Below are 72089 nucleotides of genomic sequence, written 5' to 3'. Positions count from 1 at the left end.
AGAAAAAAAACAAAAAACCTAGTGCAGCAAGCTTGGCGCCGCAGCGCTGCTCCCACGCGCAGCAAGTCCTCGCCTCCAGCAGTCTCAAGCGCAGCACGTCTCGAAGACCGACTCCCTACGCGCGTTGTGCTCTCCGCAACGAACCTGCAAACACGGATTCAAAGAATCCGAAAGAGAAAAAATAGCAAAAACATATTATACTTGATTTATTTTGTTTCTTTTTCGGGCTATATATATAAAACCATATATTTTGTAAAGGAGGGGGAACTGTATCAAAATTATTAAAAAACGAAAACAGAGAGAAATCGAAGAGAAAGAAAAAGTTTTTAGAAGGTGATTTTCTATTTGGTTTGTTTTTTCCCCCTTAGATTTATTATTTTGTGTACAAAACGGAAAGGAAAAGGTAGAGAAGGACTTACCATTGTGAGTGTTGCCGAAAGACCCCTTTGTTCCGTCGTCATCGGAGTGAGAGGGGTCTGAAATGGCAGAGAGGAAGGGCCACGGCGTAGCTTCAAATGGCAGAGAGGGGAAAATGATTTAGGGTTTTTTAATTGGGATTTATAGGGCTTAAAACGAAGTCGTTTGGGGCCTGTTTCAGTGGCCCCAAAACGGCGCCGTTTGGTGCCATGACCCGCGCGGTGACCCGACCCGAAGGGGAGGATCCGCGCGCTCTGACGTCACATGGTCTATTTGCACAATTGGCCCTTCCTTTTTTGCAACGCTTTTCAATTAAATCCTTTTAACTTATTTTAGCAATTGGGCCGCATATTTTATTTTTGTTTCAATTGGGTCCCCCGTTGCGCTGCGTTTTGGAAGGATGGGATAATTCCTCTTTTGGTCCTCCGTTGTCGCGTGCGCGTTCAAGTGGGTCCTTTCTTTTTAAATTTATTCTAAATCTGCCCCATTTTTCGTTTTTAATTCAATTTAATCCATTTTAGTTTCTTATCATAATTATGCTATACCCTTATTTTATTTTATTTTATTTATTGTTATTATTATTAACATTATTGTTGTTATTATTCCATTCATACATACGCATATTTTATGTATAACATACATGCATATTTAATATATATTTTAAGCTTTTATACATGCATGCATACATTTCGTTCGTACATTTTAAAATTTCCTTTTATAGTTTTTATTTTTCTTTCACATGCTCATATTTTATACATACTTACACATTCTTTATTTTGTAAATATATATGTATATATAATTTTATATTTTTATTTTATTGATTCACATGTACATATTTTATTTATTATTATTTTATCTTCACCACTCCCACATTTAAAATACACATACATTTTCTATAATATATTTATGTACACATTTTTCTTTAAAATCATTGTAAATATTTTTATCATTTTATATATACATATTGTACATATATACATAAGCATTTAAATGTGCACATATTTTCATGGTTTACCTACATAGATATACTTATACATTTTTATTTCGGAAAATATATACACATATGCATATCTTTATACTTTTATTTTATTTTTACAATTTACATATACATTTTAAATTAAAGTATTTGTTCCATGTTGTACCTTAACCCTTTTAGCATCCATTTTAAAATATATATTTTGATTTTCTCAAAGTATTTAAATCATCCTGTTTTATAAATTCCAAAATATTTGGTATTCATGGTTCTCGAGGAAGGTCGTGTCCTAACTTACTGGATCGCGATTATTTTTCGATGAATTTAGAAAGCCAAGTATTTGTTTTGCAATAAATTCGCAAATTTTAAATAAAAGCTTATTCTCGGGAATTCAAAATGTTGGGTCCTAACTTACTGGTCATGACATTTTCTTCTCGAAATAAGAATTTTCAAAAGCAAAAGGCAGTATTCGGGTATTTTGAAGATTTAAAAACATTGTGCGTTACATTAAAGTAATGGTTAATGGACTAATAAAACTTTCACAAGGGAAGTTTTGCATATTACTTTAGAAGTTTCTGAATAATATAGGAACCTCAAACAGGACTATTGTTTAGAACGCACCAGGTTGGAAATCTAATAAAGAAGAGTCTAAATTAAGACTATCCCTTTGAATTTTCTTGTCTAAAGTATTAATTGAACAAAATGGCAAGATGTCGTATTGGTGATAAAGCTTCAATGAGCAAGCAAACAATGATCACTGAATATTAGAAAGAAGTTGTTCTTGGAGAAAAATTTTTCATTTGTGTATGAGCATTTGGTGTAATACCCTGGGAATGGTGTAAAGGACCAAAAAGTTTCACATCTTTTATCCTTGAATTGTGATAGCAGGGGATTGAAAAGGCCAAATCTTTTTACTCTTCGGTTACAATGGGAGAAAGATGGTACAAATTGTACATCCCAGCAGATCAAACTTGAAGGTTTATGGTGAGGGCAATCTGGTCAAGTGTTTCTGTGGAGACGCCAGCCGAGCAAAAGGCGTTATAGCACATTGGCAATAAAACTTTGACAAACGTGGAGTAATAATAACTCAAGTGTTAAAATATCATTTTCATGACATTCTGCATTCATTCCAATGTCATTCATACATGTCTAGTTAGGAGCATTTGATTCATTCTGTTCATGACATCCTAATCCCTAGGCATAATTAGGTTCATAAATTGAATCATACAGGTCGTGTTCCACAGAGAACAGATCGGTGAAATCATAAAGCCTTATCTCCCTGAGCAACAGTGGAGCAGGTTGAAAGAAGCAGATCTTGTCTTCATGTATTGGCGTGAAGTAGATCGAAGATAACAGATCTTATCTCCCTAAGCAGTAGTGGAGCAGATCAAATATGGTGGATTTTACCTCCCTGAGGTTATAGTGGAGTACATTGAAGCCAGTAATTCTATCTCCCTGGGCAGCAGTGGAATAGATTGAAGATTACAGATCTTATCTCCCTAAGCAGTAGTGGAGTAGATCGAAGATGGCGGATTTTACCTCCCTGATGTTGCAGTGGAGTACATTGAAGCCAGTAATTCTATCTCCCTGGGCAGCAGTGGAATAGATTGAAGATTACAGATCTTATCTCCCTAAGCAGTAGTGGAGCAGATCGAAGATGGCGAATTTTACCTCCCTGAGGTTACAGTGGAGTACATTGAAGCAGTAATTCTATTTCCCTGGACAGCAGTGGAATAGACTGAAGATTTTAGATCTTGCCTTCCTGCATAGACAGCGAAGCAGATCGTAGACGGCGGATTTTACCTCCCTGAGGTTACAGTGGAGACATTGAAGCTAGTAATTCTATCTCCATGAGCAACAGTGGAATAGATTGAAGATTTCAGATCTTATCTCCCTAAGCAGTAGTGGAGCAGATCGAAGATGGCAGATTTTACCTCCCTGAGGTTACAATGGAGTATATTGAAGCCAGTAATTCTATCTCCTTGGGCAGCAGTGGAATAGATTGAAGATTTCAGATCTTATCTCCCTAAGCAGTAGTGGAGCAGATCAAAGATGGCGAATTTTACCTCTCTGTGGTTACAGTGGAGTATATTGAAGCCAGTAATTCTATCTCCCTGGGCAGCAGTGGAATAGATTGAAGATTTCAGATCTTGTCTCCCTAAGCAGTAGTAGAGCAGATCAAGGATGGCGGATTTTACCTCCCTAAGGTTATAGTGGAGTACATTGAAGCCAGTAGTTCTATCTCCCTGGGCAGCAGTGGAATAGATTGAAGATTGCAGATCTTATCTCCCTAAGCAGTAGTGGAGCAGATCGAAGATGACGGATTTTACCTCCCTGAGGTTACAATGGAGTATATTGAAGCCAGTAATTCTATCTCCATGGGCAGCAGTAGAATAGATTGAAGATTTCAGATCTTGTCTCCCTAAGCAGTAGTGGAGCAGATCAAGGATGGCGGATTTTACCTCCCTGAGGTTACAGTGGAGACATGAAGCCAGTAATTCTATCTCTATAGCAACAGTGGAATAGATTGAAGATTTCAGATCTTATCTCCCTAAGCAGTAGTGGAGCAGATCAAAGATGGCAGATTTTACCTCCCTGAGGTTGCAGTGGAGTATATTGAAGCCAGTAATTCTATCTCCCCAGTCGGCAGTGGAATCGATCGAAGAAAGTAGATCTTGTCTTCATGTATTGGCGTGAAGTAGATCGAAGAAAGCATATATTGTCTTCCCATACTAGTGGTGAAGTAGATCGAAGATACAAGTCTTATCTCCCTGAAGTTGCAGTGGAGCAGACAGAAGTAACCAATCCAATATCCTTGAAGTTGCAATAGAGTGGATTAAGACCACAGATCTCATCTCTCTGAAGTTGCAGTAGAGTAGATCGCATCAGGCTTATCTTTAAGTTGTAGCAGAACAAATTGAAGCTACAAGTCTTATCTCCCTGAAGTTGCAGTGGAGCAGATTAAAGATAGCAAATTGAGAAGCTACAGCATATGACTTCTATCTCCCTGACATTGCAGTGGAGTAGATTGAAACACTAGTTCCTATACCTCTGAAGATGCAGTAGGAAGGAATAAGGCTACTTGAAGAAGAGAAGCACTGAAGAAATCAAGGCTTAGCAAGACTAGGCACAATTGGGCTTTTTAGTCTTTGCTCTGTTCCCGTTACACGACAACAAGCAAAGAGGGGCAACTGTAATAAGCCCAATTGGCCCGGGCCCACACAAAACAAAGTAGGTAGGCTTTTTTTTTGTAATAACAGGCCTAAACCCATCTAAGGCCCAATTTTTACAAGCCCAACAAGCAGCCCATAACATTTTCAACAGAAAAAAAACAAAAAACCTAGTGCAGCAAGCTTGAGCCAGCCACGCTCCCATCTTAAACAAGTCCCCGCCTCCAGCAGTCTCAAGCGCAGCACGTCTCGGAGACCGACTCCCCACGCGCGTTGTGCTCTCCGCAACGAACCTGCAAACACGGATTCAAAGAATCCGAAAGAGAAAAAATAGCAAAAACATATTATACTTGATTTATTTTGTTTCTTTTTTGGGCTATATATATAAAACCATATATTTTATAAAGGAGGGGGAACTGTATCAAAATTATTAAAAAATGAAAACAGAGAGAAATCGAAGAGAAAGAAAAAGTTTTTAGAAGGTGATTTTCTATTTGGTTCGTTTTTTCCCCCTTAGATTTATTATTTTGTGTACAAAACGGAAAGGAAAAGGTAGAGAAGGACTTACCATTGTGAGTGTTGCCGAAAGACCCCTTTGTTCCGTCGTCATCGGAGTGAGAGGGGTCTGAAATGGCAGAGAGGAAGGGCCACGGCGTAGCTTCAAATGGAAGAGAGGGGAAAATGATTTAGGGTTTTTTTAATTGGGATTTATAGGGCTTAAAACGAAGTCGTTTGGGGCCTGTTTCAGTGGCCCCAAAACGGCGCCGTTTGGTGCCATGACCCGCGCGGTGACCCGACCCGAAGGGGAGGATCCGCGCGCTCTGACGTCACATGGTCTATTTGCACAATTGGCCCTTCCTTTTTTGCAACGCTTTTCAATTAAATCCTTTTAACTTATTTTAGCAATTGGGCCGCATATTTTATTTTTGTTTCAATTGGGTCCCCCGTTGCGCTGCGTTTTGGAAGGATGGGATAATTCCCCTTTTGGTCCTCCGTTGTCGCGTGCGCGTTCAAGTGGGTCCTTTCTTTTTAAATTTATTCTAAATCTGCCCCATTTTTTCATTTTTAATTCAATTTAATCCATTTTAGTTTCTTATCATAATTATGCTATACCCTTATTTTATTTTATTTTATTTATTGTTATTATTATTAACATTATTATTGTTATTATTCCATTCATACATACGCATATTTTATGTATAACATACATGCATATTTAATATATATTTTAAGCTTTTATACATGCATGCATACATTTCGTTCGTACATTTTAAAATTTCCTTTTATAGTTTTTATTTTTCTTTCACATGCTCATATTTTATACATACTTACACATTCTTTATTTTGTAAATATATATGTATATATAATTTTATATTTTATTTTATTGATTCACATGTACATATTTTATTTATTATTATTTTATCTTCACCACTCCCACATTTAAAATACACATACATTTTCTATAATATATTTATGTACACATTTTCTTTAAAATCATTGTAAATATTTTTATCATTTTATATATACATATTGTACATATATACATAAGCATTTAAATGTGCACATATTTTCATGGTTTACCTACATAGATATACTTATACATTTTTATTTCGAAAATATATACACATATGCATATCTTTATACTTTTATTTTATTTTTACAATTTACATATACATTTTAAATTAAAGTATTTGTTCCATGTTGTACCTCAACCCTTTTTAGCATCCATTTTAAAAATATATATTTTGATTTTCTCAAAGTATTTAAATCATCCTGTTTTATAAATTCCAAAATATTTGGTATTCATGGTTCTCGAGGAAGGTCGTGTCCTAACTTACTGGATCGCGATTATTTTTCGATGAATTTAGAAAGCCAAGTATTTGTTTTGCAATAAATTCGCAAATTTTAAATAAAAGCTTATTCTCGGGAATTCAAAATGTTGGGTCCTAACTTACTGGTCAAGACATTTTCTTCTCGAAATAAGAATTTTCAAAAGCAAAAGGCAGTATTCGGGTATTTTGAAGATTTAAAAACATTGTGCCCTAACTCACTGGGTGTGGTATTTTATTTCTTTGAAATAAGAATATCTTATTATTTTAATTCGTTTATGAAATAAGAAGTTTCCTTTTAAAATCTTTTCAAATTTTCGACACCAAGGCATTAAAAAAATCAATTTGGTACCAATTTTGGGCGTTACGAGGGTGCTAATCCTTCCTCGTGCGTAACTGACTCCCGAACCTGTTTTCTCAAATTTCGTAGACCAAAATTATTTTTAAGGTGGGCCGATCACACCTTAATAAAGGATCGGTGGCGACTCCAGTTTTATTTTCAAAGTCGACAACTAAATTTTTGTTTTCAAAAAAACGGTTTCGACAGAGAGTTTAGAAGAGTTACCCTACCACTTCAAAATTTTAGCTTCTAAACAAACTATTTCTTGATTTTTCCACTGCATGCAACCGTCCTCTTCTCTAGCTTCTATATTCTCCTTTTCTTACTTATTGTCGGTTGAAAATAATGAAGAAAAGATGAACACTAATGTGGCTTTGTTTTATTATAATTAATATTACTAAGCTAATTACCAAATTAACCTTTTTAATTTAATAACAAAACCTTTTAATGGTGGTCCATTACCGTCCACTTGCCTATATAGTGGCCAAATATCATTTTAAGGACTTATCAATTAATAAGTCATAGTAATTTAGTATTTTAACAAATAGAAAGTCACTTTTGCATTTTACGCTATTAAGCCCTTTTTATCAAATTAAACAATCAGTCTGTAAAATTAATTCACTAAAATTTCACCCATGCATTCTAACATGCTGTAAACACATAAAATAATATTAAAATAATCTTACGATCTCAAATTTGTGGTTCCAAAGTTACTGTTCCGACTAGGATCTAAATCGGGTTGTTACACAAACAATTATATGTAATATTTGCTTCAGGGAATATGCCAAAATCTTTAAATATCTAAAAAAAAAAATTGCAACTTCAAGTACATCCAACCATAACGAGCTTTAGATAGAATTATCATATTTTATTGCTCATAAATAGATCTTTCAAAGTCAAATATTTTGCTTCCAACCCCTTAATGGGGATGATGACAAAAGAAGGTCACAAAGATAATCACAATCAATTCAATTTAAAAACAAGAGTAATCAAAACTCAATCCTCCCTTTTTCATCCTTTCAAAATAGATATTTATAGCAATAGTGATTCATATGAAATATAATATTTTCCTCATTCACAATCTCAATATGAGATCCATTACAAATAACTTTTAAAAGTAATGTATTAACCATCATAAATTTTGTGCTTTTAGATAGTGATATATTTTCTCTTCAAGCTTTCAACTAATTTTGTACTATCAAATATTTGAATAATATTTGTTTGTTTCAATACCAAATAAGATAAATATTTTCTATCTGTAATGATAGATTTCATTGGTACATTTTCATATCATTCCTCAAAGAATATTAATGAAACAAAATATTTGGGCATACGCCACATATGTGGCCAATAATTTCATATCACATTGATAACATAAGTTATCTTTACCCTTTGAAAAGTTTTCTTGAGAAATCTCATTGTTCTCTTATTTATTACTATGTTCCCACTTTTAGTGGTCTATGAGTATATATTTTATTTTCTTTATATTTACATTCACTTCGGGGAATGCAATAGATTTACTAGGACGAACTTATAAACGTCCCAATAGATTCTTTATTTCATAATCACCATCGCAAACATGCATGAATTTTAAATTAGAATTTCTCCACTCATGTTGTCATGATTAGTCTCCAATTATAATAAACATGATAAAATAAATAAAATATAGTAAATATATCTGAAGATCTTTAACATCATCGTCATCACCTTGACAAATCTATTCTTTACCCATGCTTGTACAATTATAAATCAAAGATCGGGAATAAGAACCACAATTCATTCTGAGATTGAATCTTTTAACATCCTGAAGATGAAGTTGTAAGGGAGAAAGTTTAAGGTGAAAAGGAATTTGATTTGTGGGGTGACTTCGAAAGATTTTGAAAAAATAGAGCATCTTCGTGTTGATAACGTGTTATCAAATAAAGAGAGATGGAGAGAATAAAGAACAAAGAAAATATGAAAGCAATAGAGAATGAGATTTATTGATCAAAAGGGGTGATTACAATGCTTTATCAGAGTCTCTATTTATAGGCATAAGAAGTATAGAAGAAATAGGGATCTAATTCTAATAACTATTAGAATTTAAAATACATCAAACTTTATCTTGATCATAATGGACATCCACTTAATAAGATATTCATAACAATTTATGGTTTTTATATATTTTTATAATTTTTCTGATTTTCCTTATTATTCTATATATTTTTAATATTTTCATGGAAAAAGCATTAAATTAAACTAAAAGTTATTATTTGACACCATCTAATTGATCCATAATTTATTTTAACGATTAATGTGGTCAATGATGGAAACAATTAACAAAGAAGCTTAACTAATTATTTTAGTTGACAATAAAGGCTTAATTAAGTGTAAAATTAATTCAGAGGGTTAATTGATTTGTTTACATATTCTTAATGTTTTTTTACGTATAAACCTAAAAATAAATTTATTGGTTAGAAAATACTTTTAAACTAAAAGGAAACCGCGATGTTTATTTGGTGAAAGAAGGAAAAACCCTAAATATTAGATTTGGATGAACCGATGAATCCATAGTAAATGCTGGATTTGAATAACAAGTGGAAATCAATACGCCTAATCTTGTTTTTCAGCCAGAAAAAGGAAAATCAGTAGGCCCAGTTCTCTTCATAACCCCACGTCGATTGATGCCTTAGGAATTAAAAACGGCATATAGGAATTAAAAAACAAAAAATCAGAACAAATCAAGGTTCCATGAGGCGCCCATGATTGTGCTGAATAGTTTTCAACTAACCCAGCCGCATAAACCAAAGAACCAAGGTTAATATAATACTACATATTGACATATTAAAAATCATGCATAAAAAGTTACGGACACAAATACAAAACCATGACAACAGTGAATACTGCTACACAAAACCAGACACAGTTTCGTCTTGGAAAGGAAAAAGCAAACCATTGCTGTGCTTTGCGTAATTTAGCGAGCTGGAAATGGGTTTCCCTATAAATAGAATCTTGCTAGCTTTCTTCTTTCATCATAAACAACATACATAAGAAAAATAAACAAGTGATCAGATAAACAAAAAAAGAAGTCTTTATTTCTGTTAACAGCCATTATGAGTACTGCTGGTCAGGTCATCCGTTGCAGAGGTGATCAATCGACTCTCCCTCTCTGATATGCAACTGTTTCTGGTTATAGGATCACTGTTCTTTGTTGGGTTTTTTTTTTCTGAGATCTCTGGTTTTGTTTGTTTTCTGGTGGTTTTGATGCTTGTTAAAACTTTCTCTTTGTTTTGTCCATCTTGTGACTGATTAATGGGTTGTTTGGCGATTGCTTTGCTAATTCAGTGGTTTTGGTATTATTGCAGCTGCGGTGGCATGGGAGTCGGGGAAGCCACTGTCAATAGAGGAAGTGGAAGTGGCACCACCGCAGAAGGATGAAGTCCGTATTAAGATACTCTTCACTTCTTTATGTCACACCGATGTCTACTTCTGGGATGCTAAGGTTCACACTTCTCTTTTTTTCTTACTTCAACTTGTTAGGAGAAAGATTTTCAATCTGACTCTGACATTGTTTCTGTTATTGCAGGGACAAAATCCTCTTTTTCCTCGCATACTTGGTCACGAAGCTGGAGGGTATGTATATGCCAGTCTAAATATTTACAGTTCCTATAATATTCTTATTATGTGTATACGCATTAACCCTTATCTTTGATTTTTGTTTAGGATTGTGGAGAGTGTAGGAGAGGGCGTGACTGATCTAAAGCCAGGTGACCATGTTCTCCCCATCTTCACTGGGGAATGCAAGGAGTGTCCCCATTGCTTGTCTGAAGAGAGTAACATGTGTGATCTCCTCCGAATCAACACTGACAGGGTTGGAATGATTAATGATGGAAAATCCAGGTTTTCCGTCAATGGGAAGCCTATCTACCACTTCCTTGGCACCTCTACTTTCAGCGAATACACTGTCGTCCATGTCGGTCAGGTCGCCAAGATCAATCCACATGCTCCACTTGATAAAGTTTGTGTTCTGAGCTGCGGGATGTCCACAGGTTAGTTAGTGACTAAATTTTTCTCCCCCCCCCCCCTTCTTTGGGACATGTAAAAGATGTAAATGAAAGTGAGGAAGTTCTTGTTTCACAACTTGTTTTGCTTTTGTTCTTGTAGGTTTTGGTGCCACTGTGAATGTTGCTAAACCCAAAAAGGGTCAATCTGTTGCGATTTTCGGACTAGGCGCTGTCGGTCTTGCTGTGAGTTATTCTTGTCGCTTTGATTTTATATTTTCTTTTTCTTGGCAACTAGAAAGAGTGTAGGACTCATTTATCATTAATTCTCTGTTCTGCAATTTAGGCTGCCGAAGGAGCAAGAGTTTCCGGTGCTTCGAGGATCATTGGCGTTGATTTGAACCCCAGCAGATTCGAACAAGGTAGCATTGGTTTTGTAGTTACTTGAGCAAGACATTCCAAGATCGGTTATGTTTCTGGGTAAGCAAAGTTACAAAACTGATCATGTTTATTCTTATTACTTGTTGCAGCCAAGAAATTCGGTGTTACAGAGTCTGTGAATCCAAAAGATTACAACAAACCTGTCCAAGAGGTTGGTTCCCACTTGAAAATTCATTTCTATATGCATCCTGCTGGATTCTGATTGGAACATAACCATTAGTTACTAGGGCCACCTTGCGTAAAACCTGTCAACTTGTTATGGGATCCTTATTGAGAAATGATTCTAATGATCAGGTCGTTGTTGAGATGACTGGTGGAGGAGTCGATCGCAGTGTTGAATGTACGGGGAGTATCCAGGCCATGATTTCTGCATTTGAATGCGTCCACGATGTAAATAGCTTCACAACATTTTCCTCTTCATCAATGATGCTAGATTATATCATTTTTCATGTTTAGCTGAAATGACTTGATTTTCAGGGGTGGGGAGTTGCGGTGCTTGTGGGTGTTCCAAACAAAGACGATGAATTCAAAACTCACCCAGTGAATCTGCTGAATGAGAAGACTCTCAAGGGTACTTTCTTTGGAAACTACAAACCTCGTTCTGACATTCCTGCTGTTGTGGAGAAATATATGAACAAGGTGAGGTTATCTTCCTGTTTATTGGAACCAAGAGTGAGTGTTGAACACCAAAACAGAATGTGTTTGATATTTGTGCATGAATATGTAAATGCTGGTTCGAATATGTATTGGACATGAGTACATTTTCTCTTGCATACAAATATACTAACAGACAGTAAACACTGATATCTTTGATGTTGCAGGAACTTGAGCTAGATAAATTCATCACACACACTGTGCCTTTCTCAGAGATCAACAAGGCATTTGAGTTGATGCTGGCGGGTGAGGGACTGAGATGTGTGATTCGCATGGATGCATAAGGAGTGGCTGGCCTGGATTTTTCATACAAGGATGATGGAGTTTTCATTTTTATATTTATATGTGCAAAGAGTGATTAAGGAAATGAATAATGAATTCTACATGATTTTACTGTTTTTCATAGAATTCTCCTACAGTTTGAATATCAGATTAAATAAGAGACTCAATCATGTATTCCAAACTTTTATTAAATAATGATTGCATCTTTCTCTTCTGTTTACTTTTTTCTGTTCTTTTTTTTCGAGTTTCTAATAGTTGCTCTCAAACAAGTGCATCTTCAACAGTTTTAACTTTCCTTGTTTTTGTTTATCAACCATTATCTTTTTTAATTCTTCTTTTAGTCATCTCATTACTCTTTCCTCCATTAATTCTAGTGTCATTATATCTATTTTCATCCTCGAAAGGTTCGACTAAAATCTCATTGGTTGTATTGGCCCTTCAAAAAAAGGGTCAATGTTAATTAAAGAATCCCATGGATCTAGTGTACTAAACTCTATTTTATCTCCATTGATCGTTTTACTTTTAATTGTTTATTGACAGTTGTCTCCATGTAGATCCTCGACATTTTCTTCTTTATTAATGCACAATTAATCACACTTGATGTTACACTCTCTTTATTCATTGTTATGTTCGACATTTAAATCCTCAAAGCTAGTTCATTCCCTTCTTTTCTTTCCTTGTCTCCACTGTTAACATGAAAACTTTAATTTACCTTTCCCAACTTTTTTTCTCAAATCAATAAAACCACTTAATTTAAGGTTGATGACACTAGAGATATGAATTTGTTAGACCCATTTTTCAGACAAAAACAAATTGATGTCCATACATCTTCGCATTCTAAAACTCTAACTATGAACTAAACATCATTGCAATTGATGATGAAAACCTCCTCAATACGATTTAATTGATTAGTTATTATATTTATAGTCATTTTAATATAATTTTACTATTCCATGAGTTATTCATCCACTAATATCACCTCTCTACATAGATGACTAATGTTTTGAAAAGTTGTCATATTCTAAGGTGAATGAGTCTTGTTAGCATTACCTTAGTAGACTTGAATTTCATATAGTTCAAATGTGTCCGTGGTTCTACCTATTCAAACCAACTTAATATCCAATTTCATATTTGCTTAAGCAAACTTTCTTTTATTCCACTCACTTGATACTGAAGAAGAAATTGTTTTCTAGATCTATGCACAACTTCACAATTAACTAAATCATCGATCAATTTCTTTGATTTTATCAATGAATTATCTTCAATACCCCTATCACATTCTAAGACTAAATTTATCCATCATAATTTCTCTATCATACAAAGATAGGAGTTTAGTGTCATTTGATTTTGGAATCACCATGTTCACATTGGTTCCATGTCTTATTTGAACTCTCTTCCAATATGAAGAGAGGGATTGATTGAATTCAACTTCAACATGTTTTCTTAGATTAGTTGACTTTTTTGCCATTATTGTTACTCTTGCTATATTTCATAAGACTTGTATGCATCTATGGGAATGAGCTCGGATTTCATTTAGATACTGTTTATATTAATTAGAATGTTTGGTTCGTGTAATAAATTAAAACCTAATTTAAGAGTAAAAATTCAAAATCAAGATCAAGTGTAATGATGACTTACCAACCTAACATTAACCACCAATTACTGTATAAATCGCATATTTGACGCACACTAAACAAAGAATTATATGAAAGTATTTTAAGATGAAAAAATAGGGTAGTTAATTAATAAAGAAATTCAACAAATTTCTTAATAAAAACATTAGCAAGTTAATTGTAGCAAATTTCGACAACAAATTTAAATCAAAATATGTTAAATATTACAATAAGCGTTAAATTATCAAAATTTTCAATATATTAATAAAAATAAAAGCTTTGAATACACAAATTATAAATTATATTTTTAGGTAGATGTAGATGAAGACGTATCATTAACAATGTAGGCTACAAAGTTGAAATTTTTCATAAAAACGAGTAACTTAATAATTAGAAATAGAAAATCAAAATAATAAGTATCGCACTCGCTTGCTACTCACCAATTATTGTATGGAGCAGTTGCCTAACGCATCATTAACATGGAACTATATCAAATTAATGTATTTTAGGATGTTGACAAGTTGCCCCACCATTATCAATTGTATTCAATTTTAACCTCTCTTTTTTCGCTATTCACATGAAATTATTGTTTTATCTATTTGTAAAAAAATTATTTCATAAACAACTTTAAAAATTGACATGTGTTTCTTTTATTAAATATCTATTTTAATATATTACTATATCTTTATAGGACACTTGTCAATTCCTAATTATACTTGTGGAGTTTAAAAGCTCCATTGTGTACCAAATATTTTCTACTTCAAAATAGAAAAAAAACATAAAAATTCTAAAAAATTATAAATTATAAAATATCTTCAAATTTCAAATTAAAGGTAATCACACATTTTGCATGATTGTCTTCATGACCTTATTATGGGTCAGATTTAAACCGTTATGTAGGTGAATCGAATTTGACGATGATGATGGTGAAGAATTAAAAAGGAAGAGTCAAATGGAATAAATATTATTATTATTAGATATAAAAGATCAAAATAAATATCTAAGATGTTAATTTTAATGAAGTAGAGACCAAAATATAATTTAGAATATTGTTCTGATATTTTCACCCTCAAATTCTTGACGAATGGCAGGAACATTAAACAATAAATTTGTGTATTAGTGAAGCCTAAAAGAACGTGGTTGAACATTCCATTTACATCAAAAATTTCATTGTTAATCATGTTTGAATCTTGTTAGCTTATTTTTATCGTGGCGAATGAATTCTTGCAAAATTTGAGGTTGAAGTTTCATATCATATGTGAATTAGTTTGTTATTCAGTGTTACGTTTATAATGATTAATTTTTCATTATAAATATTAAAAAGTAATAACTAAGCAAAAATCAAAATTATTTTTCAATAATTGTGATAGTTAAAATAATTTATTTTTAATTTCTATAATATTCAAATTCTTTAACATATCCCTTTTTAATTTTCAAAACATAACAAGTTATATATTATTTACGAAAATATATAACTTGCAAAAACTTGTACTCATAAATGCAATTGTAATTGGCTTTTCAAGAAATATGACAAATAATTTCAGGAGGCATTGTATGCATGAAGGTGTGGTTGACAAAGCCTCTATGAAGATTATGCTCACTTGTTCTCCTCTTCCACCAAACACGTGTCACGTGTTGAGACTTTAGCTCTAGTTGCATGCGGCTTTAGATTCAATTTTCTCAATCACGAGGTTAAGTTAGCCTTCAATCCACACTGGAGAGAGGCTTCGCATATTCTACACGGTTTTACACGAACCTGGTCCCTTCTTCGAACTTTTAGAGTCTTCCGAGGTACTCCGAGGACCTTGTGGCTCGATTCTCTCGTGTTTGCTTGATTCTGAGGCCTTTCTCACTCATGAGGCGAGACATTCTCCCCTATACAACCTAGAAACGCCCTCGTTGCTAGGGGAGCACCACTCTCGATCTTTCGATTGACATCTTCTTCGTGAATGACTTCTTTCAGGCCTCCGCGCCAAGTCTTCTACCCTTGGCTGTGCTTGACCATCACGACTCTTAGAACCATCGCTCTCATTCCCTTTACTTCTATGCTGCCACTCTTTACATTTCAACTTTGCATGAGTGGGCCAGACTTCAACGATTTTACATTCTCCGTTGGTGCTCGATTGACCTTTGCCTTGAGACACCCTCGAATGGAATCCAACCTCAACACAAGTGGCTCCACATTGTGCGTACCTTCATCACTCAAATTCCACCAAGCTTCCTTACTTGCGGCTCTCAATTGTTTCCACTACCTTTGGCTTCAAACTCCTCCAAGGTCACAATCACAGATAATTTAGCCTTGATGGGGCAATCTCGCTAGGGGTGTTCATTCAGTTAGCCAACCCAAAATAACATTAACCGACCTTTCAAAATCTTTAACCGTTAACCGAACCGAATATTTTTCAAAAAAATTAACCGAACCGAAATTTTTTCGGTTAATTCGGTCGGTTAACCGAATTAACCGAAAATTATATGTTTTTTATTTTTTATTTTTAGTTTTAGTTTTAGTTTTAGTTTTAGAATTTTCTTTTTATTTTTTAAATTATTTGTAATTTTTATGATTGGGTTGGGTAATTGGGTTGGGTTGAATACTTGGGTTTGGATGGGGTTTAGGTAAATAGTGAGCCTATTTATATATTATAATTTTAATAAAATCGTTGTTTTAATAAAATTAATTTTCTCATTAAAAACAACCGCTTTTCGAGGTGAGCCAATCACACCTCATCAAAAAGGATTGGTGGCGACTCTCATTTTCGTTTTATTTTCAAAATTCAAGTCGACCCTGTTTTGTCAAAAAAATGGTGTCAATAGAAATTATATAATTTTTTTTGTAGATGGTGATAAAAAATTGGAGTTGACTCAATTAGAAGAGCTTAATTTAGATGGAAATCACTTCAATAACAAGCTTTCAAAATTGAAATCTTTGGGGATAAGGGACAATCAATTAAAAGGATCAATAGATATGAAAGGTAAAAATATTAGTTTTTAACAAGAATATAATAATGTTTTAAGAGAATATAATGAAGTTGATTTGTTGTTTTTGTGAAGCATTTATCAACTTAAGGGAACTATATATGAGCCACAATGAATATAAAACCTTTAAAAAAATGCTTTAGAGATGTTATTTTAAAATATTTTTCATATAAAACTAAAAATTAGAAATTGACCTGTAATAATCCTCAATGTTAAGGTTGACGCGGTCAATAGTAATGAACTTATGTTTAAAGTTTGAGTTATTTTTCAATTATAGATTAGTATTTTGTTCATTGTAAACTTTACGAACAAGATTTAATACATGAGACGTATCTGATTTAATTTATTTTATTTTATAAAACTTTCATTATTTGTTTCTCATTAATGAAATTTTGGGGTTATTATTCATTTACCGAATACATTAAATATTACCTTATATATATATTTCACTCCCTCTTACTATATCTCAATGGAGAAATTGAAGGTCATTCAAGGAAATGGTAATGTCCATTTTCCACACGACAGAAACATTCTTGGTCAAACAAGTTGGATTTGGCTTCACCAATAACTTAATAACCTGTACTAAAACTTTCCACACAATAGAATACGAATTCGTTCTCGTAAATATTTTGACAAATAAAAAGAATTAATATTATGAGTTAAGGCATTATCAATTTAATTAAAAAAAATTAAAAGATATATTTTTAAAATTTTATTAAATTATATGTTAATATAATTATAAAATTATAGTTTCAACTTTATAAAATTTATTATTTATCTTTCATCCTGAAGAGAGACAAATTAAGATACCTATTCTTGGAGCCATAACGACGACTAGGATTATGATTGCACATTTTCTAAGTCTTCATTTTTGTCAATTAGGAAAGCTGATGGGCATCTCCACTAAATTTCCACCCACAAGAATATACGTATTAATTTGTTTTTCTCAATTTAGCATCATAATTTTAATATTTAAATGTTAGAGAATTAATAATGTAGTTATTTTAATAAATCTATAACATTAATATGAATAAGAGGAACAAAATATATCAAATTGAAACTAAAATTTTAATTCAATTGAGTAAGTATAGGATTAAAACTATAAATTGATGTATAATAATTTCTCGGGCATTAATTGTGAGATTATTTCTATCGGTGCTTATATAAGCTCAAAGTTGACGCAAGTCAATAGTCAACATTTAAAAGTTAATGCAATGAATTATGTGACTGTTAATATATGTAATGATATTTTTTAATAATTTCCTCCAACTACTTCGTAGATGGTGCTATATTACATCACAATGGGTGACCAAATGTATATAATTGAGATTTTAAGCAAAATATTATGTTTTATCTTTATCCATGAATAGTATAATAATTAGGATTAATATTTGGTACATTGTCGGTGGAGTTTTAAATTCTACAAGTAGAGTTAGAGGATTGACACGCACCTATAGTGATGTAGTATATAATATTAAAAATAAATATTTAAAAAAATAGACACATGCCAATTTTTTAATGTTGCCTGTGGGATGCACATGAATTGTGGTTCATAGAAGGAAATTATTATATAAAGGTTTAATTCTACCATAGTTCTTGTACTTTACTGAAGTTGTAGATTTAATTCCTAGACTTTAATTTGATATTTTAGATATTTGTTAAATTCATTAAGTTCTACTATTTCTAAATTTGGTGTGGTAAACATATTATCATATGTGTAATATCACTAAAATTCAAAAGAAAGAGAAATTTGTACATGTTATCATATGTCAATATCAAGTTGAACATTTCAAAATCTAAAGTAATACTTCAAGTCTTTATTTTTCCATAAAATCAAAATTTTGTACATGATGGCTTTTTTTTTTGGCTATTAGTTAAGAGGATTTTTTAAATAACTCAATTTAATTAACTAATTATAAAAATGATTCAAGTAAAACTCAAGTCATATTAAAAAATAATATTTTTTAAATTTTGAATTAAATGAATCGAATTATTCAATTTTTTAATTAACTTGAATCAAGAACTTCGGTTTTTCGAGTTCAATTTGATTTGAATTTCACAGCTTAGATATTTTAAAAACTTGAATAACAAATTGATATAAATATCTCTTGAATCCCTAATAGTTTTAAAATAAATGCAAATTCATCCTCTAAAAATTACAAAATAACCTTCAAAAATTCAAAATTTTATAATTTGTTTTCAATGAACTGGAAAACACCACCATAGAACTTGTAGTATTTCTCATGGGAAATATCAATGTGCCCAAAATTTTATGGGGTGATCTGATAATTTTCTTAATGCCCAACAGATTCTTCTTCTTTTTGCTTATTTGCTCTGCGGGATTACATTGTGGTTACAGTCACGAATTGCTGAAAGGTCTCCTCATCGCTCTAATTTTTTTGTGCAAAGGCCATCTTCTAAACATGGCTATTCATTATCAATGCTAAATTGGAATTACTGTGGCTTCTGTGATGCTTTTTTTCCTATATAATAAAGATTTTTAACAATTAATTTTAGATGCAGGTTTCACATGCACCAAGTTCAGATGGATCGGTTCGGACAAATAAGTAAAGATGAAAGGTTTTCGCAAAGTTTAGATGAACTTTAGGTGAATTACATCTTCTTGAATATTACATCTTTAGAAGATGTGTTTAGATGACTTTTAGGAGTATTTTGTTAGTTTTGCATTTTGAATAAAGCTCTTGCCTTTGTGGTCTGTCTTGTTTGTTTTATTTTTGTACACAAATATTCAATTATCGAGTTTTTTTTAATTTCAAGTATGATCATAATGTTTTGAATTAAATTAAATTGATTAATGGAGTACTTTAGGTGAAAATAATTATTTATAAATTTTATGTTTCAAAAACTAATGAATGTTCAAAGAATAGTGAATTATTGAAGAGAAGTTATATGATAATGGATAGTTTTAAAGGAGTGATCTAGTAGAAATAAATAGTTTTTTTATAAAAATATTAAATTTTATTGTTACTCCTATTTTTAAAAAATAGTGAATGGAATATTTTATTTTTAAAATGTTATGATATTAATTAATCAAGAAATTTTATAATAATAGAGATGAAAAACTAAATTTTCAAAATCAAAACCTAGAATGTGCAAGAATAAAAGCAAACTGAAGACTTAAAATTTCCATTAATAAAACCAAAATCAAAGAAGTAAAATTTCCATGAATAAAACGAAAAATGAAGACCTAAATTTTCCATTAATAAAGCCAAGTCAAGACTAAGTTTGTATAAGTGTAAGAAGGGTATAAATGAAATTCACAAGAAAGCCACATGAAGAATTTTATAACCCCAACTACACGATTTTATATCCAACTCTCACTTTTCATATTTTTTTGGCCATTCGTTTTTCAAGATTAACATCAACATTAGATTTAAAATCAACGTTAAGCCATGTTTAAATTCATTAATAGAACGTCAAGACTTGTTTTTATGAGTGATTAAAATTTTGTGTAAACTTAAATGACTTAAAAACTTATCATTCTTGTCATCCCATCTCCTCTCCATGAAAAAAAAAAATTTAAATAAATTCAGCATTGAACGCCAAAGTCAAGAGTTGATAAGCATTTTTGAGGTACATTTATCCTTTCCTAACAAATTTCTACCAAGAGTTTTTGCAATAAGGAATTTACGTAAATAAGAAGCCTAGATTGATCCAATTTTTGAGGAATTAATTAATTATATATTATTTTTATATTATAGTGAATTACTGGGATGCAATATGTTCTGCTTGTATATTATTGGAAATCATCCATATTTATGGAAAGCCAAAGATATGTGTATCAAATAAAGTCAAAGATATTGGTATCAAATATTGAAAAGTCAAAGATATGGGTATCGAGATATTGGCATAAGAAATCTGAGATATTTGCAATATTTGGTTTCTAATTGTAAAATGACTTTGCAAGTTGATCCCTGAACCTCAACTATAAATAGGCATAACCATCTCTCATTCTGTATCTCATATTTGCCATTCTCTACTTAAGGCATTGTTCTCTCTCTCTCTCTCTTTGTAAATTCTCACTTGTATTTTGGAGTGAAATATATTTGGTAGTGCCCGAGGACGTAGGCAAAATTTGCTGAACCTCGTTAAATTCTTGTGTTATTTATTGTATTATTCTACATGAATTGTGAGTGTGATTGTAGTGATTTATTGTGCTATTAAATTACGATTGAGGAATATTCTGGCTAGGAAAGACTTGGTACTTAAGCGATCCTTGTAATCCACCTCTCTTTCCTGGGAATTGAACTTAGTGTGATTTTTTAGTACAATAATTTTACTCTTTTACATGCTTCCGCACAACATATATAAATAAGAAGCTCAGGCTTCTTTAGATTATATATGTAAAAGCCCAAATTTGCCCGGCCCAAGCCAAATAAATAAACAATAAAACTAAAAATTAAATGCCCAAATAGTCCTTTTACACTGGGCCCAATAAGGCCCGAACCAAATACAACCCACTACCCAAAACCAAAGCCCTAAACCTAATCCCTAGCCCGATTACAGAAGCCTAAATAACCAGCCCCAGCCCAAAACAATTTCAGCGAAGAAAAGGCTTTGGAACCCTAGCCGCACACCCCAGCCCGCAGCGGCTCTCCTTGTTCGCTCGTGCCAAGCTTCAGCCGCCTCCGAGTCGAGCCATGCCACACGCCTCCACACACACCAAACCCTACACTCCGTACCTGCAAGAGACGCGCACAAAAGCAACAAAAACAGACACAAAACAAGGAAGAGAGAGAAGAAAGAAATACGATTGCGGGGGAGGGATTTTTTTATTTTTCTTTTCATTTTTCTGCAAAAAGGGCACTATAAAAGCCCAAGAACGTTGTAAAAGCAGACAGATACGATTGATAATAAAAAAAAGCAAAAAAAGGTGATTTCCAGATTCATCTTCTTCCTTGTTGTTCTTCTATATAGTTTTTTTATTTCTTTTCTTTTTTCTTTTGTGTGTTTACTAAGGAAAATAAAAGCAGTAAAGAGTCGGCGTACCTCGCGACTGGACCGATCGCCCTTTCTCCGTTGTCATCGGAGTTAAGGGCATGGTTCGAAGGGTCTCTAAACGAGGCAATGAACCGTCGTGCGGCGCCGAGAGAGAGAGAGCTCTAGTTTTGAAAAAAAAGAAAAATAGTTGTTAGGGTTTTGTTAGGCTTGTTTTAGTTTTAATCGTAGGATCCGAAACGTCGCCATTTTTTGCTGGTGTGGTAGCTTTAAAACGGCATCGTCTGATCGCCCCCGACCCGCACGGTGACCTGACCCAGGGGAAGGATTCGCGCGTTTTGGGTCTGAGGGGATTTTTGCGCATTTGGTCCCTATATTTTCATGATGCATTCAAATAAGCTTTTATATTTCGTCTAATCTTGGCCGTGCATTTTGTTTTCGTTCCATCTTGATCCGCACAAAGACGCTACGTTTTGGGGATGGGAAATATTTCCCTTTTGGTCCCCATGTCATCCGCACGTCGCGTTTTGACCCCCATTTTGCTCTATTTTTGATATTTTTTCTTTAGATTTTGTTTAATTTGAAGAAACTCGATTTAAGTGGGAATCAAATTGAAAGCTTTCAATCCTTTAAAGGTATGCATTTATATTTAACCAATTACCTAAATTCTTACATATAATTAAATTTTATGCCAATTCATTTCAGTGATGAAATTATGTAACTCTTTTGTAGATGGTGGTAGAAAATTGGAGTTGACCCACTTGGAAGAGCTTAATTTAGATGGAAATCACTTCAATACTAGTGTATTTGCATTCCTTAACAAGCTTTCAAATTTGAAATCTTTGAGCATAAAGGACAATGAATTGAAAGGATCAATAGCTATGAAAGGTAAAAATATTAGGTTTTTAACAAGAATATAATAATGTTTTAAGAGAATATAATGAAGTTGATTTGTTGTTTTTGTTTTCCTAGATTTGGAAGCATTTATCAACTTAAGGGAACTATATATGAGCTGCAACGAATTGAAAGATTTGGTGATCCACCAAGGTATCATTTAATTAAACTTCCTTTTTTTAATTTAGAAATTTAGTTTTGATCTCGGATATTATAATAACGGTTATTGTCATAAATATTAATAAAATTATATCATATCATACTTGAAAGTAAAATATAGGTTTGGTGAAACATTTTCTAAATCCTCCATTATAATGTGTTTCGACTTTGGTTTGAAACTAAATTTCTTTAAAATTTTCATCATTTTAAAATATTAATGTTTATAATTGTCGAAACCACTTTTTTTTTAATTTTGAAAAATGGGGATCGACTTTTAAAATGGGAGTCACCACCGATCTTTTATTGAGGTGGGATCGGATCACCTTGAAAATAATTTTAGGTCTGTGAATTTGAGAAAATAGGTTCGGGAGTCGATTACGCACGAGGAAGGGTTAGCACCCTCGTGATACCCAAGATTGGTATTGAATTGATTGTTTAATGTCTTAATGTCAAATTTGAAAAGATTTTAAAAATATGATCCTTTGAAAAGAAAACTCGAATAAAATGAATTGAATGACAAGACATACTCATCTCAAAGAAATAACTGTCACACTCAGTAAGTTAGGGTGCAACTGTTTAATCTTTGGGATTAAGTTTATCTTTTTTAAATTTTAAAATGTATTTTGATAAGGATATTTGGTTATTTGGGTCAAACGAGAAATCAGAATCCAATAAGTTAGGGTTCAATTTCTCGTCATTCCTAAACACCAAGTATTGCCTTTATTTTAAAATCCTTAATCCGAGATAACAAAATGTTATATCCAGTAAGTTAGGATTCGACATTTTGAATTCCCAACAAGCTTTATTTAAAAATCATGTGGTTTTATTACAAAAGAGATACTCGGCTATTTAAATTCATCGGAAGAATTGAAGCCCAATAAGTTAGGGTGCAATTCTCTCGAGAGTCGTGAATAGCGGGTACTTTGACAAATTGCGAAATAAGATGACTCCACTACACCAAAACAGGTTTTTAGCGGCATTTTTTTATACCTTTAAAAAGCGCTGCTAAAAGCGCCGCAAAAAATGCCACTGTCATCAATGCCGCAAAACGTTTGTGGCGTTTGTGGAAATAAACGCCGCTATAGACCATGACCTTTAGCGGCGCTTTCCTCACAAATGCCGCTATAGATCAGGACCTTTAGCGGCGCTTTTCCATAAACGCCGCTATAGTTCAGGATCTTTAGCGGCGCTTTTACAACAAACGCCGCTATAGCTCAAGACCTTTAGCGGCGATTTTTCCACAAACGCCGCTGTAGATCAAGACCTTTAGCGGCGCTTTTTCTACAAACGCCACTATAGATCAAGACCTTTAGCGGTGCTTTTATCAGAAAACGCCGCTATAGAACAAACGTTTAGCGACGCTTCTTGCAAAAACGCCATTAAAAACGTAACATTTAAAAATATTATTTTTATGATAAATATTTTATTTTATTTTATTTTTAAAATTTGAACTTTAAAAATCTTTCAAGGATAAATAAAAAATATTATTTAAATTAAATTTTCTATGAAAATTTTAACTTTAAACTAAATATAAAAATTAATGAATTTAGTTTTAGAATTGAAAATAATAAATTAATAACACAATTAAAATCTAAAAGTTAGAACTCAAATTGTCGTAAATATTAAAGTAAAAATAAAAATTTAGAATAAAAACTAAAATAAATAATACATATGAGAAACAGGCTGACTAGTTAAACCTGCCTATGACTATACAGATTGCAAGGTAATAAAAAATGCAATGTAGTCTGCTGCACCATCTTTGCTCTGCAAGTTTCATTGAAGGCATTCCAAACTATATCCTGCAATATAAACATGCATTATTCATAAGAAAGATAAAAGTTACAAACCACACATGTAGGGAGAGGAAAAGTGAAAGAAAACAGAAATTTATGCGTGTAAATACAAAATGCTTCAAACACAACCTAATTGTGATTCATAATAAATATTACCTCCACTTCTGCTGAAGAGTAAGTTGGATCCAAGTTTTGAAACAGAACAAGTTTTCCAAACTCGTGTGCATCCATAAACTTTCTTCCCAAGGTGAAACAATGTAGGAAGCAGTTTAAGATCGACTTAAAGAATGTAGACTAATTTTCCCACAAATAACAGCAATCAAAGTAGGCTATGAAAATAATTTAAACAATTGAATTTTGCAAAGTAATCACATATTTCTTAACAAATTAGTAATTGTCATTGTGTGTCTTTCAATGCAACTAACAATCAAATATAATGTGCTAAAACAAAGCATGTATCTCAAAATAAAGGATCTTGATTCATCAAAGATGTCTTTCCCACTCGAAATACAAGAAAAATATCAAAAGGAATTAAGGATACGACAATTACAAACAAATCAAGACTGCAAAAATAAAATAAAATAAAACATACCCACTATCACCCATAGCATTTTGTACAGGTAAACAAATTTTTTGCATATTTAAAAAGAAAATTATACAATATTTATTTTTGTACAAAAAGGCCAAGGTGTACATACCACATTATCACATGTTTAAAAATTATGCCACGTAATATTATTTGATGGAATTAGAAAGAAAAAAAATGACTTCAGGACTGACAATACACATTTCAAAAAGTAGAGGGACTAGAAAGGATCAAATTATATTAGAGGGATTAAATCTAAAAAAAAAGGAGCATAATATAGAGACCTTTTATATAATTTGACCTTCAAAAGTTTTTCAAGGGTCATATTCACGTACTCATGTTCGGATATGCATTCAACAAGAACACGAATACTTCGAAAAAAATGGAAGAATATCACTTGCAATGAGAAAGTTTTTAGCATCAATGAACCAACTAAACCAATGCATGTTCATATCCAGCATGCCTGAATTTCAGTAATTTGATCCTAATTTATCTTAAATAATGAATAAATATTTCAAGTTCTATCAAGATACAAACTAAAATATAAAAGTTAATCTTTCTTTGTAAGAACAACCAAAAAATACAAGTTGTTCCTAACAAATCATTTAATTAGCAACATGTTACTAACAAAATTCGATACCTTTTTTAGTTACATCCGTCGATGTTCTGTTTTGGATGGTTAAATTTGAACAAAATATAAATACGTGGAAAGAAAAAGAAAAAGAAAAAGAGTAATACCATCAAAATTGAGAAGGGAATAGCAGAACAACCATCGAGCCTTCCCCTGGCTCGGATTAAAATTGGGATCCCCAAGAGTTGAATGCCGATGCTTGGAAGGTCCAATGACTGTTGATGTGGGTGATCCTCTTATACCATGATTGTCAAAATAATGGCTACTAACAGATGAAGAAGACTGTTCAGGACAGGAAATTAGTGTGGGTGATCGACCATTTCTCTATGCTTATCTCTTCTACTATATAACCATAAACTGCAAGCCAACTAAATGCATCAAAAAATATATTGTCACAGCTCCTGCATATTAATAGACAAATAGAAAATTAGTGAAGGCCTTAACATCATAATATATTACAGCAAAGAGACCAGACAATCAATAATGGTTAAGAATATTTATAAAATACAATTTACAGGGTATTTTCGATTTCGTTAACTCCTCTCAAACAAAAACGAGACATGAAGCAGGAAAAACCAAATAATTGATTTTTCTTGAAAGCTAACATCCCAAAAAAAAACTATTTATAAGAACAAGCTATCGAAAAACATAAATGTAAAACATACAAAATTATCAATTTGTTTTTTTTTTTCCAGTTTTCCAAGAAAAAAATGATGGGTTATTTCCAAATTATGCCTAAAAAAATATTAATGCATGTGAAGCTGCCAAACCATAAAAGCATCATTGAAGTACCCATAGTTGGAAGAACCGAACATGCCCATGTTATGTCCATTGTTTTCAAGGTTGTATATATGAGCTTACCTATTGGTGACATGAAGAATCCTTGGTTCCATACTTCAGATTCATTCTCCTTCAAGTTTGAAACCATGGAGTAATTTGAGACTAGCTGAAGGAGCTTCTCACTTCCCTGCAACAACAACAAACCCAAAACAATGGGTGAGCAGATGCCAATATTGTATGCTGATGAATTATATAAGCTTATGAATATTTCTAATCATATGTATGTAACTTGAATATTGATTACCTCAAGGCTGATGAATATTTCTAATCATATGTATGTAACTTGAATATTGATTACCTCAAGGCTGATGAATATTTTACCCCCACAAAGGCTTGTAACTATTAACATTACATACAACTTCATTCCAAAAACATCATTATTATTAATTCTAAGCACCACATTATCAAACCAACCAAACAAGGAAAGAATCAGAATTTTAGATTAATATTTTCAATCTAATCTAATCTTCAAACAAGAATGAACAACAAGATTCCCGGAAAAATAACAATTATAATTTTGCTGCTTTTCTTCATGCAGAAGAGATTTTTAATTTGAAGCAAATATAAATATTTTTTATTAATATTAGACAAAACCCAGGATCAAAAAAGTTTTAGATGAACAAATGGACGGTAAAAAAATTTGATTTTTAACCCGCAAAAACATTTAAAGGAACAAATGCATGTCGTAATCTGAAAATTGATTATGAATATAAGCTTATGAATATTGATTACCTCAAGGCTGTATGTCGTAATCTTCGCCGCACAAGCCATGCATTTAAACTGCAAAAACGTTAGAAGCAACAGGAACAAATGCGTAATCTGAAAAGCACATTGAACCAACATAGTTCAATCCCTGCAAATATCCATATTTTCAGACACTAGACAACTGTAAAATAGTGTCTGCATTGTTACTTTTGTGAGATATAAAAAACAGAATATGTTGCATTAGTAAGGAACAAGAAAAAGAACCTGCAAGGGTATGTAATCTGAACATTGGTAACATCCTTGGTTATAGATTTCAAGAAAATCTCAGATGGTTTAACTCGAGCTAATAGTCGCAATCCTTTTTTCTCTTTTTCTCATCGTTTCTTTGGTTTCCTGGTTTTGGGTTCTTTGATTTTGGACCCCTTTTATCAATTTGAGAGTTCTAACACGAAGAACAAATTAACAAAAACTGGCTTGGCTTCAGTTGGGAAGAAACACAGAGTTGAATAAGCTTTTGGGTTTTTTATTGGATGTGGGAAATTAGGGATTTTAGGGGGGAAAGTTGGGGATTTCGGAGGGGGAAAATTTTATAAAATGGCGCTATTTTTTGCAAGTGAAATGCTTTTTGTGGCGTATTTTATAAAAACGCCGCTATTGCTTATTTTTAGCGGCATTTTTCATAAAAACGCCGCAAAATTGTTTTTATTTTAAACAAAACTACGCCGTTTTGCTATTCTAAAAAATTTTTATTTTGTTTTTTATAAATTGATATATTTTTGCGGCGTTTTTTCATTTTGATCAAAATGACGCCGTTTTGCTATGCTAAAATTTTTTAAATTTTTTATAAATCTTTAGCGGTGTTTTTATGCAAAATTTTTTTATTTTGAACAAAACTACGCCGTTTTGCTATTCTAAAAAAAAATTATTTTGTTTTTTATAAATTGATAAAAATGCCGTTATTTCATTTTGAACAAAATGACGCCGTTTTGCTATGCTAAATTTTTTTAAGTTTTTATAAATTGATTTTTTTGCGGTGTTTTTTATAGCGTTTTTTTTTTATAAAAAACGCCGCTATTGCTTATCTTTTGCGGCTTTTTTATGAAAACGCCCCAAAATTATTTCATTTTGAACAAAATAACGCTCTTTTGCTATTTTGTTTTTTATAAATTGATTTATTTTTTGCGGCATTTTCTATAAAAACGAAAAAACGCCGCTATTGCTTATCTTTTGCGGCGTTTTTCACAAAAATGCCGCAAAATATTATTTCATTTTGAACAAAATGACGCCGTTTTGTTATGCTTAAAATTTCTTATTTTGTTTTTTATAAATTGATTTTTTATAAAATAAAAAAAAACAAGTACTCTCAAAATAAATATTGTATATTTTAATAAGAAAATAAATGATAAAATGGCTTAAAATTATTTTTGTATTTTTTCTTATAATTTGGTCCTCTCCAAAATAAATAATTATACCTAAATATCCATATCAATCTATTACTTTTTTAAACTTATTTATTAATTTTATTTAAACTAATATTTAAATATATCAAATGGTTTAGATTAAAATTTTTAAATATAAAAGCATTAATTAATTGTATAAAATTTTATCATTTAACAAATCTCAAACCTTAACCTTAAACCCTAAATTAACCAATACATACAAAGTCTATCTATTATATATCTCTTAAATAATTTAAACTATACTCATTATTTCAATATATTTGATTTATTATTATCTCTTTTACAATTATATAAGAACATATAAAATATAAATTTAAAAAATAATTAATCTAAACTCAAAATCTTAACTCGACCCCTGAATCCCTAAACCTTAAATCCCTAACTCTTAACCCCTAACATCTAACCCCTATACCCCTAACCCCTAAACCTTAAATCTCAACCCCTAAACCGGCTTTAGATATTAAATTAATCATACACCCAAAATTAAAAACCTTAAACAAATTTATTATTATCTCTTTTACAATTATATAAGAACATATTTAAAATATAAATTAAAAAAATAATTAATATAAACCCAAAACCCTAACTCGACCCCTAAATCCCTAACTTTTAACCCCTAGCACGTCTAACCCCAAAACCCCTAACCCTCTAACCCTTAAACCTTAAATCCCAACCCCTAATCCATAATCCCTAATCCATACTCCCTAAACCGGCCTTAAATCTTAAATAAATTATATACCCTAAACCAAAAACCCTAAACAAATTTATTATTATCTCTTTTACAATTATTTTAAATAATAGTATTTTAATTTTTCCATGTGTTTTATTTCAAATTACTTCTACGTGTCACAATTTTTTTCTGAAGATTTTAAATATTCAATTAGAAATAAATTGAATTTTATTTAATATGAATAAACCAATTAAGATAAAATATTTTTAGCGGCGCTTTTCCAAAAACGCCGCCTAAGCCCCCAGCATTTTTGGCCGCTAAAACCCCGAAAGCTCAGAAAACGATGTCGTTGGGCTTAGGTTTTTTTGCGGCGCTTTCTAAAAAACGCCGCTAAAGCCCTAAGCATTAGCGGCGCTTTCTTAAAAACGCCGCTAAATCCTCGAAAGCTCAAAAAATGGCATTGTTGGGCTTATGTTTTTTTTGCGGCACTTTCTAAAAAACGCCGCTAAAGCCCTGAGCATTAGCGGCGCTTTCTTAAAAATGCTGCTAAATCCCCGAAAGCTCACAAAACGGCGTCATTGGGCTTATGTTTTTTTGCGGTGCTTTATCAAAAACGCCGCTAAAGACCTGAGCATTAGCGGCGCTTTCTTAAAAACGCCGCTAAATCCCCGAAAGCTCACAAAACGACGTCGTTGGGCTTCTGTTTTTTTGCGGCGCTTTCTCAAAAACGCCGCTAAAGACCTGAGCATTAGCGGCGCTTTCTTAAAAACGCCGCTAAATCCCCGAAAGCTCACAAAACGGTGTCGTTGGGCTTATGTTTTTTTGCGGTGCTTTCTCAAAAACGCCGCTAAATCCCTGAGCATTAGCGGCGCTTTCTTAAAAACGCCGCTAAATCTCTGAAAGCTCACAAAACGGCGTCGTTGGGCTTATGTTTTTTAGCGGCGCTTTCTCAAAAACACCGCTAAAGACCTGAGCATTAGCGGCGCTTTCTTAAAAACGCCGCTAAATCCCCAAAAGCTCACAAAACGACGTCGTTGGGCTTATGTTTTTTTGCGGCGCTTTCTTAAAAACGCCGCTAAATCCCCGAAAGCTCACAAAACAGCGTCGTTGGGCTTATGTCTTTTTGCGGTGCTTTCTCAAAAATGCCGCTAAATCCCCGAAAGCCCGAAAAACGGCGTCGTTGGGCTTAGGTTTTTTGAGGCCGCGAATGCTTATTTTCAGCGGCGTTTTCCATAAAACGCCGCTAAAAATGCCGCTAAAAGCCTGTTTTGGTGTAGTGCTCTAATGCTCTTATTGAAATATATAAAATGCAATGATTAAATAAACTATGAATTATGCGGAATTTGAATAGTAAATATACACCGATGAATAAATCAACATAATCAAGTATAATAATAATAGTTTCAATCATACATTGGGCCAATATCAGCGTTAACATTCAAGAATTATTAATCTAAAATGGGAAATAAAGTGTATTCACGAAATAAAATAAAAAAGGAATTTAGGATTAAATATATATATACAAAATTTAAAAATAATTAATATAAAATTTCAAACAATTTAATAATGGGACTAAAAATAAAATGTTAAGTAAATTCTAAAAAAATTGTAAGAAAATAAAAGTGAATAAATTTTAAAATTGATATATGTTTTGATTTATAAGTTAAAAATCTTAATGTAAATAATAATATATATAGTCATAATATATATAAGTTAAAATAAGTAAGATAGAATAGCAAATTTAAAAGGAATATATTCAGGCAGCCATATTGTTTTCCACTTTATCAAGGAATCCGTATCCCATGACAAGCTTTCTAATTTAGTAATTGGATTTGAATCAATATCTCTTTCCTAATATGTAAATGCAATGCAATCATAATCAAAACAAAACAAGAGGGGTTAGTAGAAAACATAAGCAAGCAAGGAAAACAAAAGTACCTAGTTAGGTAACCACTAAGGATCTGGAGTGGCTCTACCTAGGACGGGTTCCTAAGGTCTCCTACATGTGGTTTAGCTCTAGAGTCAAGGTACCCAAACCAGCAGATTCATCGATCCTCACCCATTATAGGCTTATATGGACCGAGTTCGGTTCAGGGGAATACATTTCCCTATGGTTGCACGAAGATGAAAATCTCACGAAGACATAGGTACGGATGTGCTCCGAAAGTGATCCACTATCCTGCACGGAGGTGAAAACCTCACGAAGGAGTAGCTTCTCACTCCCACTTAAAAGGGTAAGACTAAACAGCCTTTATGCAATATGATGCCAAAATATAGAGCTCAATTTACAGTAATCATGAAAACAAATGCAAAGAGAAGATCGTAATTTTTCAAATAAAATTTTTAATTTTCGACAATAAGACAAAAAACAATCAATTTTACGGCCTGACTCTCTTAGGTTCCCCAGTGGAGTCGCCAAGCTGTCGAAAACACTTTTTTTTTTAATTTTGAAAAACGGGGATCGACTTTTAAAATGGGAGTCACCACCGATCTTTTATTGAGGTGTGATCGGATCACCTTGAAAATAATTTTAGGTCTGTGAATTTGAGAAAATAGGTTCGGGAGTCGGTTACGCACGAGGAAGGGTTAGCACCCTCGTGACGCCCAAGATTGGTACCGAATTGATTGTTTAATGTCTTAATGTCAAATTTAAAAAGATTTTAAAAATATGATCCTTTGAAAAGAAAACTCGAATAAAATGAATTGGATGACAAGACATACTCATCTCAAAGAAATAACTGTCACACTCAGTGAGTTAGGGTGCAACTGTTTAATCTTTAGGATTAAGTTTATCTTTTTTAAATTTTAAAATGTATTTTGAGAAGGATATTTGGTTATTTGGGTCAATCGAGAAATCAGAATCCAGTAAGTTAGGGTTCAATTTCTCGTCATTCCTGAACATCGAATATTGCCTTTATTTTAAAATCCTTAATTCGAGATAACAAAATGTTATATCCAGTAAGTTAAGATTCAACATTTTAAATTCCCAACAAGCTTTATTTAAAAATCATGTGGTTTTATTACAAAACAGATACTCGGCTATTTAAATTCATCGAAAGAATTGAAGCCCAGCAAGTTAGGGTGCAATTCTCTCGAGAGTCGTGAATACCGGGTACTTTGACAAATTGCGAAATAAGATGACTCTAATGCTTTTATTGAAATATATAAAATGCATTGATTAAATAAACTATGAATTATGCGGAATTTGAATAGTAAATATACACAGATGAATAAATCAACATAATCAAGTATAATAAGAATAGTTTCAATCATACATTGGGCCAATATCAACGTTAGCATTCAAGAATTATTAATCTAAAAGGGAAATAAAGTGTATTCACGAAACAAATAAAAATGAATTCAGGATTAAATATATATATATATATACACAAAATTTAAAAATAATTAATATAAAATTTCAAACAATTTAATAATGGAACTAAAAATAAAATGTTTAAGTAAATTCTAAAAATAATTGTAAGAAAATAAAAGTGAATAAATTTTAAAATTGATATATGTTTTGATTTATAAGTAAAAAAATCTTAATGTAAATAATAATATATATAGTCATAATATATATAAGTTAAAATAAGTAAGATAGAATAGCAAATTTAAAAGGAATAAAATATTTGTGCATAAAAATATATGATTTGAAATTAATAACATTATATTATATATATATGTACAATAAAATAATTTTAATATAAATTATATATATACATATATGAAAGGATCATGAAATGCTATTGTGTGATTTTTTTAAATTCAAATGAATATATATATATTTATATATAAATGTCCAAAATAAAATATTTGTAGAATTTAAATAATAATATACAAAAACTTAAGATAATAACATATAATAAAATAATAAAAATCATAACAAACTTAGGTTTATTATTAAAAAAGATAATAACAATTGATAATAAACTAGTCAATTTAATAATAAAAAGACAAAACAATGGACAAAATTTGAATTAAAACAAAAATCTTAAGGTAAATTTGAAAATAATGCGCAAATAACCAAAATGAAAGCCAATTAATATCAAAAGGACCAGTACAACAATTTAACTAGCAAATCTTCTTTGGTATATGGATTAGAACCTTCAAAACGGTGTCGTTTCCACACAGATTCAATTGAAACCGAAATCAAATATAGCGTATAAATCTAAATAATAATAAAAGTTAAATTAAAACAAATCAAAACACAAAAGGATCTATGGCGCAAATAAACCAATGAAATAAAATGCGCGGATCCTCCCCTCGGGTCGGGTCACTGCGCGGGTGCTAGCGTCATACGACGCTGTTTTGAGACCACCGGTCCCGGCCTCAAACGACGCCGTTTATATTTGGGTCTAAGTGAATACAGAATTAAATACGAGGTATAAATTACAAATCAAAAACAGAAGTCAAATCATAATTTCATTAAACACAGAAGGACTCAATAAGTAAATAAACCAAACGATCCATAGCGAGCAGATCCTTCCCGGATCAGGTCACCGTTCGGATCGGGACTTCAAAACGGCGCCGTTTCAATGCCATTATATTGGCTCTGAACGGTGACGTTTTAAGTCCCGCGTTTAAAACTAAAAAACCCTAAAACTACCGTTTACATTAAATCAAAACCTAAACTTAAAAGACTCTGCGCCGTTCTGCGCTCCTCAGGCATGCAAACAGCCTCTGATTTCAACCTATTCTCCGATGACAACGGAGAAGGCCGAAATCCTACCGCCAGGTATGTTTTTTCTTTTCTTTTTATAGTTTCTCTCTTAACTATCGATTAATGAACACAAAAATCAGAAAAGGAAAGAAAAGTAATGAAACTAATAACTAGCAAAATGAAGAAGAAAATAAACCCAGAAATCACCTTTCGGTATTTCGATTTTTTTGTATTCGAATATGCGTGTCTTTTTACAGATTTCAATCAGCCTTCTTTATAGCCGAACAGAGAAAAAGAAAATGAAAAAGAAAATGAAAATGAAATCCCCCATTTTTTTTACATTTTCTTCCTATTTTTTCTAGTATTTTCTCTCGATCTGTTATTGTTGCCCCTTTCTTTTTTTTTTTTGCGGCCATCTGTTTTGTTGCTCGTTTGTTTGTCCTTTGTAGGTACATGGTTGTACAGAGGCACGGGCGCACGCGTACGGAGGTGGTGGACGTGGCACCGTGTACGTGGGGAGAGGTGTGCGTGGTAGCGACGCAGGAGGCTCTGGAAACCCTAGGGGTTTCTGAAAATTATTCAAATCTGGCCATAGTGTATTGGGCCTGGGGTTTGGGTATTTTAGGCTGAATTAGGTTTGGTATTAGGAAATTCGGGTTTGGTCTATTTTGTAGTTGGGTTTTGGGTTTAGTTGGGTCTGTAATCTGGGCTTAGTGTTTGTAAAAAAACTGGACGGTTCAATAATGGCATTTTAATTTTATTTGTTTTTATATTTGGTTTATTTTTTGTTTGTGCTTTTGGGCCCGGGCAAATTGGGCCTATTACAGTAATTATTTTGATTGTATAACTATATTTTTTAAAATAATTTATTGAATTTTTATGAGATAAAAAATAATTATAACAATAAAAACAATGATATTGTAAATAAAAAACATATAGTTATGGGAAAATATGTAATATAACTATATTTTAATTTCATATTTTTAATAGTGTAAAACATAAAATATACATATTAGAGTTAAATAAATCACATTTTTGGCCAAAAATAAATAAATGTCAATTTTGAATAATTTTAAAAATTTCAATTTTATGAAATTTAAACATACATTTAGAGGTGCTTAAACTTCCATTGCAAACTTTTGTATAAATTTCAAAATGCACATGTTATTAACTTTTGGTTTAAAAAATGTGATAGGTCTGATACTCTTTACAAATTTGTAATTTAATTCTTATACAAATTTGTAATTTAATTTTATACTTTTATTTTCAGAATTTAGTCCTCTATTTTTTTAAAATTTCAAAATCCAAGTTCAATTGTTAAAATTGTTAATTTTTAAAACAATTTGTTGGTGTGACATTTTGAAATAAAAAAAACTTGGTAGCAATGTAACTAAAATATGATGTAATGAACATGAATTTAATAAAATAAATTTAATAATATTAATAATTAGACTTGAATTTTGAAATTTCACGCTTGTAAAAAGTAAAAAGTAAAAAGGAGATATGGCATATTTTAACTTAACTCTGTTTTTGGGCCAAGATTTAGTGCTTTAAAATTTTCATTTAATCCGCTGAGTTTGCTTATAATTCTTTTGAATTTTATTTATTGGTGAGTAAAATACCTATTTTATTTTTTATTATAAAGTATTGGTAACTTTAAAGGTAATATAATAATTTTAGTGTAGACATGTTTTATTTTATAAATATTAATTATAGTGTTGTTGATTCGAGTTTGAAAATTATACAAATTAGCTATATCAGTTAATTACTTATATTAAAAAATAATATAAGAAAATACTAAAAAGAAAAAATAGTATAATTAATAAATTGGATGAAGATTTATATTAAAGTTTCAACATCTTCTCTCTATCAAAATTTATGTTGGACAAATCATGAATAATCCAATTCATAAAAAATATTCATATATTTATATAATTTTTAAAATAAAAATTATTTATCTCAATGATGTTTTCACACATGGAAGCATTCCACTTAGTTGAGGTTTTCTTATCAATTATGAACTTCTTTCTATAATATTGTTATGTCATTGCTTAGAATCAAATGCGTAAAGCAATGTGGAGGAAATATATCTTGATAGATCCAATCTCAGCACCAACATTTTGCAAAGCATTGGAATATTCACTTCTCTTAAAACATTGTCTTTATATGGTTGTGGACTTATTGGTCCCTTACCTAATCAAGGTAAATAAATTTATGGCTCAAATTGATTTTTTTACGAGCTTTCTGTAATATAATATCTCCTATTCTATTTTATAAAACAAAATTTACTTGAAACTTCTTCCATGAATTTATAAAATTTTCAGGATGGTGTGATCTAAAGAACCTTAAAGTGTTGGATGTGAGTGGGAATGCACTTGAGGGGATGCTTCCTCATTGTTTTAGTAACTTAACATCTCTTCGTGAGTTAGATATTTTAAGAAATCATTTCCAAATTCTGTTTTCATTCGAACCATTTGCAAACCTTTCAAACCTCAAGTTCTTCTGGAGTAATGAAAACAAGATGGTAATGGAACCTTCCTTTTATACCTCAATCCCAAAGTTTCAATTGGAAGCCATCAGTTTGTCGAAGTGCATAACATCTCAACAACTCAGTCTTAAACTTCCTACCTTTTTTTACTACCAATATGACTTAAGACATGTGGATCTTTCTCAAAACAATTTTAGTGAAATAGTCCCAACTTGGTCGTTAGAAAACAACAAAAAATTAGAAGTTCTCATCTTGAGGGGTAATTCTTTTAAAGGCCCTCTCTCACTTTCGCCAGCTCCTAATTATAATGTGTCTTTAATCGATATATCCCAAAACAAATTACAAGGTCAGATTCCATCAAATATATGTTCAAGTTTTCCACATTGTTTAAGTGGCATGAAGGTGGTTATTCTTATTCAAGAATGCTTTTGAAGGTAATATCCCACTTTGTTTAAGTGGCATGAAGGACTTATCATTTTTAGATCTATCAAACAATCAATTCTATGGAAAAGTACCAGAAGAGTTGCTCGCGAAAGTCTCACTGACCATTTTGAGACTATCAAATAACAACCTCAGTGGAAATGTAGTTCCTGCGGTTCTCAATGTAAATGGGGTGCAGAATTTATATTTGGATGGAAATAATTTTTTAGGAGAGATGACAAATGTTGATGTGTCTACTTTTGAGTTTCCAAATTCACTAACCTAAATTGATCTTAGTAACAACAAGTTGCATGGAAAGCTCCTAAGATGGATAGGGAATGCATTGTTTTTGGAGAGATTAGCTTTGTCCAACGATGGTTTCGAGGGTTCTATTCCAATGGAATTTTGCAAGTTGAATAGGTTGGAATTTTTGGATCTTTCCCAAAATCACTTATTTGGATCTATACCGTCATGTTTTAATCCACCAAAAATAGAGCATGTCCACCTCTACGGGAATAGACTTAGAGGTCCATTACTTGCTTTTTATAATAGCTCCTCTCTAGTGACTTTAGATCTTAAAGGAAACAATCTGGCAGGTAATATTCCAAAATGGATTGACACACTTTCTTCTTTGAATGTTCTTCTCTTGAAAGATAATCATTTTCACGGTAAAGTTCCAATTCAGTTATGCAAGTTGTATTCTTTAAGCATCATTGATCTTTCTCAAAATATGTTTTCTGGTCCTATACCTTCTTGTTTGAGAAATTTATCTCTTCCAATGCAAACAAAGAAGATTCTAGAAATTTTATTCTATAGGCCATCTATAGAAGAGGATGAACCAACACGCATTATGATAGGAAATCTGGAAATGGATTCTTACTATCCTGTAAGCTACTTAGAAGAAGTAATAGAGTTCACAACAAAGAGTGGGTTCTATTCGTACAAGGGCAACATCATTTCAAATATGATTGGGATTGATTTATCTTGCAACAACTTAACTGGTCATATCTTACCAAAATTAGGGAACTTGAGTGAAATCCATTCTTTAAACTTGTCACATAATAAGTTGATCGGAGTTATACCCTCATCATTCTCAAAACTTCAGTACCTTGAGAGTTTGGACCTTTCTTACAACAACATGAGTGGTAAAATACCCAATCAATTGGTAGAGTTGAGCTCTTAAGAGGTTTTTAGGGTGGCATACAACAACTTGTCAAGTAGTATTCTCAAACCAAAAGCTCAATTTGGGATCTTTTATTGAAAACAGTTATAAGGGAAATCCTTTTCTTTGTGGAGCAATATTGCATAAAAGTTGTTCCAAAATCAATTCACCATCAACGATATCAACTGTATCAGAAGATAAAGGAGAAGATGGTTTGATAGATACTTATGATTTTTGTGTGAGCTTTTTGGTTTCTTATGTAGTTGTGTTGTTGACAATTTTTGTTGTCCTCTACATAAATCCATACTGGAAAAGAGCTTGGTTTTCTCTCATTGGGAAATGCATCAACACCTGTCGCTACTCAAATGTGGGCAATTTTCTTACTTATCACATTTTCAAGAAATACTTATCACATTTTCAAGCAATGTGTTTAGCTACTCAAATTGTGATTTGATTCCCACACTTAAATGTTATATGGCATGTATATAGGAGTTGTGTTGTGTATGTGCTTATTTTGAATGTTCTTGAGTTTGAATATTGAATATGCTTTATTTTGGACCTTAAAAAATGTTTGAAAGTGAATGGTTATAGGTTATGTATATAAATATGCATATTTGTAACATGTTTAGCTATATTTGAAACATATGAATAATCGAATTGAGAATGAAATAGTTTGGTTAAATGATACAATTGAGGGGTATTAAATGTTTGAATAGTTGATGATTTCATTGGTTGTTATACTTTAGCAAAATGTCTAATTGATGCGCAATGGCTTGGATGATCTTGTGAATGGTTAAACGGATGCCTTGGTATATGTTTCGGATTGGTTTTGTGTAAGTTTAAGTGAGCATTTATCCACCAAATGAGCTATTGGTTTGGTTTGACACGAAATAGGTACCAAATGACAAAAAATTACCATAAATAGGGTTCTCGTCATGACGTGGAATATCCCTCGTCGTAACGTCAACCGTCAGTTTGTGACGTCACAACATCGTGTGGTCCAACATCATGACGTGTCACGTCTCGAAAACCAGGTTAGTAGAAATTGGGTTAGTAAACCAAGAGTGGTCACATCCTGTTTTTGAATTAAAGTTGCAGGAATCATGTCAAGTAATTAATCTATTGTAGTGGCTAAGTGTTAGTTATGTGTACCTAAGATCCTGTGTTTAAATGTCTTTCCTTGGGTTTTATTATTTTTATTCCAACCCTTGACTTAAAACATTTGACATATCTTTAAATTTTGGGTAATTATTGGTAAGAATGAGCTTGTTGGTTCAGTGGTAAGGATTCAACTTACCCAAAGGTCTTGTGTTTGAATCCTGCATGTGCATAGCAAAAATATTTTTTTGTTTCCCTAGTATGTGCCATTCAGGAGGTTAGAGTTGAGTTGAATTTGAACTCTGAGAAAAATCTGATAAGATAACTAATCAGTTTTAGTGGGGGGTTGTGGGTAGTTTTGATTTAAAATTCTTTTTGAAATTTTCCCAAAAATCTCTCCCCAAAATTTCCCACTACTGCCATCCATCTTCCCACTCTCACGTCTTTCATTCTCCCACTTTCTCTCTTTTCCCATTTTTATTTCCAATTTACCTGTTTATTGAGTTTTTCTTTTTTGACACCATTCCTTTTATTTTTCTTTCTCTTTTGCGCACGTTACCATTATGTTCCCCATTGAAGAACTCTAGTGAATTGTTTTCTCCTTACTTTGATTCATTATTGTTTTCACCTTGCTACTGTTATTGACACTTTATTTTTGTGTGGTGTCGTCGTTGTTGTTGTGTCATCTTTGGTGTTGGGTATCGTATGCTCTTTTCCTTCCTCATTGTTTATTATGAACTGTTATTTCATGTGAAGGATGGGTGGTTTTATTTAAGTCTATAACTTCGATTGTAATCGGTTGTAGGATATTTTGTAGGTGAAGGTTGTATGTCATTTACTCCTTCAGCAAATAGTGAGCTTTAGTATCTACTGCTTCAATCGTGGTAAGTGATCAAGTGCCCTGTAGGGGTTGATTTGTGTTGTGTAAAGGTCGATTGCATTTTTCTTCGCTTATGGTCAAATCAGTGTTTGAATTTTGTGTACCATTGTAAATTAGTTCATTTTGGATACTTTTTTAGGGTCTGAAATTATGTTGTTGCGTCACTATTCAGAAATGATCAGGTGTGTGCCTTTAATTCTGAAAAACAGTGAATAGTGTGAAGCCAAAAAGAGCACCAAGAACGCCATTAATTTTTGCAATCGTTCAACTTGTGGGTTTTTTTGGATTTCTTATTAAACTTTCATTTTTCCTCCAACCAATGTAATATTTTGTTTTCCTAATAGCTTTTGATGAACTCTAGCTATTTAAATTGAGTTTTTATCTATTGAATCAAAAGTTTTGTGTAAATGTTGAAATTTGGGGCGTTAATGGTGAAATTTGGGATTTTGAATTAAATTGATGTTTCAAAGTGTTTTTCAACTCGTTTTGATGTGATAAAAAGATTTATAAACTCTCCTTAAAATTTTGTTAAAATTTTTTAAGGTTTTGTTAAGTTTTTATGATAAATGGCCATTATACATCGAAATTTTGAAACCATGATTTTAAGTAGTTTAGTGCGGTTTGAAGGTTGAGAATCATTCTTAGGTAAATAATTAGACAATTAGAATCAATTTTAAGTAAAGGGAAGAAGTAGGAATTGAGATTTTTTGCGTTTTGGCTAAGCTAGTTGAAAATTTAAGTTCCAAGAGGAACTAGCTTAGGCCTGCGTTTTTGGTTGATTTAGGTGAGTCTATGGCTGAATATTAATTGTGTTGTTGTGTGATCTATTTTGGGTGAACATTTGAAACTGTTGGAGTCTTTGACGCGCAAGGCAAAAGGAAAGGAAAACCTAGTTTAAGCTTTCGGCAACTAGGCGAAAGTGCAAACGGTAAGTCTTTGGAATTACTACTTGTAGACACGATTCATAGTGTTCAATAGGAATTTAGGAGTATTTTAAACCCCTATCCTAAGTTCTGACCTCCTTCGGACGTACTAACATCTAAAGCATCAATATTGCTACAAAATATATATAGAATTCAAGTGGTGTCTGCAAGTTTACTGGTCAGGTTATAATATAGTTATAACAAAATAGATAAGTACTCCGAGGATCGTACCCAAGGGATTTTAGTTTAGGGAAAACTACTATCAAGCCAATTACTTGAAATAATTACTAATCTACTTGAGTCACGAATTACTAGTGTTAATATGAAAGCAAGATGATGATAATATTAATAAACTAGATAAATTGAATTAAACCTAAATCTACTCCTAAGTTCGTTTATCGGTTTCTCCTATCCCCTGTTTTGACTACGCGAGTTCCATTAGCCTAGATCCAATTGCTTTACCTAATTAATTATTGATGTAGGGCTCTATTCAACCAAGTAGTCATCAACCTAGTTGCGCCTCTCGGTGTTTAACTAATCTAATGAGTTGACAAGAACTACTTATTTCTCAACCTCACAGTCCAGACCAGTTTGGGGCTAAGGTGTTCACGGATAGGGAATACCAATTTTGGGTTAATTCCTACCTAAATGACTTCTAAGGGTTGTCAAGCCTAAGGTTTAAGTTATTCCTCTCCCAAACATCTGATTCGCTAAGAAAACTCTACCTTTCAATCAATTAATAAGATTAATACAATTGAAACATGAGAAATGTTGATAATTTATAAACTAATTCTAATCTTTACACAAACATTCAATTGAAAGTGTTAAGAAAGAGATAAAGAATAGGATAAAAGAAAGAGATAATCATGGATTAATCTATGAAAGCGTGACTTCGAAACAATCTCCACTCGCAAAAGTCTCACTTTGGAATAGGATCTTCCGATTACAAGAACATAAAATACCCGTGAAAACTAGGAATGAAATAAAAAACCTAAGAATAATTTTTGTCTCCCTAAAATTGTGTGTTTAAACTAATTACAATGACCTTTATATAGGCTAAACTTGAAATATTAAAGTGCTTAAATTGTCTTTGAAGTTCTTAGAGTTCGACTAGGACAAATACACATAATTTCCCTCCAAAACATCATTATAATATGCATGACTTTTTTGGGCTACGCAGGGGCTATGTTGCAATACAGGGGGTATGTCGCGAAATAGCAAAGAGCGTGTCGCAACATCAAATGTAGTTTCACTCTAGGACTCGTTTTGGGCTTCTGTCTTCGATGTTGAGACATCAGTGTTGTGGTGTCGTGACATAGGCATCAATTTTAGCTCGAATATGCATCTTTAGCTCTTGATTTATCCTACGAGACCATGTAATCTTATTTAGATATATAGAATGTAATAAAAACTACTACAAACATAAATTACTATTTTAAGCATGAAAACCTAAATATATAATAAGATGCTTTGATTTAACTATTAAACAAGCTAATGTTATGTGTAAAAAGGATGTAAGTAATAGTGTAATTCATGACAAATCACTATCCTAAACTTAACTTGTTTCTTGTCCTCAAGCAACCAAAACACATATATTGGAAAATGAGCAAATAAAAAAATTAACATGAAAATGACTTAATTTCTTTCTTTAAATAAGCTAGAGTTAGTGAAGATTGATGTAAATAAGAACTTCACACCTAAATTCCCCGACATTTGACTTTTTGCTTGTCTTCAAGCAAACCAAGTCTAGACACATAGCATGCAATAAGAAGACGTCCCTTGGATTTTATTACTATTATGAACAAGGTTGTCAAATATTAAAGGTATAACAATTCTTATCGCGCATGTAACTTAATCTTGATAGTTCGATGCTTTGAAACTTTTTAAAGTAAATTAGGATTACTTTACAAAGTTACATTACTAACAAATTAGAAGTGATTCTCATGACCAAATATTTAATAATATCACCATTAACATTAATCAAACATATATGTAGCAGACACAATCATGTGAATCAAAAATATTCATTGAGTGTAATTATTAGCAATTTTTGAAGATTATGCACAGAGAACACTTAAGTCACATTGGTCTTCTAACCCTGTAACGTTCTAAGGCTTAGGATGGTATAAATTTAAAGAAAGATATGGCTCAAAACGAATCAAACACTAGAAATAGTTAGGCACATAATATTGTTCCCTCTCTTCCACCTAAATGTCCCATCCAAATGCAACGTCTTTTGTCTCCCTCTTTCACCTACCTTATCTCTCCATGTAAGAAGATACAATATAATACTAGCAACTATTGTCGGCATAACGAGTTTTGGTGCATTGATGACTGAGTTTTCTTTCACTTTTGTGACTTTTTGTTTTGCCACTTTAACTTTTTTTAATTTTTTTCTTAGTCATAATGCTTTTGTTTCTGTTCTACACTTTTTCTTTTCATTTTTAATTTTGACTTTTTCTATAATTTTCTTTTTCACACAATTTTTGCCCAACTATAGTCACTGTATCATATTGTTTCTTCCTTTTTCACTATTTTTTAAAACCACCGTGATGTATCTACTTAAACCCTCATTATCTATGGATTGACATCTATTTTGTAATGTATTAAAGGACCAAGGATAGGGAAGAGTTCAAGTTTTATGTGTAGTCTTTGGGTTTCAATTTTGTTGGTTCATCAAAGAGGAGTTATCGGGCTAAAATAAGAAGACTAGGGATTCATAGCATTAAGGTATGGTCATTTGAGAATTGGCTATTCAAACAATGCCTTAGGTCATCCCTAAGCATCCCACCATACACAATTTCTTTCATGCTTCAAATTAAACTGAATGAATAATAATAAATTCAAGCATTCATGTTTCTACGAATATCTATAGAACTTATATCTCATATGGCATCCTCAAACATTCTTACTTAGGTACTTCTAATCTATTATGTAATTTAACTAGGTAACCTAATCAATTTCCCTTAAAAACTATCAAATTATCTTATATCAATAAAACATTTCATGCCCGACAAGAACCGTTACATTCTTTATTATTTTCAATCGCTATTCATAGTATAATATAATCCAAGCACTATGCAACAATAATATTTTTTCCTTTTTGAAAAGTAATTAAATAATCAATTTCACAAAAATTTAGAAAATCAATTTAAGAATATGATGAAATTTAGATTTCTTCAAATTACCTCACAAATCATGTTTATTCTTGACAAATAAAACCAAAAGCCTTTTAATAGATCCATTTTGAGTTGGAACATCTATTGATTTGTGGATTTCCTCTCAAAATTCAAGATCCACCATTAAAGCACCTTAAGCTTTTGAAGAAGATAACATTGATAAAAAAATCCTTTAATTGACTCTCAAATCATGTAAAAATATTTCTAATATTCATAAAAATAAGTTTAGGAATAATAATTACCTTCGATTAGTTCTAAATACTTTAATTGAAAATCTTGATTCAAGAATCTTGAGAAATTTCAGAATATTTTTGGCTACTTTTGAGAATAATTTCGGGCAAATTGAGAGAGTATTTTGAGAAGGAAAATGGTTGGATCTATTCTCTGATGATAGATATTTAAATCATGCAAAGAAAAAAAAAATTTATAGCTCTCTAATATGATGTAAATGGTGTGAAAAGTAGGTTAGATGCATTATTTTTAAAGGTGAAACAACCCACCAGAATTTAAAAATTGAGGAATTTGCCTAATGGCTACTCCCATATTTCCCTTACTTTATCAATTGATCATTTCCCTCCAAAATTCCAAAATTTAAGGTTTATTTGTCAAATAAGTACTCCAAAATTTTTCTTATTTTACAATTAAATCTAATTTAATTAATATTTAAATTTAACACAAATTAACCCCCAATAAAAATTATTTTAAAATTCTTTTTCGACTCATATTAATTATTTTCACTAATAATTATTTAATTACTTTAAAATTAATTTTCCAAAAATATTTTTATTTTTCTGGATTATTTTTTAATCAATTTTAGATGAAATTAACCTCCTAAATTAAATTAAAAATTACTAGAAACCCCATAAATTCCTAGTTTCACACTCAAAATCTGAAAAATATACCCAAAACTACTAGACCCAGTTTAGGGATATTACAACTTGTCACATGCCGAGACTTTAGCTCCAGTCGCATGTAGCCTTAGATTCAAATTTCTTACCCACGACCCTAAGTTAGCCTTCGATCCTCACTTAGGAGAGGCTTGGCACACTTAACCTAAGCAAGTAAATAAGGAAGAGAACTTAGAAAGATGCAAGAGAGTTTGGAGAATGTTAAAGCATCTTTATTACTAAAAGCTAAGTTGAATGTAAAAATGAGGACTATGAGCCTCTACTTATATAGACAAGCCATAAACGATCCAATGGTTACAATTGATTTCAATGAATGGTCAAGATCTAATTCTAGAACCTTCCCACCTAACTCATTAAATGTTATACAATGGTAGAGTATTCTAGAACTTATAAAATATTATACACGATTCTACACAAATCTGATCCCTTCTTCAGCTTTTAGAGTCTTTCGAGGCACTCCAAGAACCTTGTGACTCGATTCTCTTGTGTTTCCTCGATTTTGGGTTTAATGAGGCATTACTCACTCGCGGGGCGTGACACATGCACATGCCTCCACCTATTTAAAGTCTTCTATTTAAACCACTCAATTTCACGTTATGAAAAAAATTGATATAGTTAGAAAAAGATAAAAACAGCTTTTTAGGTCTCCCAATTTTATAAATGGGTAAATTGGTCTTTCTAAAAGGACTTTTTTCCTCTAATGATTGCAAAACACCAAGTTGATCCCCCTTTTTTAACTAGTCGAAACAAGTTCTAAAAGAAAAAAAAACATAGTAATAAATACAAACATACCGAAAATGGGAAAAAAGAATTTGCCCCGTATATCCTTAATCTACCAACCAAATGAATATGCATTAAATATTAAATAAATATCTGCATAAGATGGGTTGCTTGTACATTTTTTATGTTTTTCTATTATTGATTATCTAGGTTTACGGTTAATTAGAATGTTGAGGGAAAATTTTCAGTTGTGAATCAAAAGCTTGTTTGATTTAACTTTTGGGTATGAAAAAGCTTGTTAATAGGCAACTTGGTTTCTAGATTCTTTCCTTACGTTCATATCAAATCAGTGTCAGTTGTTACTTGTAATATTTATTTTTTCTTTTAGAAGTACCAATGCCTAACTTGGGCAAAATACCATTAAAAGCCTTTTTTTAAAAAAAAAATTACCGAAATGGGCTCTGTAAATAATTATTTACTGGAATGGCCTTTTTTCCCCGAAAACGCGTCCACGTCAGCGCTTTTTCAGGGGACATAACAGCAAAACGCTTCCTTGAGGAAGCGTTTTGCCCGTTTCTCCCCACATTAGGTTTTGGGTTTTTCGGGTTAGGGTTAGGATTTTTGGTTTTTAGGATTTTTAGGGTTTTGGAGAAAAAATTAAACAAATAAGGGATTAGGGTTTCTTAATTAAATTAATTATAAATTTGGGCAAAATTGGATTACGTTTCGTGTTTATAGTTTTTTAAGAAAAAATCAATTAAATTAGGGTTTAAGGTTACTTGAGTAATTTAATTAAAATTTTTTTAAGGAAATCGCTCCCACGTGGACGCGCTTTTGGTACAATAGCTCCTGAAAAAATAAATTTGAATTGACGTTTCTAAGTAAATAGTGTCAAAAACTCTTCAAGTAGGATATGTTAAATGAAATAATATCAAAACTATTTTGTATTTTATTAAATGAAATAATATCAAAATATTCAAAATAAACTATTTTGTATTTTATTACATCAAATAATATCAAAATATTCAAAATAAACTATTTTGTATTTTATTACATCAAAATAAACTGTTTTGTACAAATATATTAAAATAAAAATCAATCTTCGTGCTCGCCGGATTCAGTGCCACATGGCAGTTGTCGACGGTTACGCGCTGGACTCCTTCTTTGTCCAACTTCCGGCGGGGGTTGTGGTTGCTCCGGCGGGGATTCTGGTTCATTCGGTAGGGGATCTGGTTGCCGGTGTTTGGACGATAAGCTACCTTGATAGAATAGTGAATGTGGAGGTGTTTGCATCACCAACGGCGAAGGTGTTTGAAACCCATACGGTGATGGGGTTTGGTAAAAAGAAGAGCTCCCCGACGGCCCTTCTTGCGATCCCTCGTGCGACGATGGCCTATACATCGACGGTCCACTCGACGTAATAAAAAATGGAGATGAACCAGGCCATTAACTCCAACTTGCCATGGGACTAGAAAAATGAAACATATAAGGGTTAGGATACATAAAAGGGCTAGGATACGCACTTGGAATCATCCGAAAAGGCTGTGCCGTGGGTATCGTCAGTTGAACTGCTGGGTCAGGTGACTGTGTCGGTGCTGTTGCTGGGCCTGGTGATTCTATGGGTGCTGATGATGGGCTGGGTGAATTTTCGGGCCTCGTTGATAGGCCTGTGTCGTCGTGCCTTCTTATTTGATTTAAAGGGCCACGTCATTCCCTTTAGAGACTCAATTGTCGCTGTCTCTCCTCTGGCGACAGTAAATATGGCTTGCCATGGATCCTAAACCATGACATGTATTCCGACACGTACGCTAACTCTGGAACGATTATTGGTTCCCGAGTAGGTATATAATCATACCGATCTTCCCACATTTGGATGTAGTGTGACCAGAATCTCGGTCAATTCGTATGCAATTGCCGTAGGTCGATTTTGTGATGATCATCCAACACCTCAAGTGCCACGGGAATCAGTTGTCAGAATCCAAATTGCCATAATACTCTGTCCGACTGGTGCATCTCCACAGTCGCAAAGTTGACCAATGGGACTTTCACATGCCAACCGTTTGGATTTTGGAAGTTCTCATCCGGAATTACTGCCTGAATTGCCGAATCCTCGTACGGTGTCCATTGAAACTATAAGACCATGATGTAAATATTACTTATATACTAAATACTAAATATCAATCGACTATCTCATGATGGAAATATCTATTTTATTTAATACTTACTTGTGCTTCCGACCTTTGGTCCAATAGAAGTCGTATATCTTCAAGAGAGGTAGGTAGTCGAGCATAACTTACCGGATGGTTCCACCTAATTAAATAAATTTTTAGCATTCGATTATATTTTAAATCTACATAATAATTGTAAAATCTAATATAAAATTTACCTCGTTATAAGTGGGAATGTATACGGGTGGTCCACTTGAGGATGTAAAAATGGAAAGCGAAACCGTGCCCATGACTGTAGTAGTGACAAGCAACCTCTGACTTATAACCGTGCCCAGTACAATGTTGCCAACATGGCAGACCCCCAACTAAATTCACCAGCTACTCGAAAATCGACGAGTTTCAGCAGCCATCTTAGATGCATGAGGTTCCGTGACAAGTCCGGCATCAGATAGCCTACAATTATCTGAAGAATGTATGCCCGAGCATATCGGATTCTTTCTATTTCGGTTGAATCATCATCCGAATCTGGGAATGTTTCTCGTAACCAGCCCATCTCAATTCGACCTCCGTTAATATTCTCCGGAATAGCGCCCAAAAGCTTGTAGCATACCGCTCCCCAATCACCAGATTGAACAGACCCGGTGACTGCGTACCCGTCCACTGGCAATCCCAATTGCAAATTGACATCTTCCAAAGTGATAGTGCACTCTCCACATGGAAGATAAAATGTGTGCGTCCCGGGTCTCCACCTCTTAATCAACGCACTGATGAGTTTCGGGTCCAACTTGCATCCCCGGCCTACCGTCGCCACGTGCCAAAAACCCACCTCCCACAGGTAATTCTTTACCAACGGTGATGGAGGACCATGCATATTGCGGATATAGCACTGCAATATCCGATCTACAGACTTTTATAACAAATAATAAATAATAATTATTTAAAATTGCATAAATAAAAAAATCTTAAATAATATTTAAAAATTAAATTTAACAGTTACCAGTTTCATTTGTTCCACGGATATATGCTTGTCATCAAGACGAATCAATTCCCCGGCCATTGCTAAATTGGTACAAATTTTTACGATTTAAAAAAAATTCAAAAAAATAAATTTTAAAACTATTTTAAAAATAATTAAAAATTTAAAGCTATTTTAAATAGAAAATTGAGAGGAAATTGAAAGAATATTAGGGAGAAATTGAGAGAAAGGATTTAGTTGTGAAAAAAAATGAAGGTGGTGGGGGTTTATAGTTTTTTTTTACCGTTGGGGGGGTCACCAACGATCAAAAAATTAGCTGTTGCTACTGTTCACGAGCGGGCAAAACGCATCCCCAAGGGAGCGCTTATGTGGTAAGAAAACGTGCTCTTGAGGGAGTGATTTCTATCCACGTAACCAAAATGCTTCCTCAGGGACGCGTTTTCCTGCCATGTCCCCTGACATCGCGCTGACGTGGACGCGCTTTCGAGGAATTGGGCCATTCCGGTAAATAATTATATATCGGGCCCATTTCGGTAAATTTTTTAAAAAAATGGACTTTTAATGGTATTTTGCCCCCCTAAGTTACTAATTTCCAAACTTATTATGAGAAACTTATTCACGATGGGAATGAGCATGATGATGGAGATGTATTATGAGTTATTGTTTATTGAGCGAGGTTCTACAAAGTATGATTATTTTTGAATTACGTTAAAATTTTAGGTGTTATATATCTCTTTCTTTACTCTTTTCGTTGTTTATCTTTATTCACTATTTTGTTTATACTTATGTCTAAACAATAGATTGGACATTAGTTTGAATAAGGTACAAACTGACTATTTCTTCAATTATCATTTTAATGTCATTAAAAAAGTTCATGTATATATATATATATATATATATATATATATATATATATATATATATTATAAGTCAACGTAACTTAAGCAATGCACTCAATCAAAAGCAGATATATAAAACAAGTAAATTATCTTTTGTTGAGAGTGAACAAAGAATGTTAAAACTTAATTTATAATTCAAATTAACTTTTGATTTTTTAATTAATTCTAAAATATCTAGCTAATGCATGAATATAATGCGCTATATTTTTTTAATGGTAAATATCACTTTTTATAGGTTGATCCAATTATGGGAGGGAAACCTATGAGTGATGAGATTTGATTTTTTTTTTCAACATACTCGTAAAACTTGGATTAAGCAAGTGAGCATTCAAAAACAAATTGGATTGAGGCTTTAAGAAGGTGCAATTTTATTGTACTCGCAATATTAATTATTTAGATAATTTAACAATGATTATAAATAAAATGTAGGATAATCTCATGAGGTTGGTGTAAATAAGTTCTCAAACTCTTACCTTAGTGACTAGAGATGTAATGGGAGTTTTTGGTAATGGATGCATGTTCAATAAGAGCACAAGCAACATGTGTTAGAAATAAAAGGCATTACCATTGAGCTTTGGGAAAAGATCGATAATTTTAATATGGATCGCACAACAATTGAAGAGAATTCGCACCGAAATCCTCAAAAATTTTGAAGTAGATTGAGTAGAATGTGAACAGCGCATTTTGAAAGAAATCAGATGATAAGTAACAGAAGAAATAGGATAAATGTTTATGCATGCCCCTTTGAATTTCCCTACATTTCATTCAACAAAGTCACGACCTTCGGTAAGATTTCTTTTAGTTATAATTGCAACTTCATAATAATAATACTAATAATTAAAAGATTCTAATATTTATCTATTGTATAATTTGTCAATTGCAGAATAAAGTTTAACTATGGACAAAGCTATTTACATAAGGATTGATTCAAATTTAGAACTTCATTAGTCTTTAGGCGGTGGAAACTTTATTTTTCTTATCTTCATTTTTATGACATGTGGCTCGATAATGATTTTATTAATATAATGATTTAAGTAATAGTATATCTAAACTTTAGCAAGGTGTTTACTATGATAATATATGTAATAGGCCAATTTGCCCGGCCCATTTTATTAAACCAAATAAAATAAAATAACAGTCCAAAAACAATGGCCCAAACTACCAGCCCAATTCGGCCTACTAGCCTAAACACTTAATGGCCCAACTCGGCCCAAATCCCAACCTATTGGCAGAAACCCTAGCAGCGAGCAGGCCCCAGCGCCGCAGCAGCCCCAACTCCGCCACGCGTGCCAAGCCTCTGCCCTCACGCATGCGCCTTTGCCTCCGTACATGCCACGTCCCCAGCCCTGCTCTCCGTACCTGCAAGAGACGAACAAACGAGCAGCAAAAACAGACAATAACGGCAAAAAGGAGCAGCAATGAGGGATTGACAGCAAATACTAGCAGTAAATAGAAAATGCAAAAAAGTTTAAAATTTCTTTGTCTCTATCCGGCTATAAAAAGGGCCGATTGAAACTTGTAAGGGACACGTATATTCGAATACAAAAAGAAAAGAAAAAAGGTTCGAAGATATCAAAAAAACATAAATCAAAGATCGATTAATTTTTTGGAAAGGTGGTTCTTTTTTCTTGTTTTTCTTTCTGTATTTTTCTTCTTAGCGGTTTATCTCTTCTATTTTTTTTGGTCGCATACATATAGAGGTAATAAAAAAGGGTTTAAGGAACGAAGAGTTACCTGACCTTGCCTGCTCCGTCGCCATCGGAGATCGAGAAAAGGTTGAAGGCTCTAGGGCAGCCTGGTCGTTGACGGCGATCTGCGAGACTGGTTTCAAAACCCTAACAGAGGAAAACAGGGGGGTCTCTTCTGTTTTGGAAAATAGGGCTGAAGTGAATTTTTTTTATTTTATTTGTTTAGTTTAAATAAACATGCAAAACGACGCCATTTGAGGCCTTTCTCAGTGGCCTCAAAACGGTGTCGTATTAGCCGTAACCCGATGGCATGACCCGAACCAGACTAGATCCGCGCGTTTTGGCCTCTAGTGGGCTATTTTTGCACTTGGTCCCTCACTTTTTATGATACATTCAAATCAATCTTTATATTTTATTTAAATTTGGCCACGCTTTTTTATATTTTATTCCTATTGGGTCCATACAGAGATGTTGCGTTTTGAAGGAAAGGGAAATTTCCCATTTAAATCCTCATATTATCCGCATGTCATGTGTTGGCCCTTTTAGTTTATTTTATATTTCTTTTTTTGTTAATTTTGTTCTAAATCGATTCTAATCCTTTTTTGAATTCAACAATACTTAATTATTTAATTTATTTAACCTTTTATTATTTTGGATCTATTTGTTTTTTAAAATCTAATATTAGTTAATGATTAAGCTTAATATTTTATTATTATTTTATGTTTTTATATGTATTATTGTTTCAAGTTTTTCTCAAACGTTATATATTATTACATTTTTAAATTATAATGTATTTTTATTATAAGTTTATTACGTATTATTATTTTAAATTTTATCATGTATCACTACTTAAATTTATCATATTTTTATATTTTTACGTAAATTTGGCATGATTTGTATATATTTCTTGATGTTTTTTATTTTATAATATATTTAAAATTTATTTATATATTTCTATATTTTTTAAAAAAAGAGCTATACAATAATGCTCTTATATAATACTATTTCATATATGTATGTATACACAATTTATATTAAATTATTTTTATTATATACATCCATAATATATTTGATTTCATATTATCATATAGATATTTTATTTCTTTCAAATATTTTAACATCTTCAATTTATTTCAACTTATTTCAATATGGTTAATTTATTCAAATTTATTTTAACTTTTTAATTTATATATATCATATTTATTTCTTAAATTATGTTTAAACTTATATATTTCATTAGTGCTATGTAGATTTGTTTGATTTTTAATTAGTTTGCTCTTATTAGCTAATGTTGATGTTTACATAATGTATGTTTGGAATTATTATTGTCCTGCTTATTTGTATTCGTTGGCGTACATTTTATTTTCAAATTGTCCTTTTTGCGTTGTACGAAAACATTCAACTGTATTACATTGCTTAAAAGATTGCATTTTATTAAAATATTAAAATAGTTTTAAGTTTCCAAAATACCCGATAGCCAATGATTCTCGAGAAAATAGTGCCCTAACTTACTGGGCTTCAATTTTCTTCGTTGAATTTGGGTGGCCAAATATCTTTCAAATAAAATTGCACAAATCTCAAATAAAGTTCTTCGGGATTTCAAAATGTTGGACCCTAACTCACTGGATCTGATAATTTTGCTACCTCGAATTAAGGATTTTTAAAACAAAGGCAATATTCGGTGTTTAGGAATTTCGAGAAATTGAACCCTAACTTACTGGGTTCTAATTTGCCGTTTGACCCAAATAACCAAGTATCCTTCTCAAAATACATGAGTTTTAAAGGTCAAAAGATACACTTAATTTCAAAGATTAAACTATTGCACCCTAACTTACTGAGTGTGATAATTTATTTATTTAAAATAGGCGCGTCTTATTACTCAAATTGGTTTATTCAAATTTTCTTCTAAAATCTTTTCAAAATTTCGACACTAAGACATTAAACAATCAATTCGGTACCAATATTGGGCGTTACGAGGGTGTTAACCCTTCTTCGTGCGTAACCGACTCCCTAACCTGTTTTTTAGATTTCGCAGACCAAAATCGTTTTCAAGGTGAGCCGATCACACCTCCATAAAGGATCGGTGGCGACTCCAATTTTCGTTTTTTAAGTCGACAACTAAATTTTTGTTTTTTTAAAAAGAAAGTGGTTTCGACAATATATACATATGATATTACAATTTTCAGACTTTAAATTTTATAGGTTATTTAAATTTTAGTTATGAAATTATTTTTATATATTTTTTAATTTTTTTTATATTTTTATCTTAATTCAATTGCAGCCAAATAATGTTGCCTATGAATAAATATCCACTTTCTTTAAGATAGCCTTACCTATTTTTTGTTACCAACCAACTAAAATTTTTATTCAAAATAAAATTCAACGATCATGATGTTTAAATTTGCAACCAAATATTATGGTTGCTAAAATTGACCTTATAATAGTTGTGTAACATACGTAACTAAATATTATGTTATTACAAATTAATATTTTACAAGTATATAAATATTTTTACATAAAAATATTAACAAATATATTATTATTGTTACGTGAAGTATTTGACAATCACATTTTGTAAATACTAAAATTAATTTTTGGTAATGACTATAGTCGTTGTGCAATATATTGCATCACCAATCAAAATATCATTGCAAAATAATATTTGGCAACCAATAATATTATTTTTACATAAACGATATGGTTGTTAAAATAATTTTTGAAATGACATTTATGTGCCGCGCAATGTAATACACATTTAATTAAAATGTATCACAAATAATATTTGAAACCATTATAATATTGTTACACAAAATATTTAAAATATAAATTTACATGGTTGCAATCAACATATTGTGGTTACACAATAGTTTTTGTAACTAAAACAGTTGTGTCATAATTAAAATATTTTTAGAGAAATAAATTAAGCCTATGTTAAAAAAATTATATTTGAAAACAACAAAAGACAGTTGTAATATATATTTAAAAATGATTTTTCAATTGGCAAAGTTGTATATACAATATGAGGTAAATATGAGTTTTAGCATTAATAATTCTTGTTTTTCTTGTGGAATTTGCAAAGCCTCGCTCCTTCCAAACACTTTAAGCCCATGCCTTAGCCTAATTTAGCGCACACATGACTTGCTTTTTTTAGTAAAATAAGAATAACATAATGATTTTACATAACAATTCTCAAAATAGGAGGTCCAAAAGCCTCTTCAAAAACAAAAGATAACACAACCTGAGGAGGCTTATTACAAATAAACACAAAAGCATTAGTCCTAGTATTCTCAAGCCGTAAATCGACAGAAAGGTTGCTCCCTAATTTTGCTAGAGCATCAACACTCTGGTTCCCCTATCAGAAAATGTATTTGATATTAGTTTTCGAGATAATAACACAGAGCATCCTGCAATCGTTAATTAAAATACCAAGCAATTTATTAGAAATAATCTCATTAGAAATAAAAGAGATGACAACAGTAGTGTCAACTTCAATTTCTAAATGAGAGATTTTTAAGATCAATAGCAAGCTTTTAGGCCACCTCTCAATGCCCATGGCTTAGCCTCAATGCTACTGGCTTTAGGAATGTACCTGTTAGTTCCTTTAACCCAAGATCCCTCTTGGCCCCTAATAACCACCTCACCTTCTACTCTCCCAGGGTTCCTAAAAGATGAGCCATTCGTGCTGAGTTTCTTCCACCCTTGCCGAGGAGGAAACCATTTAACTGACACAACGAGGGTGGGTAGCAAACTCTAATCACTAGTGAAGTAGCAAAATTTTGCTACCCTTGCAAAGCATCTTTGTCTGATACTCCATTGTTTTTGCTTTCTCTTAAAAACGATGGCGTTTCTAAGCAACCAAATTTTCGAGACCGCAACAAAAAACACAAGATACCATGGCAACTTTAGACGATTAGTCTAAAACTTTACTTCAATATTACAGAAAATCCAGCCTTCCCATTCGTTATCAAGAAGTGGTAGACCATTGTCATTCCTTGTAAAAATGGACCACCAACCCTTGACAACATCACACCCTCTCAAAATATGGGTAATTTCATCACTATTAGACTGACAAAAGGGGCAAACATCAGTGTTAGGCCCGAAAATACCAAGAAGGGGTGGATTGGTATTTTAAAAATTTCTACAAATTTTTCTAAAGGATGAGGAAATGAAAGAAAAGCTTGGACAATTTGATTTATAGTGGTTCGGCCCCAATTGCCTACCTCCACTACCTTGGTATACCTCAACCAAGGATTTCCCAATTCACTATACTTAATTATTACCTTTAAGGAAAATGTATAACTTTTACAATCTTTGTCTTTTTCACAAGGCTAAGATAGAACATTCCCCCTATTTTTTATTGCTTAACTAAAACTCTCTAGCTTTTGTGACTCAATTAGAAACCTTTTACGATCTACTTAAGGTTTTATACCTCAAAAACCTTAACTATGTTCTTTACAACAAAGAGAAGATGAGCAAACTAACAATGAACCTCTAGTAGGTGTGTTTGCAAATTGAGGCTCTACATACAAAGATTTGAGAGAGAGAAAAAGACATTACAATAAGCTCTCAATGAATATGTACAAGAGAAAATGAAGAAAATAAAGAATTGACAACTTTTCTCTTGATTCCTATGCTTAAATGTTCATCTCTTGTATCTTGAAGTGTTCATAATGTGTTTATATAACAAGGGAAAATTTGTGACCGCTTATAGTCGTTGGGGATAGTTTCTAGCCGTTTGAAGCATTGCAAATAGACTTGTATCGATATAACTCGCAAGATGTATGGATAGAAGTGGATCTCTATTGGTAGAAGTGGACTTGTATCAGTAGAAGCTCCCCTGAGTATCAATAGAAGTCTGGAGGAATACTTTGGGTACTTTCTGACTTGCTTCTATCGGTAGAACTTCCTCCAAGTATCGATACAACTTCCTAGACTTGTATAAAATGAGTTTAAAACATTTAAAAACATTTTAGATTGACTCAAAAACATGTAGATAAATTAAAACACATTTAAAACTTGTTTTTGAGTACATTTACATGTTTCTGAAATGCTTTGAAAATGTTTAACAAATTTTTCAATAATTATTTTTACCAAATAACTTAGGAAATATAAATAAAAATGTATCTTAAATGTTGTTATATCAAAACTTGGGACATCAAAGCTAATAATAAGAGATTTTCTAGTGGTTGAAAGAGTTAGTGGTGGTAAAATTTTGTTGATGCATTTCCAAAGAAACATCTTAAGGGCACGTTTGGTTCGCTGTAATGGAATAGAGGTGTAATAGTAATTCAATTGTTTGGTTGAATGGAATGGAATAGAACTGTAATAGTATTCCTGTGTTTGGTTGAATGGAATGATGTTGTAATAGCATAAGGAAAAAAATTAAAATGACTAGAATACCCTTAGCAGAATTTTTTTTAGGTAGATGATTATTGTTATTGTTATTAAATTTTAATAAGATTATTAATATAAATAATAAATAATTTAATCATATTTTAACATAATTATTATTAAATATAATTTAATAAAATATATAATTTAATAAAATTCTTAGTATTAAATATTCTTATATGAATTTACTAAAATCATAATATATAATACTATAAAATATAATTTAAAATAATTATTATTAAATATAATTTAATAAAAATATATAATTTAATGAAATTCTTAGTATTAAATATTCTTATATGAATTTACTAAAATCATAATATATAATACTATAAAATATAATTTAAAATAATTATTATTAAATATAATTTAATAAAATATATAATTTAATAAAATTCTTAATATTAGATATTCTTATATGAATTTACTAAAATCATAATATATAACACTATAAAATATAATTTAAAATAATTAATATTAAATATAATTTAATAAAAATATATAATTTAATAAAAAACTAGATAATTATTCTTATATGAATTTACTAAAATCATATTATATAATACTATAAAATAATATATAATCTACTTTATTATTTTTAAACTACAATGCATATTTAATGTGCTAAAATATCATTAGTGAAACAAATAATTTAATTATTCTACAATAAAAAATATTAGGAGTAATAAATAACTTGAGAATTATATTTTGCATAAACATAATATTCATATATTAACAAAAGGTTACATGAAATTCATGAAATTCTATGTCATAATCCATATGTTATAATTCATATGTTATACAGTTTTACAACATCAAAAAGTTAGGATATTGTAATGACATACCATCCCAAATATTACAAACAAAAAAAGTTACAAAAATATCATCAATAGAATCATGATTTTTAATGGTCAGCAAGAAATCTTTTGACCCATTCCAACCGCACATCAGAAGGTAAACTAAAGAAAACGAGCATTTGAGTTGGATGATCTGGAATTTTGCTCAATGCTCGATACCCCTCATCCACAGTTAAACCTTCTATTTCACATAAGTTGGATATAAATTTGTAGCTTTTTCTTGGATGATCTGGAATTCTTCTGACTTTTGTTGAACTACCACATCGGAGGCAATACTCCTACTGATTTGTTCGCCAATGGCCCGCATGTTTTCCGCCAATAAAGTGGCAGCATTATGAAATGAAGAAGAAACATGCTCACTTGCATCAGAATTCTTTTTTTCTTCGTTGAAGATGTGGAATCCCCTTGGTTTCTTGGTTACAGTTCTGTAGCAGAAACATCCATGTCATCCAAAGAGACATCAACTTCGCAGTCATAGAATTTGTTTTTTTCTTCATTAATATCTGTAGTAGGTACATCCTGAACATTTATTTCTTCAATAACATCAGCGGCTGTTTGAGCATCTTTCTCAATCACTCGATCTCTTGCGTAGATGGCAGTAAGTTGGTCTTAGTAAGGGAAACTACAATGTCTGAATTGACCGGCTTCTTTATGACTCTATAAAAATGAGGAAATCATATTAGTTATAAGTTTGGTAAAAATAAGATAATAAAGACTTGAAATAATTATTACATTTAAATAAGAGTTCCAAATCGCATCTTCAGCAACAACGAGCTGCCTATGCTCATCCCAACCAAAACCACTATTGTTTTGGCCATTAAGCATGTCATACACAATTGACCAATCCCTTTTTAGTAACCTAATCATCGATTCAATATTAGGTCTAGCCTTCAACATTGCATTGGGTAAAGCCTTTTCTAACATTTTTTCCAACTCGTTTAAATAATCGGCTTTGAACCCCGTATCAGCATTAAAGGTTCCAACATTGTGCAAGTCCACCATGTAGGAAACCAATGCATCTTCTTCTAGAACCCATTTCCTTTTGGTTCCTCGAGAAGCTTGGGAAGAAACATTTGATTCTGAAACACTTGACATAATTATCTTAAGAAAAAATCAAATTAAAATTAAGTTTAATATCATGAATCAAAAGGTGAACACTTTACAAAATTAAAATTAAGTTCAATATCATGAATCAAAAGCTCAACACTTTATAAAATTATAACACATGATGAATGAAAAGAAATTAAATTATAATTCAACAAGTTTAGTACAATACAAAATACAATTCAAACACCACCAAAGTTTCACAAACTAGATACATAAAATAACATAAACAAATTAACTCAAACTCATTTTGTCCCTAAACCTAACTAATTTATAGATGTTTGCCATTCATCGAACATTTGGTTGGCTAGTTCCATCCTCCAAGTAGCCCATGCATCCGATGGATGAATATTTATGATATTCGGTTCATCGTCATCTACCACATTACTAGGTAATCCTTCTCCCACCTCCACTTCAATAGGATCAATACTCATATGGGTTCGAATAAAATTATGGAGCAAACAACATGCAATAATGATTCTATTATGCACCCTTATAGGATAGAATGATGGACTCCTAAGTATCCTCCATCTAAGTTTTAATAACCCAAAGCATCTTTCAATAATATTACGTGCTGAGGCATGTTTCATATTAAAAAATTCTTGTGGAGTACTTGGCTGATAACCCTGACGCCACTCATCCAAATGATATCGTTGTCCTCTAAAAGGTGCAAGAAATCCCTCACAATTTGTGTATCCAGCATCAACTAGATAATAACAACCTATAAAAAAACTTTTTTTTAAAATGATTAATTCCCTAAACAAAGTTTGATCTTAATGAATAACTCAAAGTCCTCTAACTATCCACTTACCATGAGGAACTTTTAGTCCATGTCTCCTACTAATGGCATCTCGAAGAACCCGTCCATCAGCAACAGAACCTTTCCAACCAGGAAGAACATAAACAAATTGCATATCAGGTGTACAAACACATAGCATATTTGTTGCTATGTCACCTTTTCGCATTCGATATCTAGGTTTATCAACTGTTGGAACCCTAATCTTGATATGGGTTCCATCAAGAGCACCTAAGCAATTCTATATCACATGTTATAAAAACTTGAGTTACGATACTAAATTTAAATCTAAATCAACTAAATTATGTACAAGCTGTAATTGGCTGTAATTGGCTCTACCTTTTTAAATAACACATCTTGTAAGCGTATGACAGCATTTAAAACACTATGAAATGATCTGCTGACAGTTTCCCCGGACCTATTAAAGTGATGCTTGATAACTCAATTTTTAAGGTGATTGGAAATGATATGTAAAAACATTGCCACTTGCTCATCAACAAGCATGTTCCTTGACGACTTCAATCCCCCTAAAGTTTGTAACATCTCACATAGTTTAAAAAAGGAAAATCTATTCATCCTAACTTGTTCAATACAGGTCTCATCACTAGCATATATAAGCCTTTTCACATAATCCCGTTTTGCATAAAAATCTAAAATATAGGACCTGATCCTTGGTCTATAAGTATGTAGGCTATAGATGGCACCCAATGTAAGTAAGAACCAACTCGCAATTCTACAGATTTGCAACCATATTATCATTGCAATACCAATTCTTTTACACCTCACACTTTGTCCTATAAAAGGCAGACGAGTCATTACTGCAAGATATTAAATTGTTATATAACTTCAAATCGTAGTAAAAGGGTCACATTTCTCCAATTCTAATTTCAATAACAGTAAAATAAAATTAAAGAGTTTAATTACCGAAGAACTTATAGTTATTTAGTGAATATAAGACGCTCAACTGTGGGTGGAGAAAGCAATCAAACAAGCCAAAGAATTCAAGTTGCAATAACACACTATCAAAGAAAAATGAACAATACAAATTTAGAATCTTTACGAAGCAAAAAATAGAAATTAAAATTATCTTTGCAACTTGAAATTCATTTCTTTATCAAATTAGTTGTCATGATATAAAAGCACTTTAGGCCTAGATAATACATTCACAAATGGCATGCCTAGTCTATTAACAAAAAATAGACTATCCTTGTGAGGTGAGCAAATTTGTTTTAGTTACTTAATTAAAATAATTATTATTAAATATAAATTGAAAAACAAATGCATAAAACCAATCCATTACAATAAAATTAAAACTTGAATAACAATTGAAAAATAATAGTTAAAATTAAAAATAAAAAATTCTATTTTGCACTAACTATTACAATAAGCACTTAAAAAATCTGTATTTTATGTGTATAACCATGATTCATGCTAATAAAATTCAAGCTCATCTTTCAAAGGTTGTTAACAAGAACCAAAATGGTTTTTCATCCTTAACATACAGGTGAACAGCCATGTGAACAACCATATGGAGGTAGGATCTTCCAAATATATAGGAAAGTAATAGAAAAAAATTTAGCATGCCTGTGCTGGAAATACAAGTGATGATAGAAATAGTAAAAAAAAGTGATCTGGAGATCGAGATTCTTTATGCGATTCAGATTAACATTTAACTTTTGCAAAGTTATGTTTAATGAATGAATGACAATTTCGTTGTTGTACAATTACTTACATTTATTGTTCTCAAATATCTTTACAAGTGATGATGTCTCTAATAAATATTTAAATATTATTGAACAGAATGTTACCAAAATGAATGAAATAAAGCCCTCAAAAAATAGTTACAAACTGTGTATACAAGCAGCCTTATATAAGCATTAAAAATCGACATTTAACACAAGGATAAGCCAATGATAGTCACTCCATCAGCTTGTATTTCGAGCATGATTAGTCCTGGGTTAATTGGTTGATAAATCACATTTTGAATGCCAATTAGATTACTCTTTATCTTTAGCCACAAGATTCCTACAAAAAACAAACACTTCTCATACAAGTCTCTTCAAATGTATAGACTCCTCACATATTTTATTGATTGTAATTCTCTTTTGTTGGTTGTGTCTTAACTCAATTAGTATCAACATTGTATTATCTTTTTATTAAGGGTTGAGGATCCTATAAGTATGCATATTCAATCATAGTGATAAATAATAATGCGTTCTCAACGAACTAATAAGGAGTATATAGAAGTGTCCAATAGACTTATTACAAGCCATGAACAGGTTCCTAAACTAATAAGGAAAAAATAAGGCAGAAGTTCAAAGTTTTTAACCATCTAAATCATCTAACCCAAACAACACCAACATGACAAATAGTTGTTGTACTAATTTCCATTTGCTACTCTTGTTTTCCCCTTTTTTGGAAAGATGCTAAAGAACTTCCCTTCACAAAGTAGACTTCCCTAAGTCACAAAGTAGGCTTGCAACCTTATCTTCTTTTGTACTAATTTTTGAATATCTACATTAATGGAGTCTATTTTAACTTTAAAAGATCAATTACCTTTTCTTTCTAGGCAGCCAAGGGTTGAGTACGGGGTGTCCAATTTACTGTTCCAACATCAGTTTCAACAAGTATATGTTTAATAACTCAGATGAAAAAATATATAAAGTTCGTTTCCTCTCTTAGAGTATTACATTATTAAAAATAAACACATGGCAACAATCATTGTAAATCAACCAAATCATAAGCAAAAAGAAAAATGGTAGCATCATAACCACAATACCAATATTCAGTGATAATCCCCTCTGTGTAGGACGTGTACTTTGGTAAAAGCCATGCCAGGCTTGTAATCCCTGGTCCAAATCTTTTCTATTGATAGTTGTATTTCTAGCATGTGAGCAATCGATATGCCTTTTACATCTTTAGGTTACTTTCCGTGCCAAAATTGGAAGGGAAAGCCGGCTCTTAAACCGTGAGTTGTATCCAGATGAGTTTGGAGTGGTAATTACTCTAGTCTCTATCTGTTTGTATGCTTCGATTACTATCTAAGGGGCATTACCAGTATTTCATGACTGTGGAAATGAATAGATTAATCCAGGACACAAAAACAAAAAAATCTGATCTTTTTTTATCAGCCAAGGGGTTAACAAGAAAATTTTTCATCTTTTCAATCAAACATGCAATAGAAAAGATTTGGACTAGAAAATAGAAATCATAAGAAGAAGCAGAAATCGATGGAAGGGAAAGGGAAATTACCTCTGGAAGAACAACGTCGGAGAATCGATGGAACGGAAGGTAGATGAGGGCAGAGAATGGAATAGAAAATAGGAAACAAGGGCGGAATCCATAATTGCCGCTTCACGAGGGGAATGTATATTACAGCCAATGGAGGTAATAGCCCCATAACTGAATCGGGCCTGCTATTACGGGCAGCCAAACGCCCATTTGGAGGTGGGCCCGCAGAATAGGGGGAATGCATGCCTATTCCCCCAACCAAACGCCCCCTAAGTTTTGGGAAAACTTTCAGTTTCCATAACCTCTTCCACCTTTCTTCCTTCCCCGTCACTGACAACTTCTTTCTCTTAGTTGCAAGATCATAGGCGTTGGCAAGGGAGAGCCTCCCATCTTTTGAATGCTTCCAACACAGGCAATCTGACATCCCCAATTCGAATGAGATAGGCGTGCTAAAAGTAGCATCAAAAAAATTAGAAGGGATTTGAATTGAAAACTCTTCCATCGCATTTACATTTAAAGGACATGTTTTGTTCACTTCTTAACAAGGGCCTAATTGTCCGAGCTCTAAGTTGCCCTAACCTACACCAGTCATCATCCCAATAACTGATACTGTTACCATCACCTACCGCCCATCTCAGTCCATTAACTTTTTTAAGTGAAGCCCAAATGGTAGATATTTTTCTTTTCTCCCGTCCTTGGTCATTTCCTAAGAGATATTTGCTAGCCAAGACTTTAACCCAGAGAACATCTTGCTCATGAATCAACCTCCAATCGAGTTTCAACATATGGACTTGGTTTTTAAACTTCGAAGTTCTAATCCCATGACCACCAAATTCCTTGGGCTTAGATAGATTACCCAATTAGTAAGGTGTAATTTTCTTGCTTCATCGGGTTTACACATTAACACATGATTTGCTACATCAAAGAGTTCTAACACATTTGAAACACTTCCGATTAGAATCTTAACTTAATCGAACTTTGGCATCACGCCAATGTGACAGATTAAACTAATTATTATTTTTAATTAATCTCACAATATTTTTTTCAACGAGATTGAGGAATTATCTTTTGGACGATTATTTATTTATTTTACAATCAACTCTCTTTATAATTACTCTATTTGTCTGCTGAGATGTTACTTATTATAGAGAGGTGATTGTTATAAACCTATAACAACATGCTATTATAGAGATAATCGTTGTAAACTTACTATAAAAATAAATTTTCATCAAATAAAGTAAGTGCTAATTATATTCAAAAAGAAAGAAAATGGGAATCAAATTAATGTAATTAAAAGACGAATACTAGGTACATGCATTATTATTTTATGCATATTTTATTTTACATTATTTCACATGTTTAATTATAAAATTCATAAATCTAACGAGTTCAATTAATCAATATGAGTTATCTAATTTAATTAATTAATTTATCATAAGTTACTAAATTCAAGTAATCAATTTATAATTTTATGATGTTCCAAATTCATAGGGATCTTAATATTTTATTAAATTGATATTTTTAATTCCACTCATTGAAGATTATATGAAATTTAATGACTTTATTGAAATAATATTTTAATTAAGATAATTTTCATTTAATAAATGATAATTAATAGGCTTGATTATATGAAACAACTATAATTTCATTTAAAAATTTAGACCATATGCTGTTATAGAGAGCTAATTTAATAAACTCGTGCATTGGAACCCACGGTTATGAACCCGAATCCATTAGTATAGAACATGTTCTTTTCCAAGTGAAATCCCCTACTATATGAAAGAGTGAAAAAGTGCTTTCGTTGTTGTGGAATAATAAGCCTTCATATTTTAATACATGTATTTAATTTATTTGGGGCTATTAGAGTGGGATCCACTCTTTGGGGAATATGAGTCGAAGCAATAACAAGAATATTTCTAGTGGAACATCTTTCACAATCCTTAGAGAGATAGTTCACTAATAAACCGAGGGATAAGTTATTCGCCTCATTCACATTCAAATCATGAATGTTTGGAATCTATATTATGCAAGGAGACATTGCTTTTGCTAGTTCGAATTGAAGGGTGATATAAAATCGGTCTATTTCCGACATCATATCCATATTTAACGCATTCATCATAGTTAGAAGCTCCAACTCTGTATCAAGGTCACGATCAATAGTGTCACTATCATCAATAGCATGACTAGCATCAATATCGTCACTGTCATCAATATTGATATCACCAATAAGAAAACCTTTAAGCTTGTTATCCAGGAACTTTTTCAGAAATACTATAATGAAAGGAACATAGGAGTTTGTCGCCAGGTATTTAAACAAATAGGATCGCCCGGTTCCTATAGAACCTATCACTAAAATACCCCTAGAGGGAGATAGGGCTAAAGCAGAGCGAAAAGGGTTTTTTACGAGACGGGAAATGAAAACTATTAGCTCCACACGAAGTTTGTGAATAAGTGGTTGTCTGATAATGAGCAAGGAATATCTGCCTTTCTGATGTATTGAACTCGTAATTCATTAGATACTTTTTATGAATGTCAACTAAGTATCGTAAGTAAAATCGTCTCGGTTGTTCAATCATTTGATAACCAGAGTCATTCTTCGATAAATTATCACTATGAGTCAGACTCAATAGAATTTGATCAATCCTTTTGTTTTGTCGTTAATGTGGAGAACTGAACCAAGAATTCTTTTTCTTTATCATCAATCGAATCACTGTTCGCCAGGATTCTATTTTCTCATCAATCCAATCACCGCTCACGTTTTTTATTTTTCTTATCAATGAATAGATATCTTTACTTGTATGACTTAGATGTCTCGTATTTCTCGAAAAAATGATTTGATTGATGGGATTTGGTATGATACTTATGAGATCGATGATATCGATGAGATTGATATTCAAATATTTCTTCTTAGAACGTATTGATTTGACCCCATAAACGGGACCACCACCCCCATAGCATGTTTTCGCCAAAAGCAGAACCCCGTATTTCTTCTAAAGAATCTCCTAATTGTTCCAGAGCAACTAGAAAGAGATTCTTTAACTAGAAAGAATTCAGTTCAGATGTAGGATGCCTATCCAGAAGTTTTTGCAGCTCAATCATGTATGATGGAATCATCAAAGATTTGACCTTTTCGAACTCTATTTGTAACTCACTATAGGCTCGAGAAACAAAGAGAAGATGTGTATGAACGAGATATCCAACAACAAGAAGAAGGAAAAGGATTGAATAGAGGAACTCCTAAACATTTGGCGATCTCAGATGTGTCAATATTAATGGTGACTCATTATTTCGATGAATCATTTCTTCGAACAGAAGAAAATTATGTAAACACTTATTCAAAATCTCACTTATCAGATTCCATTGTGGAAGACACAATTTTTCTGAAAAATTTGCCATGATATATCTGATCCATGCATAATATCATGAAAAATGGATACAAATTTTTTACTGCTGCTTAGTATCGGTAATATGTCTGAAAAAGTATCTGAAAATATCAATTTTAGATATTTGTACCCTGTCGAAGTAAGGAACCATGGCATATATGTTTGGAATATATTTCGTTTTGAGAGAGTTGAAAAAGCACTATCTCGTTGAAAGGTTCTATACATCCACCCTTTCTCAACGCATTTCTTTAGACAAAGATTCTGTTTTTCCGCTTTTCGGATGGTAAATATTTCTCAGAACATGTAGTGTGAATCAAACCCATGTTTGAATTGAAATTGAGATATTGATACAGGCCTTTTTCCACATAAAAAAGGAATCTTTTGTTACAATAGAAGTAAAAGTGATGTGGATTATTCAAGAATCGAAGTCGATTTGCTTTATAAAAAAGAAGATATCAATGAACTTCTATGAAATGGTTTCACAGGATTCAGCCAATTGTCTTGATCGTGGGATATCATTAAGAAATAGGAATCCATGTTATCAAAAGATTTCCTACGATTGTTTCTAGTATGGAATGAGTCAATCATCCACTTTGGTATCTTATTGACCAAAAATGGTGATATTGTTCCTCCATTGATCAAGAATTCCCGTTTTTGAGAAGTATTATGATCATCTAATAAGAAAAGTTTCAATTTTTTCAAATGAACGATTTGAAGACCTATTGATTCTAACAACTGATTGCAAAGTTGATAATTTGAACCTTTCAATTCATAGATGTGGATCTCAAACCTATAATGGGGATATTCCCGAAACTCACAAAAAAAAAAGAAGTGAGTTAGAAAAAAAGAGAAGCAACTTGGACAAAAAGAAACGAAGTGACTTAGACAAATCTTTTCTGTTGATAACCTCAAACCAATCAATCGAATATTGATTAATACGTAATCGATCGAACACTACTTGAAAATAGCTCTTCTGCTTAGAAACAAAATGTTCCAAATGCTCCTAGAAATTCTTGCTCCCATTGGACCATTTGTATCTATATGCATTAGGATCCCGATTCATGGATCTCTCGGTCAGAGAAATCAAAATATGAGGATCGAACTATTTCTTCTGACTCATTTTCAAATTCAATAAATGTTGGTTGATCGTATATTTCATTATAGTTCTATGATTCAGAGAACCATTTCCTATTTGATCCCTTTGAATTCCATATTTGAAGTTGTGATCGAATCGATTCTTTTTAATGAATCGATTCAATACATTTCTTATGTACCCATAGGTGCTATATTGGATTTGAATAAGATTTCAGATCAATCTATTTTGATTGACTACCTCCATTATGTTGTTACTAGCAAATACCATTATTTTTGGTTTTGGATCTTCCAAATCATTCCCGTAGGAGATCCGGACCCATTTTTTTCTGATCCTTCGATAAAAAGATTCATTTTCTTCATAAAAAAATAGGAGGTAGAGCCGATAAAGATTTCTTTTTTGATTCATCCCTGGAGTTGAATACCTCATTCAAGAATTATTTTTGATCCAATCCGTAGGAATCAATAGAAAAGGCAAACCCCTTATAATACACCAAATCCAGCTCAGTTATTGATATAGTGAATAGATCTACCATAACTATGGATGTTGCTATCATAAGTAAAAAGTTGTCATAGAGGGTTAAAATAAAATAAATTAAAAATCAATTTTTCTAAAAACTTCTGTTATAACAAAATGCTATTATAATGGGTGACTACTATAGAGAGGAATGTCTGATATAAATGAAGTAAAAATAAAAATTGAAAATAATTAGGGCTTAATATAACATTTGGTACCTAAACTTGACAAATTTTTTCTATTTTGGTACCCAAACTTGACATTTTTTTAATTTGTACCTAAACTTGACATTTTTTCTTAAGTTGATACTTAATCTTTTTTGGGGTCCAATTTGGTACAAAGAACTTGACTCTTTTTCCTAATTTGGTACCTTTTTTTTTGATTTGGTACTTGAACTTGTCAAACGTTTTACAAATTACTCCAATATACTAACTGTAATATCCAATTTTAGCCCGGGCTCACATATGGAAACATAATCTTCAAGGATATGTAATCTTAGATATGATATGCAATCTTAGATATGATTTATGCAATCTTAGAAGATATGATTTTGTAATATTAGAGATTTAATTTGTAGATACCTTTTAATCTTAGCCGTTGATGTAATTGATCTGTACCGTTGGATTTGGGGAGGCTCAACTATAAATAGAGGTCTCTCCCTTCATTGTAAAGGAGGAAAGTTGGGAGTAATAATAATTCTTAAGAGTATTCCCTCAAATTTCTCTTTCTCTTGTATTTTTATTTTCTTTGACGTGTTCAATAGGGTCCTTTCGACTTCATTTATTTGCAGATTTAGGCCCAGAATTTATGTCAAAGCTCGATTTAGTCTTTTTTATTTATTATTTATTTTTATTAAATTTGATTTTCTTGTTATTAAATTATTATTATTGTTATTATTATCATTATTATTATTACTATATATACACATACGCATATTTTTTTACAATAATATATATACATACATTTGTTTAAAAAACTTTTATAAACACATGCACATATTATATATATATATATTTTATTATTATTCTATTTGCATAACTTTTATATACATATATATACATTTACAATTTATATACATATACATTTTATATACATATACATTTTTATTTCCTAACTTTTATATGCATATATATACTTTTATATATTTTTACTTGATAAATATGTATATACGTATGTTTTCTTATATTATTCTTCATAAATTTATATATATATATATATATATTTCTAAATTAATTAATTTTAATATATGTAATTATTATTATTTGTTTATATATATATATGTAATTATCTTTTTATAATCTATATATATGTATATACTTTTTTATATATGTACATGTATATATTTTGTACCCTTTTTTTCTCTTTATATTTTTTGTTTATTTCCTTCTTTTGTTTATCAATATATGTTTTCATTTATATTTTAAAAGCATGTTTTCTTATTTCGCTCATTTATTTGATGCTTTGCATGTTATTGATTTATTTTATTTATTTGTTTGTTTATATTATTTCTATGCCATTGTTGTATTTATTACTATTGTATTTGTTATCACGATATTTATACATACATTATAACATTACATTATCTTTTACTCAAATTTAAAATGGAAAATTTTCAAAATAAAGATAATACTCAGATTTAGGATTTTCAAGAAAATTGAGCCCTAACGTATTGGGTTCCGATTTTCTTCATAAAATCTAACAATCGAGGATTGTTCTTTAATCAAACAAAATAAAACTTGTCATCGGGAATTCAATGTGTTGTGTCCTAACGTATTGGATGTGACACGTTGATTTCTCGAGATAAAGATTTTTTTAAATATATATATATATATATAAAAAGGAAATATTGAATGTTTGAGATTTTAAGAAATCGTGCCCTAACGTATTAATGCGATTTCTTCATAAATTTTAAATAGTTAAATATTTTCTTAAATTTTATTATCTGAGTTTTTGGACTAACTCATCTTGAAGAGAATAAAATGTTGTGCCCTAACGCATTGGGTGTGATATTTTTCTTTTCAAAAAGAGAAAGTCTTAATAAATAATTTCATTTAACTAAGGATAGTATTTTTTAAAACTCTCGACTTTAAGACATTAATTAATTAATTTGGTACCAATTTTTGGGCGTTACGAGGGTGCTAATCCTTCCTCGTACGTAACTAACTCCCGAATCTGTTTTTCTGAAACTCGTAGACCAAAGCTATTTTTTAGGTGATCCAATCACACCTTAATAAAAGATTGGTGGCGACTCCCAATTTTTGTTTTTTTTAAAGTCGACAACTAATTTTTGTTTTTTTCTAAAAATAAAAAATGGTTTCGACACTAACAATGTTATTTTTTTATGAAGTAGCAAAATAATTAATGTATAACCAAAATGTGACAAATGATATGATACATTTTTTTGTATTTTATATGATCAATTACTTTTAGTTTTATTTAATTATTTAATTATTTATTTGTTAATGAATTTCTTTTAATTGGGGTTTTAATTTTTTTCTTATCTAATGTTAATTCATTAAGCATAGCTTAATACCTATTTTTTAACATGAATTTCCTCTAATGTTAGATAATATTTTTGTAGCATAACGAAAAAAAAACACTGTTAGTATTTTGAGTAATTTTATAACACATTTAATAAAGTTAGGTACCGAATTGAACCTAAAAAAGGCTTATATACCAAATTAGGAAAAATGCTAAATTCAAGTGCCAAATTGGACCAAAAAGTTTAGATGCCAAAAAATAAATACCAAATTAAAAAATATGAAAATTCAATTACCATAATTTTATTGCATACAAAGTACTTTTAAACTGAAAAGAAACTTGGGTGTTTAATTGGTTAAAAAACGAAAACCCATAGATAATAGAATTGGATGAAGCAATGAATCCGTAGTAAATACTGAATTTAAATGGCAAGTGGTATTTATTCCAAATCAATACGCTTAATCTTGTTTTCTTCCAAATAAGGAAAGAAAATGAGTAGGCCCAGTTTTCTTGAACCCCACCTTCATACCTTATATTACCCAATAAGGGAAACTGTAACAAATCAGGGATCCATGGGGCGTCCATTATTATGGCCAGTAGAACAAAATAATATTATTCTAATTCTAGTTGACGGTTGACCGGCCTATGCAAAACCACTACAACAGTGAATACTGCTACCCAAAACCAGACACCGATTCGCCTGGAAACAAAACTGTCATTTAAGGAAAACCAAACCATTTGGTGTGCTTTGCGTAATCTAGTGGGCTGGAAATGTATTTCAATTCAACAGCTATAAATAGATTCTTGCTAGCTTTCTTCTTTCTGTACAAGCCCAATTTTTGCCCGGGCCCATTACCAAAATTTTAACCCAATACCCAAAGCACCTAAACCTAAAACCCAACTACAAAGCCCAAAATTAAAAGCCCAACCACCCAAATCAGAAAACAACCCTAACCCTAGGTGTGTCGCACCTAGGGTATCCACTTGCTCTGCTGGCCGCCGCCTACGTCCCATCGCCTCAGCCACTTGCCCCATTCGTCCCATCAATTACCTGCAACAAGAAAGCAAACACAGAAGCAGCAAAGGCAGAAGCAAAATCGGCTATAAGGAGGCCGAATATCATCTTGGAGAAGGGAGGTTTTTTTTTTGGTTTTATTTTCCTTTCCTTTCCTCTTTGTAAGGTTGTTCAGAAATAAGAAACATAAAAATCAAAGGTTTCTGGCTCTATTTGTTTTCGTTTTTACATATCCTAACCCTTTTTTTATTTTTTGTTCATTTATTTATATACTTATAATATATATAACAAACAAAAAAAGAAAAAAAATTACCTTTTCCGAAGTTTTTAAATCACAAGCGCCTGATGGCCAAGTGATGACAGCGTATGACGGGGTTGAGGGAACCCATGGCCGGATTTGAGAAAGGGGGGAGAGAACTTTCTCAATTTTTTTTTTCAAAGGGAAAAGAAAGAATGAAGATTTTTTAAAAAAATTTGGGTTTAAATAACCCCATAAAACGGCGTCGTTTTACCCTTAGGTCAGTGCCAAACGACGCCTGCTTTTGGTTCTGACCATGCAAGTGACCCGACCCAGAGGGGAGGATCCGCGTGTTTTCTTAAAAGGAGGTATTTACGCGCACAGTCCCTCCTATTTTTCAGCGCAGTATAATTTAGCCCCTTTTCGTTATTTTCTTTTATTTTT

General features: G+C 31.8%; 2 protein-coding genes, 1 long non-coding RNA gene and 1 pseudogene across 3 annotated transcripts; 1 reads left to right on the top strand and 3 right to left on the bottom strand.

The window, feature by feature from the left end:
• The first annotated feature begins 9588 nt into the window (after positions 1–9588).
• LOC105797084 (alcohol dehydrogenase class-P) lies at positions 9589–12308 on the top strand. The gene is made up of 10 exons (XM_012627013.2): positions 9589–9857; positions 10076–10212; positions 10297–10343; positions 10434–10759; positions 10875–10957; positions 11058–11133; positions 11242–11303; positions 11447–11542; positions 11630–11791; positions 11974–12308. The coding sequence occupies exons 1-10, from the start codon at positions 9824–9826 to the stop codon at positions 12088–12090; spliced, it is 1140 nt and encodes a 379-aa protein (XP_012482467.1). The 5' UTR covers positions 9589–9823; the 3' UTR covers positions 12091–12308.
• An 11909-nt stretch (positions 12309–24217) lies between these two features.
• On the bottom strand, positions 24218–24708 carry LOC128039623 (uncharacterized). The gene is made up of 2 exons (XR_008194069.1): positions 24636–24708; positions 24218–24485 (listed from the first exon to the last, which is right to left on the bottom strand). It is a non-coding gene; the product is annotated as an uncharacterized LOC128039623 (long non-coding RNA).
• Positions 24709–58216: 33508 nt separating this feature from the next.
• LOC105797083 (uncharacterized) lies at positions 58217–58923 on the bottom strand. The gene is made up of 2 exons (XM_012627009.2): positions 58521–58923; positions 58217–58445 (listed from the first exon to the last, which is right to left on the bottom strand). The coding sequence occupies exons 1-2, from the start codon at positions 58881–58883 to the stop codon at positions 58398–58400; spliced, it is 411 nt and encodes a 136-aa protein (XP_012482463.2). The 5' UTR covers positions 58884–58923; the 3' UTR covers positions 58217–58397.
• Positions 58924–64606: 5683 nt separating this feature from the next.
• On the bottom strand, positions 64607–67930 carry LOC128039902 (protein Ycf2-like; annotated as a pseudogene).
• Between the last annotated feature and the right edge of the window lie 4159 nt (positions 67931–72089).

The sequence above is a fragment of the Gossypium raimondii genome, chromosome 3, assembly GCF_025698545.1.
Source record: "Gossypium raimondii isolate GPD5lz chromosome 3, ASM2569854v1, whole genome shotgun sequence".
NCBI lineage: Eukaryota > Viridiplantae > Streptophyta > Magnoliopsida > Malvales > Malvaceae > Gossypium > Gossypium raimondii.
The sequence above is the reverse complement of the archived record's forward strand: the minus strand, read 5'-3'. Positions and strand labels throughout refer to the sequence as shown.

Excerpts from the sequence above, each read along its gene's own strand:
- LOC105797084 (XM_012627013.2), top strand. The coding sequence starts at position 9,824 with ATGAGTACTGCTGGTCAGGTCATCCGTTGCAGAG. Across the intron at positions 10,760-10,874 it reads GAGCTGCGGGATGTCCACAG|GTTTTGGTGCCACTGTGAAT; the intron begins GTTAGTTAGTGA and ends TTGTTCTTGTAG. Across the intron at positions 10,958-11,057 it reads TAGGCGCTGTCGGTCTTGCT|GCTGCCGAAGGAGCAAGAGT; the intron begins GTGAGTTATTCT and ends TCTGCAATTTAG.
- LOC105797083 (XM_012627009.2), bottom strand. The coding sequence starts at position 58,883 with ATGTCAAGTGTTTCAGAATCAAATGTTTCTTCCCAAGCTTCTCGAGGA. Across the intron at positions 58,446-58,520 it reads TTTGGAACTCTTATTTAAAT|AGTCATAAAGAAGCCGGTCA; the intron begins GTAATAATTATT and ends TCATTTTTATAG.